The following is a 72,089-nucleotide window of genomic DNA, read 5'->3' as shown; positions in this document are numbered from 1 at the left end:
CTGACATAGTAGTTACAACATCCCCAGGACGTTGTGCGTTACCTGATGGCATATTTTCAACAAGCCCTACAACACCTACGATATTTACCGGCAATTCTTGACTAGCAACCGCAATCATAGTACCAACTACTGCGGCAGAACCACACATGTCATATCTCATTAAATGCATATTACTCGATGGCTTTAGAGATATGCCACCAGTATCAAAAATAACTCCTTTTCCGACTAGGGCAATATAAGGAGCATCTTTGCTTGCACCTTGATATTCCATTACCACTAGCTTTGATTCATTTTGTGAACCTTGACCAACTCCAAGAAGAGCTCCCATGCCAAGATTTTTCATTTCTGTTTCACCAAGAATAGAAACATCGACATTTAATTCTTCTAGTGTTTCTGCTATTCTTTCAGCGTATATTTGTGGAGTTTTAATATTTGATGGCTCGTTACTAATATCTCTTGTGAAAAAGACCCCTTCAGCAATTAATTTTTTAACTTCAAACAACTTTGCTGCTTCTACGTTATTATCTGTAGAGATTTCAAATGATTCTACAACAAACTTATCTGCTTCTTTTAAAGTAGTTCTATATTTATCGAATCTGTAGGAAGCAAGTAACGCACCACTAGCAATTAAAGATGCAACAAGCGATGATGCAAAGCTGCTTATTCTATTCTTAATTTTTAAGCCAATAGTAGCGATTTTAGCATTAGTAACATTTTGTAAGATTTTACCACCTAATTCCTCAATCTTAACCTCAGTTAGTTTTTCTTCACTTCCAAGCGCTGCTAATACTAAATATTTTACTTCCCCTGACTTAACAACAGAAGGAATAATTTTGATCTGCCCATATTCACCAGTAAATTGTAATTTATTGGCAATAGTCTTGGAGATCAAACCATGATGTTGTTGGTCAAGGTTTATTAGTTCACTATCAAGTTTTAATTTGTCATCAATAAACACTATTAATGCTTGAGTATTTAATGATTCTACCTCAGTAAAATTTACATGTAGCATATTTATTTTTCCTTATTAACATTTTCCTAGATAATTCTATTGATCTTATGAAACTTTGCAAGTATTAATTGCCTATAGAGAAACCAATTTAAAAACTAATTGACATAATTTAACGTTTTTTATATTTTTTGCCTCGTAATATTAAAAAATAAGTAATTTAATGCTGAGTCTAGAAGCTAAAACCTTTTTACACATTGAAAATAGATATAAAGAAATAAAAGAATTTCATAATGTTTATGATACACCTCATCCAACAAGATATAATATTCTTAAATACACATTAAAATTCATTTCTTTACCATTTATAATAGCTATTCAAGCTATAAAATTTGTTACATTAGGTACTGTTTCAATCACATATTTAAACATTGGTAATACACTCTTTTTAAAAAAATAAATAAAAGCATTGAAAAGAAAATTAAAAAATATTCATGTAAAGAAACTGATGACAATATCCCGAAAATTGTTGAATATGTATTAAAAAAATATGAAGAAAAGCCTGAATTAATAGAGCAGCCTATATTTTCATTGTTACAAAATTTTATAATAAAAGTTAAAAAATATGTACCATTCGCTTCAAAACTTATAAATTTTTGGGATAATGGGGGAGTAAAGCATTCTGAGGAAATGGCAGAGAAACAAGAATTAGTCGAAATCATTTATGTAGTTAAGTAGAATAGGGTTAACACCCTCGCCTTTAGGCGAACACTTTAGTATAATCTATCTAATAGGTTACTAGAGGAAGAGATGGAATATAGGAGAGGGTCTCATAGCCTGTATGATTTAAAGTATCATATAGTGTTTTGTACAAAGTACAGGTATAGAGTTTTAACTGGGCAAATAGCAAGTAGAGCAAGGGAAGTAATTCAGGAAATATGTGCAGCTAATTACATAGATATAATTAGTGGCAGCATAAGTCCTGATCATGTTCATATATTAGTATCAGTTCCACCGAGTATCTCAATATCTAAGGTGTTACAATATATTAAAGGAAAGAGTAGTCGTAAATTGCTACAGGAATTTGAACTACTTCGTAAGCGATATTGGGGTCAACATCTTTGGGCTAGAGGGTATTTTGTTGTTACAGTTGGTAATGTGAATTCAGAAGCAGTACAGAAGTATATAGAGCAACAATCAGAATATCATAAAAAAGATGATTTTAGAATATCAGAGTTTTAGCGTTTACGCTTTTAATCTGCTTTGCAAGCGTAAACCAAACTACCGGCTTTAGACGGTAGTAATTGATACAACTAATGCTGTGGAATCTGTCAATAGTCAGTTACGTAAGGTGACTAAAAATAAGAGAGTTTTCCCAAATGAAAATGCTGTTTTTAAAACCTTATATTTGGCAATTGAATATATGACTAGAAAAAGGTCTATGCCTGTCCCAAATTGGAACGCGGCTATGGCTCATTTTTTAATTAAATTTGAGGAAAGAATGTAGGGCTTTGAAAAAATTTACACAGTTAATTGGAAAGAAAGATAATTATATTTACTGATATAATCATTGATCCCCTCTTTAAGCTCTCCTATATTTTGATAATCATTAATAAATATACAATTATATTTCAGCGTCCTAAAGAAACGCTCAATAACAAAATTGTCAATACTTCTGCCTTTACCATTCATTGATATCTGAATATTATAATCTTTAAGAATCTGTATATGATCATTACTGGTATATTGACTACCTTGATCACTATTAAATATCTCTGGAGCTTGATACTTATTTAATGCTTCCTTCAATATATCAGTTACTAATGTCCGTCCATGCTATTTGACAGTTTATAGCTTAATATGGCTTTGCTATGCCAATCTATAATGGATGCTAGATACACAAAGCCTCCGTTAGTGCGAATATATGTAATATCTCCGCTCCAGACCTCATTAGCAGTAGGAACAACTACTTTCTTAGTTTTGTCAGTTGTTCTCCAGTATTTATCAAGTAGGTAGCTATATATTTTATGCACACTAGCTTTTATAGTAGTTGACTTCTTTTTAAGAGGGTATATCGCTTCAATACCAATGAATCTCATATATTTTAGCACTCGGTCTCGACCTATCTTAAAACCATCTTCTAATAATTGCTGATATATATATATATATAACGATAACCAAATTCTGGATTATCTGTATATATCTCATCTATTCTATTTAATATATCTAAATTATAGCTACTAAGTCCTTCTACTTTATAATATGTTGAAGAACGGTTAACCCCTAATAATTCACATCGTCTTGTCTTTGGTAACTGTTCTAGCTTGGATATGACAAGACTCTTTCTATTTGATAAATCCAAGCTTCTTAGCTCTCCCACAGCCCAATCTCTCTCAATTGTAGTTTTTCCGAAAACCTTTGCCAACGCATCATTTTGCTCCTTAAGTTCTTTAATTTGTTCTTGATATTCACTCACTACCTTAGCTGGTTCAAATGCTATTGCTGCATTTGATAAAATTGCTTCTTCCAATGTGATAAACTATTGCTACTCACCTCATATTTAGACGATAACTGTGATATTGTTACTTCTTCTTTTAATAATTCTAACACTATCTTTGTCTTCTCTTCAGCCCTGAAATTCCGTATCTGTTTCTTAGTCATTTTATCTCCTATAAGTTATTTCTTTATTCTAACTTATTACCAAGATAACCTAACTCTTTTTTTGTCCAATTTTTTCAGTCCATTATATATCACTAGATATTTATTTTAATTAATTATCTAGTGAATATTGCACATTATAACCTTGTTAGGTTACACCAAATTCTTTGGTCCCTGTTTCGAGCAATTTAGTGGTCCCTTTTACTTTAGCAATGACACTTGTTCCCGTGATTATTGTTTTTCTCCTCATTTCTTATATTAATTTTACACTTCTTTCAACCTTCACTGCGTAACATGAATTAATAAGCATACTGATGCACATGAATCAGACATGATTTCTAACATAAGACTCGAATAAGCTTTAGCTTGATATATGACTTCTAGTCGCTATAATCAAACTTTCATCTCTCAGATGAAAGTGGTTGATTTTGTATTAGACATATTTAATTCCCATATTAATATAAATATCAATAATAATTTAAAATTTTAGTATTTTAATTATTATTGATGGAAATTATACACAAAAAAAATTTTATGTCAAAAAATTTTCATTGAATTTATATAAGATAATATGTAGGGTATTTGTACCTTTAATATTTCAAGCTTTGGAAGTTGCAGTAAAATGATTTGAACGCATGAAGCAAATTATTGTAAGCGTCTTGTAAAGGCGGTCTAGTAAATATTGAGCAATACATATTATTCTATAGTGGCATAAGCAAAGGATAATATAGTATGAAGAATATCAAAATCCCCACTATTACAGAAGCACAAAAGAACCAAATCATTAGTGAATCATATCAAACAGGATGTATTATATCTCAACTTGCAAAATCTTATGGAATATCTGTTAAAACATTATACAGTTGGCGTAGTAGAAAGAAGAGTGACAAGATAAAAAAGGAAGTATCTAATAATTCAAATAATCAATTTGTTGAATTATCAGTACAGCACAATGAGCATATAATATTAAATAAAGCAGAATTAGTATTTAATAATTTTTCTTTGTTAGGTACTTGTAGGCAACATTAAAAGTACAAAACTGCTGGAGATAATCAAAATACTGGAGCTACAATGTTAAATTTGTCTTCAGAGAGTAGGATATATCTTTGCACTGGTTGTACGGATATGCGTAAGGGTATTAACGGTTTATCAATATTGGCACAATCGATATTATTAAATCAGTTTCATAAGAGTATTTTATTTGTTTTTAGGGGTAAACAAGCAGGCAAAATAAAAATATTATGGTGGGATGGTCAAGGTTTTTGTTTGTATTATAAATGTCTTGATAGTGGTAAGTTCACATGGCCTAAGGTTGATGAGAAGCAATCTATTAGCATTACCAAGGCACAATTATCAATGTTAATAGAAGGTATAGATTGGCGTAATCCAAGATGGTCTAATAGACCTGAATATGTTGGATAAATTCGCTTTAGTTTTATCAATGTAGTTTTAATTTCAAATATATACTTGATAATTTAGTCTATAAAGTTTTACTATAATAATTAGTCATTTGTGTACTGTTTTAGTAAGAAGTAGCTGGATTTGCTATTTATAAAAAATGGCTTCTGTAAAGTTAGTACTTGATTTGAGATATTGGAATATCATTTGTGATTAATAAAAATTTACTATCAGAAATAGAAGAGTTGCATCAAAGTGTTGCAACATTAAATCTTGATATAGAATCATTGATAATTAAAAATAAATTTCTTAATGCAGAAAATAGGTCATTAACTGAAGAAAATAATAGTTTAAAGGAACAACTGGCGTTATTAAAATCTAAACGATATGGTCAATAATCAGAAAAGTTAGAGCGACAAATACAGAATATTGAGCTAAGAATAGAGGAAAATGAGCTTATTTCATGTTTTAGAAGTAAGATCGATCATATTGCATCGAATCATGATCAAGTTACTTTAGATAATCATGGTAGTAACCAACAATCAAAACGTCAAAAGTTACCAGAGCATTTACCAAGAGAAGATATATTATTAGAAGTTGATGATCAATGTACTTCCTGTGGCGGAACAAAATTTCGTAAAATAAGTGATGATATTTCAGAAACATTAGAATATGTTCCGTCATCATTTAAGGTTATAAGGCATATAAGACCACGCTGTGTTTGTACTAATTGTGAACTAATAGTACAAGCTTATCGTCCATCAAAAACTATTGATAAAGGTAAGGCGGGTGCTGGATTACTAGCACATATATTAATTCAGAAATATTGCAATCATTTACCACTATATCGTCAGTCACAAATTTATCAAAGAGAAGGTATCGAGCTTTCTAGAACCACTATGGCAAGTTGGGCTGGTCAATGTGCTAAACTACTAGAGCCAATAGCAGTAGCAATTCAACAATTTATATTTTCTGGTTAGCAAATACATGGTGATGATACACCAGTAAAAGTATTAGCTCCTGGCATTGGCAAAACAAAAATTGGTAGAATATGGACCTATGTATTAGATGGTAGAGGTTATGGTAACGAAGCTCCTATTGCAGTGTGTTATTTTTATAGTCCTGATCGGAAAGGAGTAAGGTCCTTAGAGCATCTTAAGAATTTTACTGGCACTTTGCATGCTGATGCTTACTCTGGTTACAACCAATTATATATTAATGATGAGCAATCAAGCAATAAGATAGAAGAGGCAGCATGTTGGGCCCATTTGCGTCGTAAATTTTATGAAATAACAGTTGCAAATGATAAAGCAAATATAGCGATTGCCATATTGGAGCAGATTGGTGAAATTTATAAGATTGAAAATCGAATTAGAGGTCTAGATCCTGATGTAAGAGTTAAGAAGCGACAGAAAGAATCTAGGCCACTGATTGAGAAATTATTTATGTAGTTAAGTAGGATAGGGTTAACACCCTCGCCTTTAGGCGAACACTTTAGTATAATCTATCTAATAGGTTACTAGAGGAAGAGATGGAATATAGGAGAGGGTCTCATAGCCTGTATGATTTAAAGTATCATATAGTGTTTTGTACAAAGTACAGGTATAGAGTTTTAACTGGGCAAATAGCAAGTAGAGCAAGGGAAGTAATTCAGGAAATATGTGCAGCTAATTACATAGATATAATTAGTGGCAGCATAAGTCCTGATCATGTTCATATATTAGTATCAGTTCCACCGAGTATCTCAATATCTAAGGTGTTACAACATATTAAAGGAAAGAGTAGTCGTAAATTGCTACAGGAATTTGAACTACTTCGTAAGCGATATTGGGGTCAACATCTTTGGGCTAGAGGGTATTTTGTTGTTACAGTTGGTAATGTGAATTCAGAAGCAGTACAGAAGTATATAGAGCAACAATCAGAATATCATAAAAAAGATGATTTTAGAATATCATAGTTTTAGCGTTTACGCTTTTAATCTGCTTTGCAAGCGTAACCCAAACTAACGGCTTTAGACGGTAGTAATTGTAGTAATTGATACGCTTCAGGAAAGCATATGAGCAACTGCCAAACAAAAGCAGTACAGCAAAAGCTATTTTTTATGCTTTGAACAATCAGAAAGCTTTACTGAAATTTTTAGATAATGACCAGATTGAAATTGATAACAATGCTGCAGAACGTGCTATGCGTTCAATCGCGATAGGACGAAAAAACTGGTTGTTTGCTGGCTCAGATAATGGTGGACATACTGCCGTTATTATCTATTCGATTATTGAAACCGCTAAATTAAATAATATCAATCCTTGGAAATATTTACAAAAAGTACTTGAGATCATTCAGGATTATAATTCTAAGAAAATCGTAGATTTATTACCATGGAATCTTAAACTGGAATAGTCACATTTTGTCTAGACCGCCTTTACAAGACGCTTACAAATTATTCGTCGTCTCGTCTATTGTTATAGGTTCTATCCTCACGCCTGTCAACAAAATTTAACTAAGTTTACTATATAGCAAGAATCATTAAGGTACTGACAAAAAGAAAGTATCATGTTATACTAAGCAATTATTAATAAATATATAAAGAGATATGGCACGAGCATATGCAATAGAACTAAGACTAAGAGTTATAAAAGCTGTAGAAGCAGGGATACGAATAAGTAAGGTAAGTAAATTATTTAATGTAAGTCGTGATACTATATATCAATGGAAAAAATTAAAGGATAAGCAAGGTACTTTAGAGGCAGCGACTGGTTATCAGAGAGGTCATAGTCATAAGATCACAGATTCAGAATCTTTTAAAGAATTTTTCAAAGCTAATATGAATAAAACATCAAAGGATTTAGCAAAGCAATGGGGCAATATTTCATCTGTAACTATTTTAAGACAAATCAGAAAGCTTGGTTATAGCTATAAAAAAAACATATTATCATCCGAAAAGAGATATTGAATTAAGAAATGAATTTATTGCAAAGATAAAAACCATTACAAAAGATAAATTAGTATATCTTGATGAATCTGGAATAGAGGATAATGTTTGCAAAGAGTATGGATGGAGTATTATAGGACAAAGATGTTATGGAGCAAAGGTATATCAACATAAATTGAGAATAAGTATTATAGCTGAATCTTGTAATGGCAATCTTATTGCTCCTATGATATTTGAAGGTAATTGTAATACAGAGGTCTTTAAAACTTATATTAGGGATGTATTAATTACAGATTTACAACCTGGGCAAACCGTCATTATGGATAACATTAATTTTCATAAAAATTCTAAAGTTAAGGAATTAATCGAATCCGTTGGTTGTAGCATACTGTTTTTACCAACTTACTCGCCTGATTAGAATCCTATACAGCATTACTGGTTTAAGATAAAAAATGAAATTAGGAAAGTTGTAGGAGATTTTAAAACATTCTATGATGCTGTTTTTAATACTATTAAATTGTCAGTACCTTAATGATTCTTGCTATACATTTCGGGATTCGCCTGTGTTCAACTATTCTTGTACGCCTAGCTAGCATTGACCACGTGGGGCTTTGTTGCATGGATTACTTCCCCCTGTCACCCCGTGGCTTGTCCACGGGGTCCAGAAAACAACTTTTAATACTAGTAATTTTAGTATTTTAAGCTGAATCCCGCTACAAGTGAGCTAGATGACACAAGGGAAAAATCGATCCACGCGGGCAATGTATTTTCATAATGATGAAAAAATCAAACTATGCAACAACTGCCTCTATAGAATATTAACCATCCTCGCAATGTGGTGTTTCACCAAGTTTGTCTACCGCATCTATTTTATTTTCTACTGATGATGCTACATATGAACTTATAGTTGAACAAATTAAATCCACTGGAGTATAATCATCATTATTTTTTATACATATTTTTATTCCTGGACATTTTAGCAATATGTTTATTATATCTATATTTCTTTTTTCATAAGCATAATGTAGTGCTGTTTTACCATAGATGTCTTGTTCGTTTACGTCGCATTTTCTATGTAAATATATCCTTACATTTGAGATATTATCTTCCAAAACTGCTGTATGTAGTGGCGGTAATTGCTTAAATTGATCTATCTGAATTCTTGCTTTATTTTCAAAAAAGTCCCACATAATATGCTGCCGTAGGTTGTATGTGCGTCTTATAGCATATTATGTTTAGTAAAGCAACTACTAATTGAATAAATTTTTAGTTATTTCATACCAACAGTTTTCGGGGATATTTGATTTGTTACTAAAACCACATATAACTAAATGATCTTTAGCCCTAGTCATTGCAACGTAGAGCAGCCTTATATATTCTTGTAGATCTTTTAGCTTTTCTGCATCTTTCATTTTTTGTAGAAATTCAGGAGTGTCAGCAGCGTTAGCAGAAAAGAACATTCGACCACTTGTATAACTTGCTTCTAAAGGTAATTTATGCGTCCATCCGGTACTCGCATCCTCACGTACTAAAGTATATGCTGCGGTGCTGCGTTCCGTGTTTCCTATAAATTCCTCTTTATTAGCTGCGTTCTCCAAATGGTCTATTTCCCCATTATCATGCCAAATAAATTTACTACTGCTGATAGGTAGGGTGGTGGAGTCGCATAATATAACAATTGGTGCTTCCAAGCCTTTAGAACCGTGTACGGTCATCACTCTTATTTTATCGGAATGCTCCATATCACGCTTAATCCAAATATCGTTATTCTCAAACCAAGCTACAAAACCTTGCAGAGAATTATCCATATCATTTGCGTAATTACTGCTTAGTGTTAGCAGCTCATTTACCATATCATCGATATGTAAATTTAGAGTATTCGCGACTAAGATAAAGAAATTATCAAGAGTAGAATTTTGATAAAGTTCAATAAAAGAAGTAAGTTTATTATATATAGCTGGGAACTACCCGCTTTGCTGGGCAACATCCCCACTTGCACCCCTCCCTCCACATTTCCTTGCGTTGGATAACAGTTTTGTAATGTACACGTCATGCTCTTTTATTTGATACCCCACTTAGGTATATTTGTAAATATTCGATATTTCCTTCCCACTTTCTCGCTACACCTTTCTACCCTCCGAAGTTTAAAAAATTTCTAAATGTAATTTAAAACATTCTGACCAAGTTTTGAACTATTAAAAGCCATAATTGAAAAATATGAATTTTTTATTCATGAACACCCCCGCAACCCCCCTTGTGGGTGGAATTTCGTAAAATCCGTTCTTAGCGGACCTCTACTTGGCAAAAGGAATATTCCTGCCAAATTTCAAGTGTCTAGGTCTTATAGTTCCAGAGATATCGTGATGAGTGACTATCTATATCTATAGAAAGTCTCCTATATATTTATATATATCCGTATATGAGGACAGATTTTCCCACAAACTTTCATCATTTTTATTCATTAGAAGTTCGTATAATTGTTGCTCGCTAATACCGATAATCGGTGATTTAAGTAAGGCTGCAAGGTTTAAATCGTCGTAAGGTAAAAGTACGAATTTAGCTACCGAAATTAAATCCATCATCGATAAATGCTCTTTAAGGTTTACTTTATCGCTTGCCTTGACTTTAAGGTTAGCTTTGTTAAGCTCTTTTATAAGATTATTGCTAAATTCATCTCGCTTTCTTACCAAAATCATAAAATCTTTTTCGGATATAGGATTACCGGTTGCTGGTAGAATTTCTTTGCTGGCTATTTTTTCCTTTATGAAGCTAATAATTTTTTCTATAAGTAAATCAGCTGATGAAAGAGCATTGGCATAATCTTGTGGCAATGCCCAAAAAAGTTCCTCCTGCTTTTCGCTTGTTACCAAAGACCAAACTGTTACAGAACCGGTATGTGTACGAAATGCAGAAATTACCGGATTATCGGATAGGAAAAGAGTAGAGTAATGAGCTTTTATATATTTAAAAACCTGATGAGTAAATTGTAAAATTTCACCCCATGATCTATAAGAATATTCAAGTGTAATTTTCTTAAATTTTTTATTTGCTTTAGCGAGATTCGTTTCTAATTTCTCATTCACTAAATTAAAATTCGCAAGATCAGCACCTTGAAAACTATAAATAGATTGCTTATCATCACCAACTATAAAGATGCTACTATCAGGTCTATTAAACTCGGTTATTAGAGTGGTGATTATGTTCCACTGATTACGGCTCTTATCTTGTGCCTCGTCGACAAGTATGTGATTAATCTCACTTTCAAGCTTATGCGATAACCACTCATGTATAGCTTTATTCTCAAATAATTTTTCGGTATAATAAATTAAATCATCATAATCAAGCAAGTTATTTTCTTCTTTAAATTTCTCATATTTCTCTAGCAAAATATAAGCAAGTTTACAAAGTAAATTAGTATGATATTCTAGCTCTTCTATGCGATATTCTTCATCTAATTTATAAATCTGAGATGTTAGCTTCTCTAACTCTAACAGTAATTTAGGATATTTTTGGGTTAGCTCTTTCGATAAAAGGCTTTTACGTTTTTTTCCGTCTTTGGTAAAAAATAACTCTTTCGGCTCTATTTCTAAATCATAATCTGCAAATAAATTTTTTACCTTATCATAGATATTATTTAGCTCGGATAGTGCTAATCTCTTATTGTGTATTTCTGCCGGAATAGTTTTATAAGTGAATAATTTTTTGAATTTAATTTTTTGGTCAATAATCTCGCTGAAAATATCCTGCAAAGTTATTTCATGAAAACGATTTAGTAAAGTTTTAATTAAATCATTATGTTCATCGCTTAAATAAATCTTATTTCGTATTTTTAGAAAGATATCTTGTAATTGAGTCTCTTCAAGAATCTGAAACTCGGGTGTTATGCCGGCTTCTACGGGAAAAGTTTTAAGGATTTTTTGGCAAAAAGCATGGATCGTATAAATGTTTAAAGGTTCATTATTATCAAGCAATTTACTATATATTTTTTTTGCATTTTCAAGCTCTAAAGCAAGCGGCTTTTGACCACTCATTAAGAAAAGCTCTTGTTCTAGTTGTTTGGGATCACAAAGAGAGAAAGTTTTGAGCTTGTTACTAATTCTTAGCTGCATTTCTACGCTAGCTGCGTTGGTAAAAGTAAGGCATAATATATTTTGAAAATTTATTCCTTTGATTAATAGCCGTAAAAATCGATCAGTTAGGATTTTGGTTTTACCATTTCCGGCAGAAGCCGACACCCAAACGGAATAATCAGGATCAGAAGCTTGTTGTTGTAGATTGTTCATTTGTTTTTGCGTGTGAATGACAGAGAACGCCTATAAATCCTATAAATTACTAAACTAAAGATGCGGCGAGTCCAAACCAAGTAAAAGCGTATTCTAAATGATCGTTTCTAATAGCAGCGAGGTGATTTATTGAAAGTGGCAGCAAAATTTTTAGATTGCTAATATCTTTACTCTCTTCAATGAGATAAAAATTTTCAAGATTTAAGCCTAAAACTTTAGATGCCTCTTGTAAGTCTAAGGTCAACCATACATTATTTTTAATATCATTGGCAGGCAAGTAGCTACGAGTTTTTTCGGATGGCATAGTAACGCCGATAAGCTCATGGGGTTGGTCATTGGTTGCTTGCGTAATAATATTTTTATTGCGGTTACTAAACCAGCCTCGAGCTACTAAAATAACCTTATTATCATCAGTTTCAAATGGCGTTACTAAATAATAACCATCTTTCTCGCTCGACATTGATCTTCTGCCATACAAATATATATCTTTATTAGGTAAAAATGTCCGTGGATCTTGATTTTCTGATAAGGTAAGTTGTCATGAATTTCAGCTAAATCGATTGCAGGGGAGGTAAGATTTTCTTGCATCGATGATAAAAATAGCTTCTTTTCTTTTAAGCGATTAAGCTGCCAAAAACCTAGTGAGACAAGGATTATAAAGGTAAGGAATACAAGTAGATTTGTTAGAATAATTTTTGTAGTCATAATTTGTAACTCCGTGGCTTGTCCACGGAGTCCAGTTAAAAATAATAAAATTGTTAGGTTGTTTTTCTGGATCCCGTGGACAAGCCACGGGATGACACCGAAAGTACTATACAAGATTGCCACGTCGATGCTATGCATCTCCTCGCAATGACGCTTTACGAAGCAGGTTTTAAAATCTTGCTTAAGAATTCCTTATGTTTTTGTAATTCTTCTTTTGTTGGTTTAATAACGGGAATATTCCTATGTACCTGAGAATCCAAGCGATTATAGCTAAAATTATTTACCTTAGCAGCTTTATCAAGCATCTTAAAGGATGACTGCCTACCGCCGGTTAGTTCTACATATACTTCAGCAAGTAAAGCTGCATCTTTAAGAGCACCATGAAGTTGCCTGCCGGAATTATCCACCTTGAATCTTTTACATAAAGCATCAAGGCTATATTTTGATCCAGGAAACATACTTCTAGCCATCACTAAAGTATCAATAGCATGCTCAAGTTCTAAAAGTTTAATTTCAGCTCTTTTTAATAATGATAATTCATGATTTAAAAATTTAACATCGAAAGGTGCATTATGAATGACAAGCTTACTATCGACAATAAACTCTAAAAAATCATCTGCAATAGTATGAAATAGTGGTTTATCTTTTAGAAAATCGCCGGAAATGCCGTGAATTCTATAAGCCTCAAATGGCATGTCTCGTTCTGGATTAAGATAGAAATGAAAATGTCTGCCGGTTAGTACCTTATTTACCATTTCAATAGCACCGATCTCAACAATTCGGTGACCGCCTTTTGGATCAAGTCCCGTAGTTTCGGTATCTAAAATTATTTCTCTTAAACTTGACATTCCAAATCCTCTATTAACTTTGCTATCTGAGTTTCTAATGCTAACATATCAACGCCACTATTTATAGCAAAATCTGCTTTTGCTATTTTACTCTCCTGCGAAAGCTGAATTTCCTTTATCTTGTTATAGATTTCCATACCAAAAGAAGATCTGGTTGTTGCTCTTTGCATTCTTATTTCTTCAGAGCAATGCACAGTCACGACAAAATCAAAATATTTATCAAATTTAACTTCGTATAATAGCGGTATTTCGGCAAATCCGAATTTCGATTTTATGTTTTCCTGTTTAAATTGAATTAGCTTATCTATTAGGAGTGGATAAATAAAGTTTTGTAATTTCTCACGTGCGAGATCATTGTTATAAATTAAATTACTAATCTTTCCAATGTTAAAAGTTTCAAGCTCCGGCAATAATTTTAAAATACCGGTTTGGATCTTTGAATCTTGATATAATTCTTTTATACATCTATCGGCACAAAAAGTCTTATCCTTTTTCTGCTAAATAATCCAAAATAAAAGTTTTGCCCGATGCATAGCTACCGGTAATACCTATTGCTAACATTTTGTTATAAAAATTTTATGTTCATTAGCGAGTTTTATAGTTTTCTCTTCTTCAGCTATAATTACTTGGTTTTTTTGAATTGCAACGCCTTTGTAATTATATTTAGCAAGATTTTTTATAGTATTAACGCCTATAGTTGGTAAATTTAGCCTATTATCTTGTCCTATTTTTGAAAGTTTAATAAGCACTCCACCGCAAGAGTTTTTACGTAAGTCTGCACATCTAGCTATTAAATTATCCGTTCCCTCAGCCGCTTCTATGCCAAGCACATAACCATCTTCAACTATAACCGACTGACCAATATCAAATTTACTTAAATGATTTAGTAATTTTACTCCAAATTCAATATCTTTTTTATCAGAACTTGTAGGGCTAGTATCAGTTATAATATTAGAATCACATTGTTGATTTTGATATATCTCACTACTTGAAATTATCTTAAAGCCATAACTCTCAAAAAAACTAGCTACTATTCTTAATAAATTATTATCCCCACGAATTTTTTGGCTAATTATTTTAAGAAGTAATAAACCACCTATTTTATCCACTGCTAAATTTTTAAAATTTGGTCTATCGACTCCGCCTATAAAAATAATATTTTGGACGTTATATTGTGTAAAATACTTAATAGCTGCTCCAACCATACCGATTTTAAAAGGTTGATACTCAAAGTCCTTAATTAATTCTATATCAGCTTCGCCCTCTATCGCAGCTATATAACAATTACCACCTTGTTTTCTATAATTACCTGATATTAAAGATGGTAATGAACCTTTACCAGCAATAATTCCAAGATTTGGGAGCATAAAATAGTTTGTAATTTAAAATCTAATATTGATTATAAGTATACAAGTATACTATCATACAAGTATATAAATAATATTTATTATTGAGTATATTTAAAACATAAATCTAAAAACCTTTACAAATTAATCAAATTAAGCGATAATAGTAAGTGCTAATATAGCTATAGTAATAAACGTAATTTAGAATAGACGTTGCGGACTCGGGGGCAGTACCCGACGCCTCCACCAATACTCGATGTTATATTTGTCATACCGTGGCTTGACCACGGTATGACAATAAGGTATGGGGGCGAAATAGGATCGACGTGCCTAATAAAAAAATTGCTTTTACTCGGGATGATTCCGCCGCAGGCTTTTGCCTTACGGGTCAAAACAAAGAAACGCAAACGATAACTATCGTTCTGCAGGTACTCCAGCTTTAGCTGTAGCATAAACCTGCGCGGTTTGGGGGTTTACCGGGCAACAGAAAAACCCTCATGTATACTCGTTTTATTTGAAAAATTGGCGTCGTTGTTTTTTGCTTTTAATCCTCACGTATTAAGTATACGCTGCGGTTAAAAGCTTCAAAACGCTTTGCTCTTTTCCAAATAAAACTTCGTCTACTTACTTACTATTATTTAGTTCTTTTATATATGAATATCGAATATAAAAATTTTTTAAATGAATCTATGTTGGAATTTGTAAAAAAGGTTTTGGCAAGGATTCAGCATGAAAATTTATATTGGGACCAATTAATATATATATCATATAAGACCGACCGATATATATATCATATAAGACCGATCATCCAGCTGTCATTTTGCCTTTAAAAGTTAGACAAGCATACCCAAAAGAAATAACGATAGTACTTCAGAATCAATTTGAGAATATAGTAGTAAAAGATACTGGATTTTCTGTAATGTTAAGTTTTAGCGGCATTAAGGAAACAATTTATATACCATTTGATGCTCTTATTAGTTTTGTTGATTCAAGCAATAGTTATAGTTTTACTTTTAATCAGCAATTAAATATCCAAAATAATAATACAGCTGAAATATTGAAAATAGAAAAGCAAATTCTGGAAGAAGAAAATAATGATAAAATTGATGAAGCTTTGTTATCAAAAAATGTTATTATGCTAGATTAATTCCGCAATTCTTCTAAGTCTAAACCTATTAAACCTAGTTAAAATATTGAAAGAAGATATATCGAAAGTAGTTATATATACCGATGGTGCATGTTCTGGCAATCCAGGTCCAGGAGGGTGGGGAGCGTTACTTCAATTTAATGAGGTGAATAAGGAAATATTTGGACATGAGCTTGAGACTACTAATAACCGTATGGAAATTACAGCAGCTCTTGAAGCACTAAAAATTCTAAAAAAACCTTGTCATGTGGAAATTTATACTGATAGTAAATATTTACAACAAGGTATTACCGTTTGGATCCATAATTGGATAAAAAACAACTGGTGTAAAAGCAACAATGAACCTGTTAAAAATACTGATTTATGGCAAAATTTGTACGAAGAATTAAGCAAACATACTATCATTTGGAAATGGGTAAAAGGACATGCAAGTAATAGCGGTAATATTGCTGCTGATAAACTTGCAGTACAAGGAAGACAAACTGCTATAGAAATTTTAAAATGTCGTGGATAAATAAGTTTTTTATTACTTTTTTTCATAAAAAAGTAGGAGAAGATGAGTTACTAAACCAATATTACGAAAGTAAGAAGCTTGACTATTTAGGGCGTCCTAAAAGATTTGTTATTTATAAAAATGCTAATGAACCAACAAAAATTTCGTCAAGTTGGCATGCATGGCTGCATCATTTAGTAAATGAAGTGCCGAGAAATGTTAAGCTTTTTTCTTGGCAAGAAAGTAACAAAATAAGCCAAAAATCATCTAAATCGTCAAATGTTAGATATAGTAGATGGCAACCATAAATTAACTATTTGGTATAAAAAACAATGAAACAAAATATTATTGAAACAATTATTGGTTTTGCAGTATTAATTATTGCTTTCCTATGCCTAATTTTTGCTTATAAAACTGGCAGTTCTATGACTAATGCCAAAGGCTATCAGCTCACTACAAGCTTTCAAAGTGCGGAAGGGATATCAGTCGGAAGTGACGTGATGATTTCAGGTATAAAAATCGGTAATGTTAAAAAGATTTTCTTAGATCCAACCAGCTATTTTGCTACTGTATATTTAAATGTCAATGAGAATGTTAAAATACCTAAAGACTCAAAAGCTCAAGTAGTTACTAGTGGTTTACTCGGAGGTAAATATATTGCAATCGTACCAGGAAACGATAATGATGATTTAACACCTAATGAGGAAATAAAATATACTCAATCGGCAATTAATATCGAATCCTTAATTAACAAAATTGTTTCTTCATTCGGTAGTAAGTAAATCTCTCAATATTTGGGCTTTGCTTCCTCTTTTTGGAATTATAAATTTAGTTTTTTAAGAGAACTGATAATTGCTTCAGGATTTTGTATCGGCACGTTAATAATTATTTTTTTAGCTGGTTTTCTTGTTTGATAAAACTGTCCAATAAAAGACTCTAAAACTTTTAATTTAGTGCTTGTTCTGCTATAAATGGGGGAATAGTTTTGCTTCCCCCATTTCTGTCCTCCCCTGTAAAGTGTAATCTTAATACAAAATCTATCATTTTCTTCAGTAATAATAAGCACATCAGCATCTATTACCCTTTCATATTGTTTTCCGATGCGTAATTTAGATAATTTTATAAGATTACTTCTATCTCTAACCAAAGCTGCTTTTTCAAAATGAGAATCATCGCTTAGAGGTCTGCATTTTAAGAGCTAATTTTCCTAGTAATTTTTCTATATTGCTTGATAAAAAATCGTTAATCTGCTCTATCAATTCGGCATAATCTTCTTTAGAAATATTACCTGTGCAAGGAGCAAAGCATTTGCCAATTTCATATTCTAAACACGGACATTTTCTAAAGGCAAAATCGCTATCACTACAAGTTCGTAGCTTAAAGATTTTTTGTAACTCTGTAATGATCAAGTTGATTTGATGTCCAGAGGTGAAAGGTCCAAACAATTTATTTCCTGTTGAATTATCTACATAACATTTTACTAATGTAGGGAAGTCATGGTCTGATCGTAGCTTTATATAGCTAGCTGATTTATCTCGTCTAAGTAATATATTAAAACGTGGTTGATGTTGCCTAATTAATTGTGTTTCCAGCAAAAAAGCTTCGCTTTCTGAAGTAGTAACTTTATATTCAACTAAATAAACTTGATGCACCATTCTAGCTATTCTGCCACACAAATTATTTTTACTATAATAGTTTAAACGTTTTTTTTAAATTTTTAGCTTTACCTATATAAATAATTTCCTTATCAGAATTATACATTAAATATATTCCTGGTAGAGTAGGAACTAAAGGTAGTAACTTTTTTATTAGGTTTGCTAACATCTAACAAATTAATTAAAATAAATAATAAATATAAATATCATTTTTTATGCAGAAGCCAAGTTATTTAAATTTTGACAATAAAAATTATAGATGGAAAAACTATATTGATTATCGCAAGGAGCCTGAAAAATATAGAGTAGGGAAAGGTGAGCAAGGCGTGCTTATTTGTCAGCCTTATAAAAATGAAATATTACCTTTCTGGAAGTTTAAAACCCCTGAAATTGCTAAAGAAAGTAGTGAAAAAATATATGATATGTTTTTGGAGTATTTAAATGATGATGATTTTGTGGGGGCAGATATGGCTCGTAAATATTTACAAATGGGTTTTACCAGAAGCAGACGTTACACTAATTATAAGGGGGGTAAAAAATATGATGCTGAGCATGATTACGAGCAGTTAGAAAAAGGAACAGGTGATCCTGAAAAAGCTATAAGTGCTGAGATATTTTTTAAAAAATGGCAAGAAGCGGAAGAAAATGGGAAATATAAAGCTATGAAGAGACAATGGAAAAAGCAATTTCGTTAAATAAAAATAATGTAATTAAGCTATTGTAAAGAAGATTTTAGAGGTGTATCATCTAGCTATAAGCAAAATAATTTGCTTAATAAAACATAAATTAATAACGGAGTAAATTATGAAAGACTTAAAAGTTGGTTCTGCTAAAGAAGATATCGAAGGAATCAAAAAAGATATAGAGAGCTTAGTTTCAAGGTTACATAATTTAAAAGGTAAATCTGGTGATATCCTAGACGAGCAACTAGATAATTTATCATCTGTTATGGATCATTACAAACATAAAGGAATAGAAAAAGGTAAAGCTAATGTAGCTGATTTATGTGAGTCGACACGTGACCACCCTTTGCGGAATCTCGCCTACGCTTTTGGTGCAGGTGTGTTACCCGCTATTCTTATGAAATAGGTAGTTCAATGTTAAAATCTCTAATATTTGAGTTATTAAAAAGTAGCATGGAGCAGGAAAAAAAAATCTACGGTAAACCGTTTGTATATTTTTTCTATGTTCTAGGTTTAGCTTTAATAATTGCTGCTAATTATCTTTATGTTGCGAATGCGGTAAAATTTTGTTTTCTTATGAATATCGGTATAGCATCTATAGTAATTTCTATTATTATTGAAGCTGTCAGATGTTATCTAAAATACAAAAATAGATATTGTACAATAAATATGTTAAGGGATAAAAGTAGAAATCTAGTAGATGGTGTAAGTGATCAGTTTGCAGATTTAATTCCTAATAAAACCTTGATTTACCAACGATTATCCGCTATGTTCCAACCACCATGTTAACATTTTTAATAGGTGTTTACATAAAAAGAAAATGCGCTAAAAATATTACAAATCCGCTTTTAGGTAAATGGTAATAAAATAAGATAATAGTAACTTTTGAGCTACTATTATCTTATAAATAAAATTATGAGTATAATTCTACGTGATCAAATATAGATTCGCCTAAGCCTATAATATCATCATTTATGTTGGTTTCTAATATTGGGGCTTCAAGGTTATTTGAGATTAATTGCTCATGAAAATCTTTTACTGGCATATACTGAATAAACTCGCCTTTATGTAGTTAAGTGGGATAGGGTTAACACCCTCGCCTTTAGGCGAACACTTTAGTATAATCTATCTAATAGGTTACTAGAGGAAGAGATGGAATATAGGAGAGGGTCTCATAGCCTGTATGATTTAAAGTATCATATAGTGTTTTGTACAAAGTACAGGTATAGAGTTTTAACTGGGCAAATAGCAAGTAGAGCAAGAGAAGTAATTCAGGATATATGTGCAGCTAATTACATAGATATAATTAGTGGCAGCATAAGTCCTGATCATGTTCATATATTAGTATCAGTTCCACCGAGTATCTCAATATCTAAGGTGTTACAATATATTAAAGGAAAGAGTAGTCGTAAATTGCTACAGGAATTTGAACTACTTCGTAAGCGATATTGGGGTCAACATCTTTGGGCTAGAGGGTATTTTGTTGTTACAGTTGGTAATGTGAATTCAGAAGCAGTACAGAAGTATATAGAGCAACAAGAAGAATATCATAAAAAAGACGATTTTACAATATCAGAGTTTTAGCGTTTACGCTTTTAATCTGCTTTGCAAGCGTAAACCAAACTACCGGCTTTAGACGGTAGTAATTGATAATTTTCACTAATGTGAGGCGTAGAGCCATCATAATTAGAAAGAAATTCTACAAGTGCTTTAGTATCTACTTGTTGATAGTCCCTTTGGAGGTACAAACCTCCATCTTCCAGATGGAGAAGCCTTAGCTTGTCATGTGCACGATGATGCGTTATCATCATAAGCACTATGACACATTACAGCAGGAAATCACATACAGTTTACTATCATCGCTATCACATAGTGTGGATTACAAAGTATCGATATAAGGTATTAACTTACGATATAAAAAAGAGGGTTCAAGAAATTATTTCACAGGTAGCAACAGAATTAGGTATTAAAATAGAAAATGGAGTAGTATCAGGCGATCATATACACATTTTTGCTAATATTCCACCTCATATAAAAATCTGTGAATTTGTACAAAAAGCGAAAGTCAGATCTTCAAAGAAGATGCAAGAGGAATTTCCAATATTAAAACAAAAATACTTGGGTAGACATTTGTGGGCACGGGGTTACTTTAGTGCTACTAGTGGTAATGTGACTGATGATATAATTAATGAATATATTAATAAGCATACTGATGCACATGAATCAGACATGATTTCTAACATAAGACTCGAATAAGCTTTAGCTTGATATGCGACTTCTAGTCGCTATAATCAAACTTTTATCTCTCAGATGAAAGTGGTTGATTAATAAAGCTGGGGAATATATAACTGAACCTGAACAGATAAAACAAAATTTAAAATTATACGCTTTTGCAGAATTTGCCGATTTACAAAAAGATATTTTAGGCAAGTTTGATAAGGAGGGTAATTTAAAAATATCTAAAAATTTTGAAGCCGATGAAGAGATAGTATTACGAAAAATGGTAAGTTATTGTTTATTAAAACAGAGAAAGGCTTAGTAAATAGGCAAGGAGAATTGAAGAAAGTGAATAAAATTTTACAAAAAGATGGATTCTTTTCTGAAGATTCAGGTAGAGATGTAAAAGTTCCAAAAAGTGCAATAAGTCCTAATGGAAAGCCAAAAAAGTTGATTCTTAAGAGAAGTTAAAATAATATTTTATTCTTATCGTAAAAAAAAAATTAAAAATTATTTAAAATAATGTTTGACAACATTCGAAATTATGGATATAAAATCAATCACACAAAGTTTGAAACACAAAACTTTGTAGCTGTTTAAAAAGTTGATAAAGCTAAAAACTAAATACACCGCGATAATAAAAATTTATATCGTGAGTTAGATACTGAAGAAATTGTAAAATTAATTCTGTATGCATCGTGTAATCTCAAGTAATAAAGCGTAAGTAAATATAATAAGAGCATTTGGTGGATGCCTTGGCATTAGAAGGCGATGAAGGACGTAATACGCTGCGATAAACTTCGGGGAGCTGCGAATAAGCTTTGATCCGAAGATTTCCGAATGGGGAAACCCACCTAATTTATTAGGTATTGTATAGTGAATACATAGCTATATGAGGCAAACCCAGCGAACTGAAATATCTAAGTAGCTGGAGGAAAGGACATCAACCGAGACTCCGTTAGTAGTGACGAGCGAACGCGGACCAGGCCAGTGGCTTCAAAAAAATAACTAAAACAACATGGAAAGGTTGACCGTAGAGGGTAATAGTCCCGTATAGGTAAAAAGTTTGAATTCCTTGAGTAAGGCGGGACACGTGAAATCCTGTCTGAACATAGGGGGACCACCCTCTAAGCCTAAGTACTCTCTAGTGACCGATAGTGAACAAGTACCGTGAGGGAAAGGTGAAAAGTACCACGACAAAGGAAGTGAAATAGTATCTGAAACCAAATGCTTACAAGCAGTCGGAGCAAGCATTTATGTTTTGTGACGGCGTACCTTTAGTATGAGGGGTCAGCGACTTAGTTTATCTAGCAAGCTTAAGCCGTTAGGTATAGGCGTAGCGAAAGCGAGTCTGAATAGGGCAACTATAGTTAGATGAATTAGACCCGAAACCGAGTCATCTAGCCATGGTCAGGTTGAAAGCGGAGTAAAATCCGCTGAAGGACCGAACCCACTACTGTTGAAAAAGTAGGGGATGAGCTGTGGTTAGGGGTGAAAGGTCAATCAAACTCGGATATAGCTGGTTCTCCGCGAAATCTATTTAGGTAGAGCGTTATAGCGGTTACCATCAGAGGTAGAGCACTGAATGAGCTAGGGGGTCCAACAGACTTACCAAACTCAATCAAACTCCGAATGCCGATGAGTATAGCATAGCAGACAGACTATGGGTGCTAAGGTCCATAGTCGAGAGGGAAAAAGCCCAGACCGCCATCTAAGGTCCCTAAATCTTTTTAACATGACTAAGTGTTAAAGGATGTGAGAAGACCAAAACAACTAGGATGTTGGCTTAGAAGCAGCCATCATTTAAAGAAAGCGTAATAGCTCACTAGTCTAAATAAGTTTTCTTGCGCCAACAATGTAACGGGGCTCAAGTCATGTACCGAAGATGCGGATTCACACATTTGGTGTGAGTGGTAGCGGAGCGTTCCGTAAGCCTGTGAAGGTGAACCGTAAGGTTTGCTAGAGGTATCGGAAGTGAGAATGCTGACATAAGTAGCGATAAAGAATGCGAGAAACATTCTCGCCGAAAGTCCAAGGGTTCTTGCGTAAAGTTAATCTGCGCAAGGTTAGTCGGTCCCTAAGGTGAGGCTGAAAGGCGTAATCGATGGGAATCAGGTTAATATTCCTGAACCTGAAGGATGTGACGAAAGTAGTAAGTTGTATAGTCTTATTGGATTGATTGTGCAGCGAATATTTTCCAGGAAATAACACCTTCATTATAGACCGTACCCGAAACCGACACAGGTGGACAGGTAGAGTATACCAAGGCGCTTGAGAGAACGATGCTGAAGGAACTAGGCAAATTGCATCTGTAACTTCGGAAGAAAGATGACCTACATATGGGCAACCATTTGTGGGTGGCACAAGCTAGGGGGTAGCGACTGTTTATTAAAAACACAGGGCTCTGCAAAGTCAATAGACGAAGTATAGGGTCTGACGCCTGCCCAGTGCTGGAAGATTAAGAGGAGGGGTGCAAGTTCTGAATTGAAGTCCCAGTGAACGGCGGCCGTAACTATGACGGTCCTAAGGTAGCGAAATTCCTTGTCGGGTAAGTTCCGACCCGCACGAATGGCGTAACGATTTCCCCGCTGTCTCCAGTATCGACTCAGCGAAATTGAATTCTCCGTGAAGATGCGGAGTTCCCGCGGTCAGACGGAAAGACCCCGTGAACCTTTACTATAGCTTTGCACTGGTGTTAAGAATCAAATGTGCAGGATAGGTGGGAGACTATGAAGCAGAAGCGTCAGCCTTTGTGGAGTCATCCTTGAGATACCACCCTTTTGGTTCTTGACATCTAACCGAGACCCTTGAATCAGGGTCCGAGACAATGCATGGTGGGTAGTTTGACTGGGGCGGTCGCCTCCAAAAGAGTAACGGAGGCGTGCGATGGTTAGCTCAGGTTGGTCGGAAATCAACTTTTAGAGTGCAATGGCATTAGCTAGCCTGAGTGCGAGTCTGACAAGACGAGCAGAGACGAAAGTCGGTCATAGTGATCCGGTGGTCCCGAGTGGAAGGGTCATCGCTCAACGAATAAAAGGTACTCCGGGGATAACAGGCTGATGATTTCCAAGCGTCCATAGCGACGAAATCGTTTGGCACCTCGATGTCGGCTCATCACATCCTGGGGCTGGAGAAGATCCCAAGGGTTCGGCTGTTCGCCGATTAAAGTGGTACGTGAGCTGGGTTTAGAACGTCGTGAGACAGTTCGGTCCCTATCTGCCGTGGGTGTAGGAAGTTTGAGAGGATCTGCCTTTAGTACGAGAGGACCGAGGTGGGCGTACCCCTGGTGGACCAGTTGTCATGCCAACGGCACAGCTGGGTAGCTAAGTACGGAAGGGATAACCGCTGAATGCATCTAAGCAGGAAACCCACCTCAAAACTAGACTTCCCCATTAGAGCCGTGGAAGACCACCACGTTGATAGGTCAGGTGTGGAAGCACAGTAATGTGTGCAGCTAACTGATACTAATAGCTCGATTGATTTACTTTGCTGTGAGATTACACATGTATATAGTGTTTATTCTATAATATGTCGGTATCAACTCACAAAGTTATCAGGTTAAAATAGCTTTATCAATTAATAAAATTGTTGTTGCATGATTGTTATCCCGTGGCTTGACCACGAGATCCAGTAAAATATAATGTCATCTCGTGGCTTGTCCACGGGATCTCAGGATACAAATTGTAATACAAGATAATAAAGCCATGCAACAACACACTAACAGCAACCAATACAAATCTACTATTTAAAAAGTTTGTATTGCTAGCTTGGTGGTTATAGCATGAGTGAAACACACGATCCCATCCCGAACTCGAACGTGAAACCTCATAGTGCTAATGGTACTATGTCATAAGGCATGGGAGAGTAAGTCGCTGCCAAGCTTGCAATGCAAATTTTTTACTCTAATTCAATCCTAGTTTTTTCATTCTTAAAATTCTAACATGAACATTCACATTTCAACAATTTTCTATTATTAATTTATTATCAAGTTATTTTCTTTATGAGAGGATGGGATAATTTGTGTCATGGTTTTTATTACCCCTTTTTGTTCTTTTAAAAAATCTGTTATTATAGATTCGAGCATTTTTGTGTTTTTGCATCGTATTTTTAAAACATAAGAATATTCTCCGGTTGTATGATAACATTCTAAAATATTTTCATGAGTAAGTATTTTTTTAGAAAATTAATATTATTTTCTTTTCCTTCTACTAATACAAAAATCAAAGCTCCTAAATCCATATTCATAAATTTACTGTCGATAAGAGCTACTATTTTTCGTATAGTACCTTCACTTTTTAATTTACGGATTCTTTCGTTTGTAGCTGATGAAGAAAGACCTACTAATTCTCCTATTTGGCTACTTGTGAGGGTTGCATCATTCATAAGTAATTTAATAATCTTTAGATCAATTAAGCTTGATAGTCCCTTTGGAGGTACAAACCTCCATCTTCCAGATGGAGAAGCTTTAGCTTGCCATGTGCACGATGATGCGTTAGCATCATAAGCACTATGACACATTACAGCAGGAAATCACATACAGTTTACTATCATCGCTATCACATAGTGTGGATTACAAAGTATCGATATAAGGTATTAACTTACGATATAAAAAAGAGGGTTCGAGAAATTATTGCACAGGTAGCAACAGAATTAGGTATTAAAATAGAAAATGGAGTAGTATCAAGCGATCATATACACATTTTTGCTAATATTCCACCTCATATAAAAATCTGTGAATTTGTACAAAAAGCGAAAGTCAGATCTTCAAAGAAGATGCAAGAGGAATTTCCAATATTAAAACAAAAATACTTGGGTAGACATTTGTGGGCACGGGGTTACTTTAGTGCTACTAACCTGAATTCTGGATTACTCCAGGTTTAGAAGTAAGTATTTACAAGGGATAGAAGATACTCTATATAATTTTTAGCAAAAAAAAACAAGAGTATCCCCATGAAGAAAGATATTACTGCATTATTTTTTTTTGTCGATGATTTTTGTAAAATTAGCGAGCAATGGATTAATAAATCATTTTTACCATTAATTAATAAAAATCCTACAAGAAAGCCTGAAATAAGCTATTCTGAGCTGTTAACAATAGTGCTTTTATACTATCAACCACCTTGTAAAAACTTTAAATATTTTTATATGTCCTATCTACAATTATATAAATCAGACTTTGTAACTCTTCCATCATATACTCGTTTTATAGCTCTAAAACCAAGAGTTTTGAGTTATTTAGTTTTATGTAGTTAAGTGGGATAGGGTTAACACCCTCGCCTTTAGCGAACACTTTAGTATAATCTATCTAAAAGGTTACTGCAGGAAGAGATGGAATATAGGAGAGGGTCTCATAGCCTGTATGATTTAAAGTATCATATAGTGTTTTGTACAAAGTACAGGTATAGAGTTTTAACTGGGCAAATAGCAAGTAGAGCAAGGGAAGTAATTCAGGAAATATGTGCAGGTAATTACATAGATATAATTAGTGGCAGCATAAGTCCTGATCATGTTTATATATTAGTATCAGTTCCACCGAGTATGTCAATATCTAAGGAGTTACAATATATTAAAGGAAAGAGTAGTCGTAAATTGCTACAGTAATTTGAACTACTTCGTAAGCGATATTGGGGTCAACATCTTTGGGCTAGCGGGTATTTTGTTGTTACAGTTGGTAATGTGAATTCAGAAGCAGTACAGAAGTATATAGAGCAACAAGAAAAATATCATAAAAAAGATGATTTTAGAATATCAGAGTTTTAGCGTTTACGCTTTTAATCTGCTTTGCAAGCGTAAACCAAACTACCGGCTTTAGACGGTAGTAATTGATTACTTGAATGGTATACGCAGAAAGCTAAATCTACGGGAGTTTCTTATATTGAGTGCGCCAAGGGAAGTGCGTAAAAATCAGTCGGTGAGAATCCGATCTATGCAAAGTCTAACCAACAGCATAGAGGCAACTATTGCATTGCAGGAGGTGACAAATGTGATGAAGCCAATAGAAGCGACATATTAGGCTACAACGCAAGTGAAGGTGTTGAGCCCCGAAATATACAAGATCATAGAGGTCGATGTTCTCCATAGTGCCGAAGGCAGCATGAAGGGTGATGCAATGGTAAGTCACCACTCACTCTATCGGGGTCGAAGTCCGTGGCATGGTATGAGATGGAGTTTATGTAAACTTGGGAGATCTTCTGTGTTCTTGCAAGAGTATGTTGGAACAAGTCAAAACAGGCAAGAACTGACAAATGATACAGAAAAAGTCGGACTGACTGATAGTACTCGGAGCATAGGAAAGCTATGTACATGGGGAAGCGGTCAGCAATAGAACGTTTGGTTGAGTACCGTTCAAGATAACACGCTGAGGTTATAATAGTGCTGCAGGTTAAACCCAATCAAATAGCTAAAAGAGCAAAGATGTATTAATTCTAGTTTTGATAGTAAATGTTTTATTGAAGAGCCGTGTGCGGGAAAATCGCAAGCACGGTTCTGTGGGGGTTACCATAGCATTTTAAATATAGAGTAAGTGTTATGGTTTCTGCCCGACCGCCACATCTTTAGAAGTTTGTCATCCAAAAAGAATCTCTCGTAATAAAGTATTTGCTGGTATTGCTGCTTTGGGTAAAACAACAAAAAGTTGGTTTTTTGGTCTAAAATTACATTTGCTTATTAACGAAAAAGGTCAGATTCAAGGTCTAAAACTAACGCCTGGTAATGTAGATGATAGAGCACCGGTTTCGACAATCACCAAACATATCACGGGATTATTGTTTGGCGATAAGGGTTATATCAAACAAGAGCTTTTTGATGATCTATACAGTAAAGGGCTCAAGTTAGTAACTGGCATAAAGAAGAAAATGAAGAATAAACTTATGCCATTATTTGAAAAAATATTATTACGCAAACGCTCAATTATCGCAACAGTATTTAGTCTGCTGAAGGGTTCTTTCGAGATCGAACATACAAGACATAAATCAATTTGGAATGCCTTCGTACATATCTTATCCGCCCTAATTGCATACTGTATGAAACCTAATAAACCTGCTATATCTCAAAATTAGCTAATCCAGAATTCAGGTTACTAGTGGTAATGTGACTGATGATATAATTAATGAATATATTAATAAGCATTATGTTAGACATGATTTCTAACATAAGACTCGAATAAGCTTTAGCTTGATATGCGACTTCTAGTCGCTATAATCAAATTTTTATCTCTCAGATGAAAGTGGTTGATTTGAGGGTACAGTAATATTAGTTACTCACGATCGTGACTTTACAAGCCTAGCAACTAGAATTATCGCTCTTTCTCATAAAAGAAATATTATCGATTTTAAAGGTAAATATGAAGAATATGTTGAAAAATACGGCAATGATTATCTAAATATCTGATAATAAAAAATATATATTTAATTCATTAGCACATTCTTATATAGTCATAAGCCAGTATATAAATAATTTTACTTGGTATGAATTTTCAAGAGTTTAAGCATAAATATGGTTATGATGCTGCTACTAAAATGATGCAGCAATATTTAGATATTAAATTTGCTCACCTAGATTGCTTATTGCTTTTTAGAATGGGTGATTTTTATGAAATGTTTTATGAAGATGCCGTGCTTGCTAGCGGCGTACTCGGTATTGCTCTAACTAAGAGGGGTAAGAATGGTAATGAAGAAGTCCCGATGTGCGACGTACCTTACCATGCTCTTGAGAATTACCTAACTAAATCAATCGAAGAAAATTATAAGGTCGCTATTTGCGATCAACTCGAAACTCCAGAAGAAGCAAAGAATAGAGGCGGTTATAAGGCAGTAGTTAACAGAAATTTTACCCGTATTATAACACCTGGCACAGTGATTGAAGAAAATCTGATTACTACAGCTGAGCCGAATTATCTAGCAAGTCTTGTTGTGCCGAAAAACAAAGATACGTCAGCACTTTGTTATGCTGATCTTTCTACTTCCACGATTTTTGTGGTTAATGTTCCTGAGCTTGAAATTCTTAATGAACTTGCCCGCCTAAAACCTCGTGAAATTCTGCTTAGCGAGCATTTAAGGTCATCCGACCTTACAAGTAATATTTCCAAGCAACAAAATTTCCGCATCACTTACCAAGTCGATAGCTTTTTTGCCGCTAATAAGTGTGAAAAAATTATTCTAGATTTTTATAAAATGCGAGATATTAAAGGGGTAGGGGAAATATCTAGCAGTCAAATTTGTGCGATAGGTAGTATTTTGGAATATCTTACCCTAACGCAAAAAGAGAATATCCCCAATTTACCAAAGCCAAAGATTATCGATTTTCATAGCTACATGACAATTGATTTTTCAACAAGACGCAATCTTGAGATCGTCACAAATTCATGCGGAGGGAATAAAGGAAGCTTGCTTAGCACCCTTAACCACACTGTTACTAAACAAGGTGGGCGGTTGTTATATAACTTCCTATCAAGCCCGTTAACTGATACTCATAAAATAAATCAGCGTTTAAATATAACGGAGTTTTTCCATTCTAATCTAGATATAACCGCAAAAGTCTGTGAGCTACTAAAGAAAACTAGTTGAGCGAACTTAGAAGAGCGTTGTTTAACCCGTATTACTATGAATAGAGCTTCGGGGCGTGATTTGCTTAGTATTAAATATACGATAGAGACGGCTAACTCTATCAAAGAAATATTTTTTGATAATTATGGTTTTGAGCTACCAAGCTTTATTGAAAAAATTGTTAAGCCATTAATAAGAAATGATGAGCTATATAATTTAATAGAAGAAAGCATATGTGAAGATGCTCCGAATAATTTAAATGATGGGGGTGTTATAAAACACTCATACCATCCGAAAGTATTACAGTTGCATGATTTGATTAATAACGGCAAATTACATATTGAAAAACTAAAAGATCAGTATAAAAGAGAAACGGGAATAGATAGTTTAAAAATATCTCACAATAATGTGATAGGGCTGTTTATCGATATCACCGCTAAAAATGCTAATAAGATTAATGATCCTAAATTTATTCATCGTCAAACGACTGTTAACAGCGCGCGTTATAGTACGGCTGAGCTGCAAAAACTAGAAAGCGATCTAGTTAATGCTAAAACCTTAGTAGTAAGTCTAGAAAAAGAGTTATACGAAGATATATGCAAGCGGGTAACGAAGCAATCCGATTATTTACGGATTCTTGCCAGTTCTCTAAGTGATATTGATGTATTTTGTAACTTTGCTTATATTGCAAGTGAAAATGATTATATCAGACCTGAATTTACCGATGATTTAAGCTTTGACATCGTTAAAGGGCGTCATCCGGTAGTCGAAGAAGCTTTGAATAAAGAAAGAAAAAGCTTTGTGCATAATGATTGTCATTTATCGGAAGCGGAGCGTATTTGGCTAATTACCGGTCCTAATATGGCAGGTAAAAGTACTTTCCTGAGGCAAAATGCCATAATCGCCATCATTGCTCAAATAGGCTCATTTGTGCCTGCTAAAAGTGCTAGAATAGGGATGGTGGATAAGATATTTAGCAGAATCGGGGCAGCTGACGACCTGATTAAAGGACAATCGACTTTTATGGCAGAGATGCTAGAGACATCGGCGATCCTTGCACAATCTACCAAAAACTCCCTAATTATATTAGATGAAGTCGGCAGAGGTACTTCAGCTTATGATGGCATATCTATTGCTTGGTCGGTGCTGGAATATATCCATGATAAATTGAAATGTCGCTGTTTGTTTGCAACTCATTATCATGAGCTAACTATTATGGATAATTTTCTGCCAGCTATGCAAAATTACACTATTGCTATTGAGGAATCAGGCAAAGATATTTTATTTTTACATAATATTATAGCAGGTGCAGCTGATAGATCGTATGGCATCCCTGTTGCAGCCTTAGCAGGGCTTCCTGCAAGCGTTATTAATAGAGCCGAGCAGATTCTGCTCAAATTTGAAAAAAATGCAGCAGGTAAAGGAAAGAATATTTTATCGACAGAGTCAAATAATTTAAGTTTATTTGCTCTTGAGCCTCCTAAACAGATGCAGAATTCTAAACTTGAAGAAAAATTTAAAACCATAGATCCTGATAAACTCTCGCCTAAAGAAGCTTTAGAGCTATTATATCAATTAAAAAGCAATTTTATTAAATAATAACAATTATTAACTGCTAAAAATAGTTAATAAATATTTATATTATATAGCAAGAATCATTAAGGTACTGACAATTTAATAGTATTAAAAACAGCATCATAGAATGTTTTAAAATCTCCTACAACTTTCCTAATTTCATTTTTTATCTTAAACCAGTAATGCTCTATAGGATTCAAATCAGGCGAGTAAGTTGGTAAAAACAGTATGCTACAACCAACGGATTCGATTAACTCCTTAACTTTAGAATTTTTATGAAAATTAATGTTATCCATAATGACGGTTTGCCCAGGTTGTAATTCTGTAATTAATACATCCCTAATATAAGTTTTAAAGACCTCTGTATTACAATTACCTTCAAATATAATAGGAGCAATAAGATTGCCATTACAAAGACCAGCTATCATACTTATTCTCAATTTATGTTGATATACCTTTGCTCCATAACATCTTTGTCCTATAATACTCCATCCATACTCTTTGCAAACATTATCCTCTATTCCAGATTCATCAAGATATACTAATTTATCTTTTGTAATGGTTTTTATCTTTGCAATAAATTCATTTCTTAATTCAATATCTCTTTTCGGATGATAATATGTTTTTTTTATAGCTATAACCAAGCTTTCTGATATGTCTTAAAATAGTTACAGATGAAATATTGCCCCATTGCTTTGCTATATCCTTTGATGTTTTATTCATATTAGCTTTGAAAAATTCTTTAAAAGATTCTGAATCTTTGATCTTATGACTATGACCTCTCTGATAACCAGTAGCTGCCTCTAAAGTACCTTGCTTATCCTTTAATTTTTTCCATTTATATATAGTATCACGACTTACATTAAATAATTTTCTTACCTTACTTATTCGTATCCCTGCTTCTACAGCTTTTATAACTCTTAGTCTTAGTTCTATTGCATATGCTCGTGCCATATCTCTTTATATATTTATTAATAATTGCTTAGTATGACATGATACTTTCATTTTGTCAGTACCTTAATGATTATTGCTATATATTAAGAACTATGCAAAGACGTGTTAGTAAGTGGAAAGCACTACATGGTCCGGAGAAAGAAATTGTTTTACGTCAGTTACATGAACCGGGACATCAATGTTTATCAGATTTCACTGTCTTAAAAGGTATTAATATTACAATTAAAGGTCAGGTATTTCAGCATATTTTATATCACTTTCGCTTAGCTTATAGCAATTGGTCTTTTATGAAAATTATTCAAGGTGGAGAGAGCTTTACTGCTTTATCTCAATCACTACAGGATGCTTTATGGAAGTTAGGTGGCTGCCCACGTGAGCATAGAACAGATAGTTTATCAGCAGCTTTTAAAAATCTCTATTCAAATAGTGCAGAAGATATAACTAAAAGTTATGAAGCAATATGTATCCATTATGGTATGATTGCTACCAGAAATAATCGAGGTAAAGGACATGAAAATGGCAGTGTTGAAGCAGCACATGGGCATCTAAAAAGAAGGTTAGCACAAGCTCTTTTACTCCGTGGTTCATATGATTTTAAATCAGTTGAAGAATATCAAGATATTATAGATGTGATAGTTCAAAAACACAATAACCGTCATGAAGCACAACTTAATATTGAGCGACCTTATTTACAATTACTACGTCAAAAAAGAACGATTGATTTTACTGAGATCACTGCAAGGGTAACAACGTCTAGTACTATATGGGACTGTTGCGAGATGAAAAATTTTTGATAAAATTATAAAATATATACCCCGAAACCCTGATACTTTCGTCCTAAAATTTGAAAATTTTAAACAAAAATTCATCTCACAACAGTCCCTATATCGGTACAAAAAGTTATGTATACTGTACCATCACGTTTGGTTGGTCATCAACTGAAGATTCATATTTATGATAGTTATCTTGCATGTTATTTAGGTGCTGATCATGTTTTAAATCTAGCGAAAGTAAGAGTTGATAAAAAAAAAAAATGGCAAAGATCTAGATGTATTAATTACCGCCATTTAGTAAATTCTTTGATAAAGAAGTCTGTAGCATTTCGTGGTTCTATTCTACGGGATGATATTTTACCAAATGAGACATATAAAAACATTTGGAACCTGAATTCTGGATTAGCTAATTTTGAGATATAGCAGGTTTATTAGGTTTCATACAGTATGCAATTAGGGCGGATAAGATATGTACGAAGGCATTCCAAATTGATCTATGTCTTGTATGTTCGATCTCGAAAGAACCCTTCAGCAGACTAGATACTGTTTCGATAATTGAGCGTTTGCGTAATAATATTTTTTCAAATAATGGTATAAGTTTATTCTTCATTTTCTTCTTTATGCCAGTTACTAACTTGAGTCCTTTACTGTATAGATCATCAAAAAGCTCTTGTTTGATATAACCCTTATCGCCAAACAATAATCCTGTGATATGTTTGTTGATTGTCTAAACCGGTGCTCTATCATCTACATTACCAGGGGTTAGTTTTAGACCTTGAATCTGGCCTTTTTCGTTAATAAGCAAATGTAATTTTAGACCAAAAAACCAACTTTTTGTTGTTTTACCCAAAGCAGCAATACCAGCAAATACTTTATTACGAGAAATTCTTTTTGGATGACAAACTTCTAAAGATGTGGCGTCAATATAAGAAACTCCTGTAGATTTAGCTTTCTGCGTATACCATTCAAGTAATAAAACTAAATAACTCAAAACTATTGGTTTTAGAGCTACAAAACGAGTATATACTTCTTTTACATGAAGAGTTGGTAAAGTGATTAGGACCAATGGTTTGAAAATTGTCATTTACCAATGAAGAAATTCTACTTCTATATTTTTCAATATTTTCAAAAAATGCTCTTATAGATTCAGTAAATGCATCAAAATTTTAATAAAATTTATTGTTACTGACAACAGAATACAATTAAAATATAATTTCCACAGTCGTTCAATTGGATTAAGATTAGGACTATATGGTGGCAAAAATAATAGTTCTATTTTACTGTTTTGTAGATATTCTTTTACCTTTTTTGACCTATGATATCCTGCATTATCACATATCAAGTAAATTTTGCTTTTCTCTTGGTTATTTTCTTCCAATTTCTTTAAAAATTCAATGATGTAATCACCATTAACTTTAGGATTATCAGTTGTTACTAAATTTAGATTTTTTATATCAATTGCACCCATAATATGCTTACGTTTCCATCCACTAAAGCTTGGTAACGTTTTAACTGTATTCTTCCTAATCCAACCAAATCTAGCTCTAGTCTGATATTGAGGATGAACACTATCCATAAAGTAAATAGACTCATCCTTAGCTAAATTATTCTTTAATAAACTATATTGCAGCTTAAATTCCTCCTGCTTGGCTAAATCTATTTTCCCAGGAATTAACTTAGGTTTTTTATAACTAAAACCTAATCTGTGTAACAGCTTGATTACCCCAGCTAATGTGTAGATTACTCCATATTGACGTTCTATGTACAAACCTATATCTCTAGCATAAACATAATTATTATCTTCAAAATGAACTATTAACTCTGCTTCCTGAACTACAGTAAGCTTGCTGTAACTACCACCATTTTCAGGCTTAAGCTTCTTATCTTTATGATAATCTATTAAATGTTTTCTTATCCCCTCATCACTCAGTAATAACACTGTTGATATCTCAGCAATACTATATCCATTATCATACATAAGAACAGCTTTGATCCGGTCTCTAATCCTACTATCTCTCTCCTGCTTATGATGGGCTTTTAATTCTTGTCTTTCTATTACTGCTAGTTTTTTATATTCCATAGTTACTTGATTAGCATATTATCTTACTCTAAGCAATTATTCATTTACTAGAGGTATATGATGGAAGAGTTACAAAGTCTGATTTATATAATTGTAGATAGGACATATAAAAATATTTAAAGTTTTTACAAGGTGATTGATAGTATAAAAGCACTATTGTTAACAGCTCAGAATAGCTTATTTTAGGCTTTCTTGTACGATTTTTATTAATTAATGGTAAAAATGATTTATTAATCCATTGCTCGCTAATTTTACAAAAATCATCGACAAAACAAAATAATGCAGTAATATCTTTCTTCATGGGGATACTCTTGTTTTTTTTTTGCTAAAAATTATATAGAGTATCTCTATCCCTTGTAAATACTTACTTCCAAACCTGGAGTAATCCAGAATTCAGGTTTGGAATTTGATTAATCAGCATTGTAAGCAAAAGCATGCGAATAAATTAATGGTAGGTATTTTAAAGTTAGCTGCTGATTATGATTGTGAACTGGCACTGGGCGAATTTGTGCTGTCATCTTTTGCTAAAGGTCAGATACCTTCTTTGAGTTTATTGCAAATACGGTTTCAATCTTGTAGTAATAATTTATTATTACCATCTATAGGAGTAACACAACATTCGCTACAAACATATGATCATCTTTTATCTGTGTTTGCTGTAGGAGGTTGTTATGCATGATTCTGCAACTTTACCAATTCTTCTAAAAGAATTAGGATTATTGACTATACTTGAGACATGGGAAAAATTTTTAGAGAAGGCAAAAATTGAAGGATGGAGTTATAATAAACTGATTTCTATTCTTTTAAAACAGGAGGTAGAGACACGTCATAGGAAAAAAGTACAAGCTTATCTTAGGAAAGCACATTTACCACCTGGTAAATCTTTAACCACTTTTGATTTTAGCCAAGTACAGCCACTTAATAAAGCTAAGGTAGAGGAATTAGCTTTTAATACTGCCTGGATAAAGAGATCAGAAAATCTTTTAATCTTCGGTCCGTCTGGAGTAGGCAAAAGTCACTTAGCGGCTGCAATAGGATATGCTTTAGTGGAGCACCATGTTAAGGTATTATTTATATCTACTATTAAATTAGTACAGCTTTTACAAGCTGCACGTAAAAAGTATAGATTACCAAATGAACTGACCAAATTAGATAAGTATGATGTTATTATCCTTGATGATATTGGTTATGTACGTAAAGATGAAGGAGAAACACATGTATTGCTTGAGTTGATTTCTCAACGATATGAATCTGGTAACCTGAATTCTGGATTACTCCAGGTTTGGAAGTAAGTATTTACAAGGGATAGAAGATACTCTATATAATTTTTAGCAAAAAAAAACAAGAGTATCCCCATGAAGAAAGATATTACTGCATTATTTTGTTTTGTCGATGATTTTTGTAAAATTAGCGAGCAATGGATTAATAAATCATTTTTACCATTAATTAATAAAAATCCTACAAGAAAGCCTAAAATAAGCTATTCTGAGCTGTTAACAATAGTGCTTTTATACTATCAATCACCTTGTAAAAACTTTAAATATTTTTATATGTCCTATCTACAATTATATAAATCAGACTTTGTAACTCTATTGACGCCACATCTTTAGAAGTTTGTCATCCAAAAAGAATCTCTCATAATAAAGTATTTGCTGGTATTGCTGCTTTGGGTAAAACAACAAAAAGTTGGTTTTTTGGTCTAAAATTACATTTGCTTATTAACGAAAAAGGTTAGATTCAAGGTCTAAAACTAACGCCTGGTAATGTAGATGATAGAGCACCGGTTTCGACAATCACCAAACATATCACGGGATTATTGTTTGGCGATAAGGGTTATATCAAACAAGAGCTTTTTGATGATCTATACAGTAAAGGACTCAAGTTAGTAACTGGCATAAAGAAGAAAATGAAGAATAAACTTATGCCATTATTTGAAAAAATATTATTACGCATACGCTCAATTATCGAAACAGTATTTAGTCTGCTGAAGGGTTCTTTCGAGATCGAACATACAAGACATAGATCAATTTGGAATGCCTTCGTACATATCTTATCCGCCCTAATTGCATACTGTATGAAACCTAATAAACCTGCTATATATCAAAATTAGCTAATCCAGAATTCAGGTTGGTAGTATGATTGTAACTGCTAACCAACTTTTTAGTGAATGGGACAGTATTTTACTACTAATTCTATGACTGTAGCAGCGATTGATAGGCTCATCCATCATGCTACGATTTTAGAAATTCAATCAGATAGTTATAGAAGAAAAAGTGCATTACTAAAACAGGTGGAGGAGAATAAATAGTATGATAACTAATGGTGTTAATGATAATAATTATACAGTAATCCATACCACTACCAATGAGCCAATGATTTATAAGGTTCACAATGAAGATTTGCTAGTCAGAGCTTTAAAAAAACTAAAATGTATAGGATTTGAGAATAAAAGGAATTTTGTATTATTATATTATAAAGAAGCCAAAAATTTGGATTTAGAGGTATAGTATCAAGATGTACCAGAAGAGTTTTATCCTGTAATCTTAGCAACTGGATGTATTAAGCAAGGCTCTATATTACACTCAGACTTAAAATCGTTACAGAGAGCAGTATGTATAATCAATTTTTTAGGAAAGCACATACCCCAAACCATTATGGAAATAACTAGTTTTGCTCATTCTAATAAATTCACTGTAATCCAGAATAGACAAGAGATACAAGCACTATTAGATCAGAATTTTGATCACATTTTTCTTGATAGTAAAATCCATAATGTTAATCATGTGATAAATCTCAACGATGAAGTAGGAACAAAAAGATTATCAAGCTCTTCAGATCAAGCAATGGTAAATGAATCATTAGAAATGTTCATGCCATATGTTGAAGAAGATATAGCTAATTATCCTGAATTTGAAAGGATATCAATACATTATAATAGGCAAAAACATGACAATTTAATTGTATGGTTATCAATAAGAGCAGTGATAAAGGAATTAGTTGCTACAGCACATTACGAAGGCAATAATAATTATTCTGCTAAAGATGCTCTAAATGAGTTATTTATAATGCTTAATTATGATTTAAATCCTAATAAGAATTAGGGATGACAACATTCAAACAATTTAAAACTGAAGTAATACAATAGATAACAAGGTGATTGAGATGAGCAATGCACTACCACCATAACCGGCAAAGAAAACTGTCAACCCTAGGCAAAGAAAACTGTCGTTGCATAGTGGTTCCTTTTTGACGTAATTTACTGGGCCCTTTCTAATTGACAATGACACTATAGGAGCATTTTTCCAAAGACTGAGCATCAATTATGTATTGTACATCAAATCAGAAATAGTTTAAGATATGTATCTTATTAGGACCGTAAAGAACTTGCAGGTGATTTAAAACCTATTTATACTGCTAGTACTGAAGAAGAAGCACATTGCTTTGGAAAGTTTTGAAGCAAAATGGAATAAACAACATCCTCAAATTGCTAAGTCCTGGTATGCCAATTGGGATAATTTAATAATTTTCTAAGGCTATCCTGAAGAAATAAGGAAAATAATTTATACAACTAATGCTGTGGAATCTGTCAATAGTCAGTTACGTAAGGTGACTAAAAATAAGAGAGTTTTCCCAAATGATAATGCTGTTTTTAAAAGCTTATATTTGGCAATTGATTATATGACTAGAAAATGGTCTATGCCTGTCCCAAATTGGAACGCGGCTATGGCTCATTTTTTAATTAAATTTGAAGGGAGAATCTAGGGCTTTGAAAAAATTTACACAGTTAATTGGAAAGACTCCTTATTTATCAAAACTACAGTGGTTTATACAAACAAAATGACTACAAAAATCCTTTTTCAACAGTTCGCTGATATTAGTACACATAACACTTTCAGGAGTTTTGCATTTAGCAAAATTGCGAATCAGATAAAAGCCATCCGATGGATAGTCCACTTTTCGCTTTTCGCATGTTCTGTTACGGCAATCCAAATGATGACAAAGATTCTCAAGTATCTGCTCATATGCAAGGAGTTGTGACATAGTCCAATTAAATCGACTCAAAATATTATATGCATTATTGATGTTAATATTAATATAAGCTGTATTAAACCTATCATTAGAGAGTAGCTTTCTTAATCTTGTTTCCTGTGTCTTTTTATATTCATCGTGGTTTGCTGTACCAAATTCTGCTGTATTATGCATCTCTCTGCTACGTATTTGTATTTCTATATTACGTTTATAGATATTAATTATGACATGTAAGGAACGGTAGCCATTATCCTTAGGATTAGTAATATAGTCTTTAAACTTCTTTACATCAACAGAATAAATATTGTAAATAATATCTAATACTTTATAACAGTCTTCTTTTTTATTAACTATAATAGTAGAAGAGTCACAGCGGTCCTGGCGCAGTTTGACCTCAAGTAACCCCGTTTTGATGGTACACTTTTCAAAAAAGGGCAAACCTAGGTGAATGTTGGAAACCTCGGAAGTTGGATGACGTCATTGACCAATAGTAAATCAAGATGGCGTTGGGAGGTGTGGTGGGGGCGTGGCTGACAGAGCGTTAGTGTGTTTCTTGGCGGAAGTGGAGCTTAAAGTGGTGGGCGTGGTTTTGGAAGTGGGGGTTAAAGGGGGTTAAAGGGGGGGCGGGAATTGGACGTTAGATGAGATAATCGAGCCCACTTTCAACCCCAAAGTATGGTACACTTTTCCAAAAAGGGCAAACCTCGGTTGAATGCGAAGTTGGAGGGGGGGACGTCATTGGCTTTGACCAATAGTAGCGCTGTAAAAATCAAGATGGCGTCGGGAGGTGTGGTGGGGGAAGGAATGGCTGCCTAAGCATTGATGACGTCATTGGCTTTGACCAATAGTGGCGGAGAGTGAACGGGGGGCGGGACGTTGACATTAGTCAACAATTTTAAAGAATATGTTAATTTGACCTTGAAAAATATTGTAATTTGACACTTTAAATATACATGATAAAATTCAAGACACGTGACCGGATGTTAATTTTTTTTTTTTATTGAATTAGCAATGTAATATGACACTTGAAATTTACATAATAAAAATACATGTTCAAACTTGTTTGAATGGACTTTGATCTTAAAATAATTTTACACGTGTCAGCTATTCTCAAGAATATGTTAATTTGACCTTGAAAAATATGATATCATCATCTTATAACAAGTTCAAACTTGTTTGAAATAATTTTACATGTGTCAAAACACGTGACCGGATGTTAATTTTTTTTTTTATTGAATTAGCAATGTAATATGACACTTGAAATTTACATAATAAAAATACATGTTCAAACTTGTTTGAATGGACTTTGATCTTAAAATAATTTTACACGTGTCAGCAATTTTCAAGAATATGTTAATTTGACCTTGAAAAATATGATATCATCATCTTGTTACAAGTTCAAACTTGTTTGAAATAATTTTACATGTGTCAAAACACGTGACCGGATGTTAATATTTTTTTTTTATGATTAAGCAATGTAATATGACACTTGAAATTTACATAATAAAAATACATGTTCAAACTTGTTTGAATGGACTTTGATCTTAAAATAATTTTACACGTGTCAGCTATTCTCAAGAATATGTTAATTTGACCTTGAAAAATATGATATCATCATCCTGCTACAAGTTCAAACTTGTTTGAACATGTTCAAACTTGTTTGAACATGTTTAAACTTGTCTGAATTCCAAGAAAAAATAATTAGTTTGAATTACGATTATAAAAATATCAAATTACAACTTTTTTAGTGGTGGGGATAATGCTATAAAAAGTGATGTACGTAGCTGTTGAAGTATCTCTTTTGAAATTCACCTTTGCTTCAGTTAGTTTTTTCCGCATATATTTTTTACGTTATTTTTATTATTATTATTATTATTATTATTATTATTATTTTTTGTTTTTTTTTTTTGTTTTGGTATATTTATTATTCTAAACTTAGTCTATATATTTTATACAAAAAACAAATATTACTCAGTTGTAAGTTAACTTTAGTGTTGAACGTTCGGTAACGTATATTTTGCTTAGTATTTGAAAATATAACGGTAAGTGTAAAATTTTTTAAATATTATTGTGAAACTAAAATATAATTTTTTGAAAGATGGACACCTACGAACAAAATGTTATGCAGACGATAAACGTGGTACCTCAAGGTGGTAGCACTGATATGATGAAGAAAGTGGAGAGAGCGTTGAGGCTCATCAAGACGGTGGAGGAAGCTGAGCGATGGATGATACTTAATAAGCAGAACATCCGCTTATTCAAAAAGATGTTGATGTTAAAGAAAGAAAATCCTCTGCGTCTTGAAGCTAATATTGGACTTTGTAAATCATACCAGCGGCAACTTCACCGACTGCGATTAGATTTAGTTAAGCAAGGTGGTGGTGTCACCAAAAAACAAAATCGACATCTAATCTGGGAGACAATTGAAACCCACCACCAGGGCAGGGTGAAGACTGGTATGATTACCAATTTGGATTATAAAGATCCAAATATATTTTTCAACCGGGCATTTCCAATGTTTAGAAGACACGTTCGGCGTGAGCTAGTGAATCATCCCCTCAAGGTAAGTAAAATTTAAGATTTATAATTTAAATAGTCTAATGAGATTTTATTTCAGGTGTATATTATGTTCACGGGCAATTTCATTAAGCCCAGCACCAAAGAGGAGGATTTGAAAACTTTTATAACGTCGGCTAAGGAAATGTATCTGACAACGGACATGCAGGAGTGGTACATTGATCATGTCAAAAACTATTTGTTGAAAAAATTGGAAGAATTCCAGGAACGCGATAGCGGTTGGGCTCTTGACATGATCATAAATATTCGAGTCCACATGAATAAGTACTCTCCGATCACAGCTGGAACATTTTGCGAACTACCATCTGCAATTAAATGTAGAAAAGCTGTGATTAATGTCCAGAATAAAGACCAACATTGCTTTTTATGGTCGATAATGTCAGCACTTTACCCGGTTGAAAAGGATCCTCAACGTTTAACTAAGTACCCGCACTATAAATATCATTTAAAATATGATGGATTAAAGTTTCCCATGTCTCTGGATCAAATTAATAAATTTGAAAAGATGAACCCGCAGCTATCGATTAACGTGTACGGCTACAAAGTTACGTTTCTACGTGATTTAGAAATTTTCCCTGTACGCGTTAGTTCGAACACTGCGGGGAAGAAAATTCATCTATTGGCTGTGGAGAATGGGAACAGTCACCACTTTTGCTGGATAAAAAATTTAGCAAAGTTGGCTCGATCGGGTGTAACAAAATTCGAGCATAAAATATTTTTATGTGATCGATGTCTCAACTATTTTGCTACAGAAGGCAAACTCCAACAGCATTCAGTAAATTGTGGTGAGCAAGAAGCAGTGCGGGTACGAATGCCTGAAACTGATGACGAGCGGTTCGTTGAGTTCAAAGATTTCAACAGCAAGGAACGTGTTGAGTATATGGTGTACGCTGACTTTGAGGCACTATTGGTACCACAACATCATGAAGACATGGAAATGGATCATGGGTCTTATACAAAAAATATTCAAAAACATGTACCCTACAGTGTAGGTTACTATGTTCATTGTACCCATGATCCCAACCAATCGTTTTATAAGGCATACCGTGGTGCTGATTGTGTCAAGTGGTTTGTTCATGAACTGGAACAAGTAGCGTACTCATTAGAGCAAAAAATAAAACACGTTAAACCAATGTATCCGCTCACCGTCGAACAAGAACTGGATTTTATGTCAGCAGAGAAGTGTCACATTTGTGATAAAGATTTCGTATCCAATTCCATACGTGTTCGCGACCATTCACATCGCACAGGTAATGTAATTTATTTATTATTTTTTAATTTCATCTAATTTTATATTAATCTATTTTAGGTATCTACCGTGGAGCAGCACACCAATTTTGTAATCTGAATTATCAAGATTCAAGGGTGATACCTGTTGTGATGCACAACTTAAGTGGATACGATTCGCATTTTATTATTGAAGCTCTGCTGACGGAAATCGACGGTCAAGTTGATGTGTTGCCCATCAACAAAGAAAAGTACATCAGTTTCACAAAGCACGTCTCGGACATTCAATTAAGATTCATTGATTCCTTCCGATTTCTCGCAGACAAGTTGGAAAATCTGGCCTCATATTTAGATAATGATAAAAAATCCATTTTACATAAAGAGGTAAATGATAAAAAATAATTAATTTTTAATACAGGGTTGTAATTTGTTTTTTAATTTTTTATAGGTCAGTAATGATGAACAATTTCAATTGCTAACGAGAAAAGGTGTATTTCCATATGAATACATGAGTAGCTGGGGACGTCTCCAAGAGACAAAATTACCACCAAAGGAGGCGTTCTACAGTGTGTTAACAGATGAACACATAACGGATGAGGATTATAACCATGCGATACAGGTATGGAACACATTCAATTTACATACACTAGGTGATTATTCAGACCTGTATATGAAAACTGATGTGTTACTACTTGCGGATATTTTTGAAAATTTCCGTAACACTTGTATTCATAGCTATAGTCTCGATCCTAGTCACTATTACACACTTCCTGGCTATACGTGGAGCGCCATGTTGAAATACACCAATATCAAATTGGAATTGTTCACGGATATTGATGACTTGTTGTTTATCGAGAAAGGAATCAGAGGCGGTGTAAGTCAATGTTCTAATCGCTATGCTAAGGCAAACAATAAGTACATGGAAGAGGGGTATGATAAAACTCAAGAAGATGTCTACCTTATGTATTATGATGTGGTGAACCTATATGGTGCAGCAATGTGTGGATACCTACCAACAGGAAATTTTAAGTGGGTCGACACACCAAACATCGAGGATGTTGCAGATGATTCACCAGTCGGGTACATTTTAGAAGTAGACCTTGAAATACCCCAACATCTACATGATAACTTTAGCGATTTACCGCCATGTCCGGAGACAACGAAACCACCTGGATCAAAACAAAAATATCTTCTGTCAACCCTTTACAATAAGACCAACTATGTCGTGCACTACAGGAATTTAAAACTGTATACACAACTCGGTGTTAAGGTAACAAAATACCACCGTGTGTTACAATTCGATCAATCTGCATGGTTGAAACCATATATTGATTTCAATACCGAGATGCGCAAGAACGCCTCAAATGAGTTTGAAAAAGCATTATTCAAACTCATGATTAATGCCATCTTCGGTAAAACCATGGAGAATGTGAGGAAACATCGGGTTGTGTACATACGAAAAAATTGGGATGGAAAACATGGTGTGAAGAAATTAATTGCCAATCCCAATTTTCACAGTGTGATGGTGCTCGACAATGACGTCAGTATTGTTGAAATGAAAAAATCACAGATACGTTTCAACAAACCCATCTACATAGGCTTCACAATTTTAGACATATCGAAAACGTTTGTGTATGACTTCCACTACAACTACATGTACCAACGGTACAACCCCACAAATGTCAGGTTATTATACACAGACACCGATAGTCTAATTTATAGCGTGAGAAATACTGACGTCTATGAGGTCATGAAACAGGATATTAATCGTTTTGATACGGCTGACTATGCACCCGACAACGTCTATGGTATACCACTACGTAATAAGAAAGTCAAGGGTTTAATGTCCGATGAAAATAATGGTGATGTTATGCTAGAATTTGTCGGATTACGTAGCAAAATGTATGCTATTCGGGTGCAAAATAAAAAAGAGACTAAACGATCCAAGGGTCTCAAGAAGTCAGCTATCCGAAAACTTACTTTTGAGGACTATAAGCGGTGTTTGCTTGAGAACCGTAACTTTTACCGTGTTCAGCAAAGCATCCAATCCAAGCGACACCGCTTACATACCATCAAACAGCAGAAAGTGGGCTTATCACCATTTGACCAAAAACGACACATTACTCACAATTCATGTGAAACAAAACCATGGGGCCACTATAGCATTATTTGTTGAGTGTAAGTATTTTATATTTTATGTTTTTAATATTTAGCTAATTTTTGCTGTTGTTTCAGAAATGTGCCCTGCTGTTGTTGTTGTGATGATCCTCAAAGTGGTTCGGTATTGTGATAGGTGTACAAACAATTGATAGAGTAGTGCGCATGAACAATTGATAGAGTAGTGGTGGGGGTGTCAAAAAACTGATAGTTAGGTTGAATTATTATAGAAAACAATTTAGTGTTAGTTTAAACATACAAAATGCAAGACTTTGGTAATCATAATAGTGATAACAACTGTATTGTTAATATGATTAAAGATAATTGTAGTTTAAGTACTTTAAACAATGTGTTAACAAAGTATTTTAAAACATTAGTTAATATGGCAATTAAATGTGGTCGACCGGAAACTTTAAACTACCTTATTGATAAGGTAGAACAAATGGACTTAGAAGTGAAATTTTCCCCATCGTCAGACGATGAAGACAAACAAATTTGGAACTGGATTTTAAAAAATATCCACTCTGGACAAAAAGATGGAATTGTAGGACTATCCATTTTTGAACAATCTTACTACAGTGTATTTACATCAGACGAGTTATCCGACTATGTTCAAGTGAAAGAAATAATTGAAAATTATCTTATGAAGAAAGATAATGATGATGATGATGATGATGATGATGATGACAATGGACACTTTTCAGAATAATAATTATAATGTATTTTCGATAATTTATAAATATATATTTTTAAAATATTATTATAATACAACTCTGTTTTTATATGTTATAGATAAAATTTTACAATAAAAATAATATTTTTACAATGTGATATGTTTTATTTTTTTTTTATAAATCACAAGTATGTGCACAAAAACGGTCCACTATAACAAATTTTTTATTGTTACAAGTATGTTCATAAAACGTTCCACTATAAAAGGAGACTTTTTTTATCAATATATGAATCGTGTAAAGAGTCGAACCCTAACCACCGGACTTTAACTTTGGATCCATGTTTAGCTAAGACCTTTTCCACTAAATAAATGTTTGGATCGTGAACTTTTTGTAATTCTTCGGCATAGAAACCACCCTTTATATCTTCGTTGTTGTAGTCCTTCAGTAAATATGTTCTTGGGTTTGTAAGTTTCACCTCGCGAATGGTGAATATTTCTGGTGTCCATGATGGATGAAAACCACGAGCAAACGTCGTTCTAAATTTACTTATCCTTACATGATCGCCAACTGTAAATTTTTGTTTTGGACCCACCATCTTAATATGATTGTATGAATCTTTTAAAATCCGTTTTTCGTTTCGTGTATTGACTTGTGATGGCTTCATCCTGATTGTCCGATGGTATGAATTATTGTACTGTTTAATCAATTCCGGTAATACTTTTATCCATTTATAATTACCATACAAACTGAAATGTTTGTACATCATCGATTTCAGTGTGCGTATAAATCTTTCCACAATACACGCCTTTTTAGTTGAATATACAGAATAATGGTTTATGTTGTACTCTTTCATCAATCTCTTAAATTTTTCATTATAAAATTCCGTACCATTATCAGTTTGAAGGTTTTTCGGTGTACGATCTTTTATAATCTGTTCCATGGCATTAGTGACATCCACCGCACTCTTGGACTTTAGTGGCATAGCCCAGCTATATTTGGAGAAGCAATCGATGACCACCAAAATATATTTAAAGTTGGTATTTTGTCTTGCATACGGGATCATTTCTACCAAATCAGCTTGAAATAAATCATTGAGTCCCTTAATGATTACACGCCTTCTTGGATAATTACGTCGAGCTGGTTTATGTAGCTCATTCACAACAATTCGTTTTTTATCCATCTATTAATTTATATTTTATACCAATGTCAACATATAGTAACATGGAATCGGAGTTTGTATTCATGAAACTTTTAGGAATACCAAACGTTAAATAATCGTTTGATTTTAATGTATTAAGTTTATTTTTATCTATAATACTATCGTTTTTGAAGACCTCACAGTATGTTGGTTTAATATCTAAATGATGTATCATCACAGAGATTGGGAATCTAAATACATAAACTCTTGTATTATTTTCCAATATATACCATGCAAAATCAGCAGTTGGATCTGAATAAAATTTTGTTGGTTGTGTATTACGTATTGATATTCGAAAATAACCATTTAATTTTTTCAGACTCTCGTTAAATATTTCAGTAGTGTTATTGATTTTATCACTAACATGATTGATAAGGGTGTATAAATCCACAGCATCAGTTGAAAATTCTGGACTTGCTACATTACTTATTTTTTTATTTTTTGCGTCAAAGTATGATTCTTCATCATCTAATGACAAACACTGCCCAAGACTTTCCAAGTTCACAACATCTTGCTTATTTATAGGTTTCCCAACATTCACAATTCGTCTTTGTTTTGCATCGAAGCAATTATTTCCGCCATTACATCGAAGTATTGATTCATTATGTGATGTATATGAATCTTGATAATTTTTGAAGAGAGGACTTCCAAATTTATCTATACCATTCATAATGAGTTCTCAATAGGTTATGATGTAATTTAAATAATTACATATAATAAATATAAAATCTAAACAGGTCTAATAAGAAACAGCTCGGTTTAATACTGGTCTGTATCTAAACAGGTCTCTTTCTAAACAGGTCTGTATCTAAACAGGTCTGTTTCTAAACAGGTCTGTTTCTAAACAGGTCTGTATCTAAACAGGTCTCTTTCTAAACAGGTCTGTATCTAAACAGGTCTCTTTCTAAACAGGTCTGTTTCTAAACAGGTCTGTTTCTAAACAGGTCTGTATCTAAACAGGTCTGTATCTAAACAGGTCTCTTTCTAAACAGGTCTGTATCTAAACAGGTCTCTTTCTAAACAGGTCTGTATCTAAACAGGTCTGTTTCTAAACAGGTCTGTTTCTAAACAGGTCTCTTTCTAAACAGGTCTCTTTCTAAACAGGTCTCTTTCTAAACAGGTCTGTTTCTAAACAGGTCTGTATCTAAACAGGTCTCTTTCTAAACAGGTCTCTTTCTAAACAGGTCTGTTTCTAAACAGGTCTCTTTCTAAACAGGTCTGTATCTAAACAGGTCTCTTTCTAAACAGGTCTCTTTCTAAACAGGTCTGTATCTAAACAGGTCTCTTTCTAAACAGGTCTCTTTCTAAACAGGTCTGTTTCTAAACAGGTCTGTTTCTAAACAGGTCTGTATCTAAACAGGTCTCTTTCTAAACAGGTCTGTATCTAAACAGATCTGTATCTAAACAGGTCTGTATGTAAACAGGTCTGTTTAATACTGGCCTGTACCTGTTTAATACTGGTTTTAACCTGTTTAATACTGGTCTGTATCTGTTTAATACAGGTTTTGACCTGTTTAATACTGGTCTGTTTAGAAACCGGTATGGTTTTCAGTATATTATATTTTCTTCCCTTAACTCTTGTATCAAACTATTGATTTCATTTTGATGGCTGAAATTTCCCGCGTCACGTGATGCGCATAACAGCCGTAATCTGTCACAAAGTTCATCGATTGTATTCCAGTACACATAGTCTATGGGATTATTAGTTACTCGTGATAATGTTAGACCGCTACCAGAAGCAGGAGCCGATGGGTATAGATGTTTCTTAATGATATTTTTATACTTAAAACTTTTAGTTCCTTGAATTTGACCCTGAGAGTCATAATTCCGTCTATTAGCGTTTGTTGATGTTACAATTTCCAAATAGTTACGCATGTCTTGCTCTGAATAATTTTTTGGTATCTGTTTTACTAAAAGCTCATATAAACCTGATGTTCCGTCATACCATTTTTCGTTGACTTGTATATTGTTATGCTTAATGTAAACAACTGAATTACCTACATATAATCTATCAGCAGCATTATCATAACGTAATCCGTAAATATTATCGATAAGCTTATCATCTTTATTCGATAATATAAAATAAATGTATTTACCAGCCACATCTCCATAAGTCTTTGTAAAATGTTGAAGTGCATGATGATTATTCTCTTGTGATTTTATAACCTCCCTAAATACAACATCAGGAGTGTGTAATACCTCATCCTCATAGGTGTCTGATAGATTTTGTTTTGTGACTACTGGAGTATCTTCAAATAATTTTCGAGCCTTCATTGGCGTATAATTTAATAGTTCATCTTTATTGTCTTCTAAGGTATCATCTTCTATCTTGCGTTTTATATTAATTCGAGTAAAATCGTTTTCGTTCTCTTGTTTTTCTACTAGCTGATTCAGCGGATCAGTGATGGGCTTAAATGTTTTTTCTAATGAAATGGTCGCTCTTTGTTCATCAGCTTTGAGTGCGTTATACTTTTTCTGTATAATATCGCTCAACTTAGCTAGCTGTTTCGTTGTCTGAAGCATGTTATCACATGAAAGCTCACAAGTTAAATGACCTATACAGTTGATAAACAGCGCTTAATAACCTAACAAGTATCATCAATCAACCTATATAATATGCTCTTTATAAGGAATAATAAATCAACTTGTACTACAGATAAGATAAAAAAAAATTTTATTTAAAAAAAATTACAATTTTAGATTAAAACAAAATACAAAATATTATTTTATTTTTTAATATTATTTATTGTTAAAACTTTTTTAATCATTAACACTAATTTATCAACAACAAGCACCTCCGTATAAAGATCTATTAAAAAAATAATGTAATAAATACATAATAATATTTGTGGTACAATGTTTATGTTGATAGATGCATAGAGCTTTTGATACACTGTCATTCCTATGAAGTGGTTTTCCACCATCCAAATTTTCAATGTGGACTGCCCTTGTTGAATTTCGAATTAATTTTTTAATCCAAATTTTCTTTTCTTCACCTTTGCAGTATATTACATTATGATTAGCAATATGTGTTAAAATGGTTGATAACTCGCAATAATCGGTGGCTCCTTGATTCCAGTATAAGCCATGGTAATTATTTGAGAGCCAAATTGTTTGTTTCTTATCTGAATCACTTAATGTGTTAAATGGAAATGGTGGTTTGAATACATAATGTCCAAAATGGTTCCCATTTGTATCCACAAAACTAAGTTCTTTAACGATGAATTCATTGTTTACTTTGAAACCCTGTACGTCCACTATGTACGCCATTTTAAACCACTCTATTCACAATATTCGTGAGTGGATTGTATTTAAATAATCGATCATGGAACACTATACAATACGCACGCGTTTTAGCTGGGAAATTAACACTAGCTTCAAACTCAACGCGCAAGTCGACTGTTGTAGATTTAAGTGACTCTGGATGCTTAGAACAGTCAATGACAAATAGAGGTGATTTATTTATAAACGTTTCTTTATCTAGCAATGGTTCTGTTATAGAGCGTCTATAGTACGATTTTTGAAAATTACAATACATTTCATACAGTAACGCTGTTTGATTATTTGTATAATTTAGATTCAAATTCACATATGGGTAGGCTTCACCATTTAAATAGACTTTCAAATTTGTTATGTTACAATGGTCAAACTGACTGGAATCTTTTAAAATGTTGCGGTCACGATTTGTTTGGAAACAGATAACAGCGTAGTTAGGACATTCTACACTAGTTTTAACACTCCACACATGTCTATCAGTTAATGGTAGTTCTGGTATAAGTAGACATTCCATTGATCGAAACCATAACCTCAAATCATCATTTTGATTGACTAAGTTGTATAATTTGACTCGCATTTTATCAGACACTTTAACGTATGGAACACACCATTCTAATTTGTTGATTTTAATTTTAGGTTTGCTTGTTGCGGCAGTTGAGGTAAAACAATTAATATCATCATTTGCACGAACAATAACGATTTCTTGTTTCATGTTTACGAGAATTTTAGGATAATCTTCAAAAAAACCCATATACATTTTCAATGGAATACGAACATTGAAGTAACCAGCAGCATTCTTTTTAAAATTTTCACCAAAGCCAGCATTCTCTAAAGCTTTACTTTGATTTTGATTTAGGGATAGATAGTTTTTTATAGTGCTAACGATGCCTACATTGTTAATCACATCAATTACCTTACCACCAATTTCATAACGAATTTCATGAAACATAAATGATATAGCATTCGATATGAAGCTGGCTGTATTTGTATCATCATCATCAGTCACTTGATCTTCGATATTTAAAACACTTTCACTTGGTAATGTGTACAAGTCTTGTGATTGAATGCAAATTCTACTCTCATCGCTTGATTCAAATTTCGATGAATTATAAGCTTGGTGGTTGTGATACTCTAGTCCTGTAATAACATTATCGTACTCAGGTACATTGGTCACTTCTAGTATTTCTGCCATTCTTCTTCTTCTTCTTAATACAATTGAATTTTATTCGTATAACTGATTTCTTTATTTTAAACCAGCAACTAAATTTTACCCAACAATTGGCCGTTTTAGTTTTAAGCCAATTGATTGAAGAAATTTTCTATTTTCGTATGATAACTGTTTGTGATTTTTTATTCTATTGTTGCTCGATTGAGGTTGTTTTATCAGACGGTTTGTAGAAACACTGCCTCCGGCATAACGTGTAGGATGATTAAATACAAAACCCATTATATCTTTTTCAAGTGTAATCCAATTGTAATGTTTTCACCTCGAAAGTTAACTAATTTACCAGTTTGGTCCACTAACATGAGCGTAATGTTGCTTATAGTTCGACAGTTGATTGGTAAATAAATAACATTCATAGGATGTATCACAATTTTATAACCTGGTGGTAGATTTGGTGAAAAATGAAACAATGTGTGACTGATTTCATTGTTATGATACGATCCATTTGTAATATTACATTGAACATAAATTGTTTCTACAGGTAAAATATTAACTGTATTGTCACTTTCATGCCTTTTATTTGCATCTAGTTTTCGTTTATTAAATCCCAACATGCGACAAACAGAATCTGATGGTTCACAGTTTATTATCACAGTACACTTTATTTCACATTTTAATGTATTTGTATTAGCATTTATTTGTAGTGTCACCTCATCACCTACAGCTTCTTTTAAATAACGTTCAATATCTTCAACTTCATAAGATCCTGGTGGTATTTCTATGACTTTATCATCGTAATAAAACATGTTATTGTAGCTGTGTATATTAGGTATGGAATTGTACCCTTGTAAATCTACTAGACCCATTTCATAATTTTCATTTTTATCTAATTCAATTGGTGGAGAATAGTCTGTTGTTAAAAAGAGCTATTCCCTGTAAATGTAAGCATGTATGACATCTTGATTTTGAATGAAGTAAATACAAGACTTGCTGGTTTATTTATTTAATAAAAATTGTATACATAGATGTCCACAAATCGGAGTATTAAACTGTTGTTGCCTATCAAAATTATATTGAATGTCACATCCGTTAAAATATTTAATGATTTCCACTGGCGGTCTCAAATTTCCAAAACTATCATAATAGATGACACTTCGATTGTACTTTTTATATGCCGTCCAGTGTGTGCCACTATTTTTGGATACATCATGGTTGATAATTCCTGTTTCATATTTATATGGTCTTTTGGGTAGGGTGTCACGCATAAAAACACCACGAAAATACGGAATTTTAAATTGTTTAGCATACACACGTAGCTCCGTATCGTAAAGCGCTCTACGTGGTAGCGTTTCAATTAGTTTTTTGCTAAATATAATCCCATGCCTTTGTTGTATGGTCTTAAATACAAGCCTTTACCCATTGCTATAGCTTCCATTGTTTTGTTGTGTCTTTGACTCTCATTAAGTTGATCACGAGCACTTTTATAATTTGTAACGGCTTTAGCAATACCCGACGCTCCACCAGCCAAAGCACCTAAAGCAGAGAGTCCTGCGAATATTGGAATTAATGGAAGTATACCACCAGACTTTGGAACTGGTATTACACGTGTGGGTGCTTTAATACGTTGACCTCGCACGGCTGCTTTTGCTATTTTTACTGCTGCTTTTAAGTCCGTTGGTTGTGATTTTTTCAATGCATTTCGTGCCTTTCGCACTGATGCTGTAAAGTTTATAGTTTTCTTTGTCTTTTTCATCTTTTTCTTTTTTAATCCCATACCAAGTGAAGTTTTTGCCTTCATGGCGCCTGTAACGAATAAAGCGGATGCTTTTTCACCAATTGTTGAATCAGATGCTTTGGCACGTTTCCAAGCGGCTTCAGCTAATTGTTTATCTGCTAGATGACGCTCCTTTAAGTCTTTACTTTTTGAATATGCTATATCATGTACCATACAAGCCTGATCCAATGCGTTTTTTGGTTTATCACCACGCGGTAATCGTTCAGCCAGCTTAGTTCCAGGTCCACAATATTGATAAGTTGGTATGTGTAACTCAAACGGTAATTTATTTATAAGTGTGTTAACAATACCTCTTCCTTTGTGTTGTTGCTTCTGATGTGACATACTACTAAATGATTTAAACAATTAAGTTCACATATATTTAAATGTTTATAAAATGGGTTGTATTGAAATTTTAGTCTTAGTTACATTAAAAATGCGTTTTCATAAACAACAACCCGCTCTGAGTGTTGAAAATTTAATACCAGAAAATACAGACACACAAACATATCATGGTCCTCTATTTTCAGATTCACTACGAACAATAATATGTGGCCCTAGTGGTTGTGGTAAAACCAATGTTATGTTGAATTTAATTTATGATGAAAACGGTTTACGCTTTGAAAACATTTATGTGTACAGTAAATCTCTTTACCAACCGAAATATCAATTACTAGAAGAGACTTTAAAATTAGTGGAAGGGGTTGGATATTTTCCATTTAGTGATACTAGTGAAATTCTTAGTCCGAATGAAGCTCGAGAAAAAAGTCTTTTCATTTTTGATGATGTGAGCTGTCATTCACAACAGAGAATTAGAGAATACTTTAGTATGGGCCGTCATCGAAAAATTGATTGTTTCTATCTATGTCAGAGCTACGCACGTGTTCCAAAGCATAACATAAGGGACAATGTTAATTGCTTGGTGTTATTCAAAACGGACGAAATGAATCTAAAACACATATTCTACGATCATGTTGGCTCTGATATGAATTTTCAAAAATTTCATGATTTATGTCGACATTGTTGGAGTTCACCAAATGGATTTGTTGTAATAATGAAAAATTTCTCTATGAATGCAGGTCGTTATAGGAATGGATTTGATGAATTTATTGAACTGTAGTGTCACCAATACTTTGTGTGTTTTTTCAGATTCATAATAATAATTTTTTTCTGTAAATTTTTTTTTAAATGTAAATTTTAATCATTAATAAATAAAAAAAAAAAAAAAAAAAAAAAAATATTTATAAGATTTTTATTAAATAAAACCTTTATTCTAATCTCATAACACGTGTAAAATTATTTTAAGATCTAATGCGATTCAAACAAGTTTAAACATGTTCAAACAAGTTTGAACATGTATTTTTATTCAAACAAGTTTGAACTTGTAACAGGATGATGATATCATATTTTTCAAGGTCAAATCTATTTCAATATATTCTTGAGAATAGCTGACACGTGTAAAATTATTTTAAGATCAAAGTCCATTCAAACAAGTTTGAACATGTATTTTTATTATGTAAATTTCAAGTGTCATATTACATTGCTTAATCATAAAAAAAAATATTAACATCCGGTCACGTGTTTTGACACATGTAAAATTATTTCAAACAAGTTTGAACTTGTAACAAGATGATGATATCATATTTTTCAAGGTCAAATTAACATATTCTTGAAAATTGCTGACACGTGTAAAATTATTTTAAGATCAAAGTCCATTCAAACAAGTTTGAACATGTATTTTTATTATGTAAATTTCAAGTGTCATATTACATTGCTAATTCAATAAAAAAAAATATTAACATCCGGTCACGTGTTTTGACACATGTAAAATTATTTCAAACAAGTTTGAACTTGTTATAAGATGATGATATCATATTTTTCAAGGTCAAATTAACATATTCTTGAGAATAGCTGACACGTGTAAAATTATTTTAAGATCAAAGTCCATTCAAACAAGTTTGAACATGTATTTTTATTATGTAAATTTCAAGTGTCATATTACATTGCTAATTCAATAAAAAAAAAATATTAACATCCGGTCACGTGTCTTGAATTTTATCATGTATATTTAAAGTGTCAAATTACAATATTTTTCAAGGTCAAATTAACATATTCTTTAAAATTGTTGACTAATGTCAACGTCCCGCCCCCCGTTCACTCTCCGCCACTATTGGTCAAAGCCAATGACGTCATCAATGCTTAGGCAGCCATTCCTTCCCCCACCACACCTCCCGACGCCATCTTGATTTTTACAGCGCTACTATTGGTCAAAGCCAATGACGTCCCCCCCTCCAACTTCGCATTCAACCGAGGTTTGCCCTTTTTGGGAAAGTGTACCATACTTTGGGGTTGAAAGTGGGCTCGATTATCTCATCTAACGTCCAATTCCCCCCCCCCCCCCCCTTTAACCCCCTTTAACCCCCACTTCCAAAACCACGCCCACCACTTTAAGCTCCACTTCCGCCAAGAAACACACTAACGCTCTGTCAGCCACGCCCCACCACACCTCCCAACGCCATCTTGATTTACTATTGGTCAATGACGTCATCCAACTTCCGAGGTTTCCAACATTCACCTAGGTTTGCCCTTTTTTGAAAAGTGTACCATCAAAACGGGGTTACTTGAGGTCAAACTGCGCCAGGACCGCTGTGACTCTTCTACTTATAATCCTAAAAGCAATTGGGTCCTTCAATTCTTTCACAGTGGTAGCTTTTTTTAATATCTTCTTTAAAACAGAACAAAGAGATTTTAATCTGTAATGTATTTCAGCAGCTATATTAGCTTTATATAGTTTAGTGCTAATAGCAGCTATGATATTATGTAAATCATTAGTATTTATACCTTGCATAATTAACATTTATAATAAATTATAACGTTTGTTATCAATTACTAGCGTCTAAAGCCGGTAGTTTGGTTTACGCTTGCAAAGCAGATTAAAAGCGTAAACGCTAAAACTCTGATATTCTAAAATCATCTTTTTTATGAAATTCTTTTTGTTGCTCTATATACTTCTGTACTGCTTCTGAATTCACATTACCAACTGTAACAACAAAATACCCTCTAGCCCAAAGATGTTGACCCCAATATCGCTTACGAAGTAGTTCAAATTCCTGTAGCAATTTACGACTACTCTTTCCTTTAATATATTGTAACACCTTAGATATTGAGATACTCGGTGGAACTGATACTAATATATGAACATGATCAGGACTTATGCTGCCACTAATTATATCTATGTAATTAGCTGCACATATTTCCTGAATTACTTCCCTTGCTCTACTTGCTATTTGCCCAGTTAAAACTCTATACCTGTACTTTGTACAAAACACTATATGATACTTTAAATCATACAGGCTATGAGACCCTCTCCTATATTCCATCTCTTCCTCTAGTTACCTATTAGATAGATTATACTAAAGTGTTCGCCTAAAGGCGAGGGTGTTAACCCTATCCCACTTAACTACATAAAAATATATTAATTATTTTCCTCTTCCTGCTGTTTATACCATAGTTCTGCATAATAGCCTTTTTGTTTCAGTAAGGTTTTATGGTTGCCACGCTTGACTATATAGCCATTATCTAACACAATAATCTCGTCTGCATCAATTATTGTTGATAAACGATGAGCAATAATTAAGGTAGTATAATGCTCTGATATTTCTTTAAGACTTGCCTGAATCAGCTTCTCAGTTTTAGTATCAAGTGAGCTTGTCGCTCCATCAAATACATATATTGATGGGTTTTTGAGTAACGTCCTTGCTATAGCGATGCGTTGCTTCTCACCGCCTGAAAGCTTTAAACCTCGCTCACCTACTTGAGTACTATACCCTTCCGGCAAACTAGTAATAAACTCATTAATATGGGCGTTCTTTGAAGCAGCTATAACCTCATCATAGCTAACAAGACAGTATCTTGCGGCACGATTCCAATAGATTTGCGAAGCGAGCTTTGTGTAACCCCTCTTATATCCTGCCCGTCTATAGTAATACTGCCGCTATTGATCTGAAAAGCAAACGTGAGATGGTTGACTTACCAGCCCCGCTACTCCCGACTATCGCAAGCGTCTTACCACTATCTATAGCAAAGCTGATATTATGTAAAATTGGACGTTCTTGATTATAAGCAAAATTCACCTCTTTAAAAGCGACTTCGCCTTTTAATATAGTAAGCTCTTTAGCGTCTTTAGCATCCTCTACTTCTTCTGGTATGTCTAAAAGATTAAACATATCTTCCATACCAACTAGGGCATTCTTAATCTCTCTATAAGCAAAACCAAGTATTGAAAGTGGGATTGATAGGTGGAAAAGATAAGTATTAACCATGATTAAATCGCCAACAGTCATTTTACCTTGATTTATTTTAATCGCCGATAGTATCATAAGAGCGACAAGCCCAAGGGATATTATAACATTCTGCCCTATATTTAAAATGGATAGGCTATTAGTTGTCTTCGTTGCTGATTTTTCATAAATTTGTAGTGCCTCATTAAGTTTAGAGGCTTCATATTCCTCATTACTAAAATATTTAACGGTCTCAAAATTCAGCAGGCTATCGATTGCCCTATTATTTGCGATATTGTCGTTTTGATTCATCTCTCGTGCAAACGAAATCCGCCAAGTACTAATTAGGAAAGTGTAAAGAACGTAAATTGAGATGGTTACTAAAATAGTGAAAGAAAACCAAATGCCATATACATACCATAATATCCCGCTTACAAGGATGATTTCCACACTTGTTGGAAGAATATTAAATAATGAATAACGCAGCACCGCTTCTATGCCTTTAGTGCCACGCTCTATTGACCTACTTAAGCCGCCGGTTTTTCGTGTAATATGAAAACGCATGCTTAAATTATGCATATGCTTAAAGACATTAAGAGCAATAAGCCTAGTCGCTTGATGCCCTACTTTTGAGAAAATAATATTGCGTAACTCGCTAAATATCTGAACAAATATTTTAGTCCCACCATATACCATAATCATGCCGATAATAACCGAAAGGGCTAGATTTTTATTTAAGCCGTCTATTACATATTTATAAACTATTGGTATGAAAATATTTATTACTTTAGCAAGCAACAAACAAATAAGCGAAGTAACAATCCGCAAACGTATGTTAAATTCTTTCGACCATAAATAAGGCAGAAGTGAATAGAATGAATTTTTATGTTGATTTTGATTAGGCATTGTTTGATGTATTGTTACGTGGATTAGTTTTGTTCTTGTCATCTCGCGAGCTTATCCAGCAGTGTTTCATGACTTTTATGTCATTCCCGCGTAGGCGGGAATCCAGAAATACATTCGCCTAAATCGTTCCATTTAGGATTAATACTTTCTATCAATTTTATTTTCCAACTACGATTCCATTTTTGAAAGCTTTTTCTCTAGCAAGAGCTTCTTTGATTTCAACAAATTCTTCTGTATAAACAAGTTTTATAATATGATATTTTGATGTAAATCCTTTAATCACTTTTTGCTTATTGATCTGTCAACACTTTTCCGGACAGTTGTTTAAGCACATTTGTGTCTTTCTTCGTATTTTACTGGTGATAAATAATCATGAGCAGAATGCATTCTTATACGGTTGTAAAACACCTCTATATATTCAAATATGGTATGTTTGACCTCCTCCATTGTTTTAAATTTATGTTGATACATTAATTCTGTTTTTATAGTATGAAAGAAACTCTCAGCAACAGCATTATCCCAACAATTTCCTTTACGACTCATACTCTGTTTGATACCATGTTGTTTTAAATTTTTAAATGACTATCAGAACAATATTGGCTTCCTCTATCAGTATGACAAATAAGACCTTTTGCTGGTTTACGCTGCCATATTGCCATTAATAAAGCATTATTAACCAAATCAGCCTTCATATTATTACTCATAGACCATCCTATAATTTTTCTAGAAAATAGATCAATAACCGTTGCTAAATATAACCACCCTTCACTAGTTGGAATATAAGTTATATCTCCAACCCAATAACAATTAGCCTCAGGAACTGTAAAATTTCTCTCTAATAAACTCGGAGCAATTTGCTTGTTATGATGAGCGTCAGTAGTTGCTTTGAATTTACGCTTAGTTTTACATATTAGACTCGCTTTTTTCATTAGTTTTGCAATGCGCCTCCTACTAACAATGATACTTTGTCTAGATAGCTCCTTTTTAATAGATCTAGTGCCGTACTTACTTCTACCTTCTTTAAAGATAATTTCAATTTTGTTTGTTAATTCATGATCTTCTCGATCCCTATTACATCCAGAATTATTTAACCATTCATAATAACCACTACGTGATACTTTCATCAATTTACACATAGTAGAAATAGAAAAATTACCTGCATTTTCCTTAATCCACGCGTACCTTATCGGGATTCTTTTGCAAAGTACGCGGCAGCCTTTTTTAATAAATCACGTTCCTGAGTGACTTTATATAATTCTTTTTTTAATTTCTTTAATTTATCATACAGATGTTCATCATCTCTCATTACTTCCTTGGATTTCGAATATTTATTAATCCAATTATATAAACTAGATTTTGTAATACCTAATTCTCTATCTGTTTGGGCAAAAGGTTGCTTTGTCTCAATTGCTAATTTAATAGCTGATTCTTTAAATTCAGCTGGGTATATCTTTGGCTTTTTATCTTTCATGTTTATCCTTCTTGTTAATATTGTCTATTATTAACTGTCCGGAAAACTATAGCCACATCACTTTTAGCTTCAGAAACTTGCTGCTTTTATGTTTATTTTTCTGGATTCCCGCCTACGCGGGAATGACATAAATGATCGGTGCAGTAGAGTCGACGCTACGCCTCTACTCGCAATGACGATAGGTTTTAAGCACCGACAGCAGCTGAATCTTTCTTCGGCTGTCCTTTTAGCAACTTATCTAATCTTTTCTCTTTGTCAAGATCGTATAAATCATCACAGCCGCCAATATGCATACCATCTATAAATATCTGCGGGAATGTTAGTCTATCAGGATTATTTAACTTCTTTCTTAATACTGCTACGTTTGGATCTTGAGAGTTTTGAACTTCGATTTCTTCATAAGCAAGGGTGTAAATAATAATAGCGTGTAATATAGCTTTATTCATAATGTTGTACTCTTTTATTTAATTTTAATATATTATCTTAAACTATAATTATTAAAGCAAGAAAAAAGCGATGAGTAACTTTTTTATTATATCAGATTATAAACCAGCGGGTGATCAGCCAAAAGCAATTGATGAAATTATCAAAGGCTTAAACAATAAAAAACGTTCTCAGATGCTGCTTGGTATTACAGGCTCAGATAAAACCTTTACTATGGCAAATATCATAGAAAGAACCAACCGACCGACGCTTATTATGGCACATAATAAAACACTAGCTGCACAAATTTATTCCGAAATGAAATCGATTTTTCCCAAAAATGCAGTTGAATATTTTGTCTCATATTATGATTATTACCAACCAGAAGCTTATATCCCGAAAACCGATGTTTTTATAGAAAAAGACTCCTCAATTAACGAGCAGATTGACTTAATGAGGCACTCAGCTACAAGATCGTTATAAGAGCGACGTGATGTTATAGTTGTGTCCTCTGTTTCTTGCATTTAAGGTCTTGGTTCGCCGGATTTATACTATCAAATGACAGTCAATTTAGAGCCTGGTAAAAGCTACCCTCGTGATAAGCTACTTAATGATTTAGTGAATTTACAATATGAGCGTATGATATTGGTTTTGAACGTGGTTGCTTTCGGGTTAAGGGGGATAATGTTGATGTTTTTCCATCACACTATAGCGATAAGGCTTGGCGTTTGTCATTTTTCGGTAACGAACTTGAGTATATTCACGAATTCGATCCGCTAACCGGTGAAAAGCTTGCTAAACTTGATAAAGCTATAATATATGGTAATTCTCATTTCGTAATGCCAAAAGAAACAGTAAATAAAGCAATATCGGAAATTGAAGAGGAATTGCAAAAACGTATTGCATTCTTAAAATCGCAAGACAAATTACTGGAAACACAAAGGATCAATCAACGCACTCAATACGATCTTGAAATGCTAACCGAAACAGGCAGCTGTAAAGGTGTAGAAAATTACTCCCGCTTTTTCACAGGTCGTAAAGCTGGAGAGCCACCACCCACTTTATTTGAATATCTCCCAAAAGATGCTTTATTATTTGTTGATGAAAGCCACGTATCCGTACCGCAAATTAGAGCTATGTATAACAGTGATAGAGCAAGGAAAGAAGTGCTGGTAGAGCATGGATTTCGTCTACCGTCAGCTCTTGATAACAGACCGCTAAAATTTGAAGAATGGGATAATTTTAGACCACAAACTGTTTTCGTATCAGCAACGCCATCAATTTTTGAACTAAATGAAACCGGCGGCGAAGTTGTAGAGCTAATAATTAGACCTACGGGGCCGCTTGATCCAGAATGTATTATTAAGCCTGCTACTAATCAGGTTGAGGATTTAGTAGGCGAAATCCAAAGCACGATTGCCAAAGGTTTCCGTGTGTTAGTTACAACTCTTACCAAAAAAATGGCAGAAGATTTAACTAATTATTTGCAGGAACTTAGATATAAAACCTCTTATTTGCATTCTAACGTTCATACATTAGAGCGTATCGAAATATTAAGGGATTTAAGGCAAGGAATAATCGATATTCTAGTCGGAATTAACTTGCTGCGTGAGGGTTTAGACATTCCCGAATGCGGTTTAGTTGCCATACTTGATGCTGATAAAGAAGGGTTTTTGCGTTCGGAAGTATCGCTGATACAAACGATCGGTAGAGCTGCAAGAAATAGCGAGGGAAGAGTTATTCTCTATGCCGATAAAATGACTAAGTCTATCGACAAAGCTATTAGCGAAACGATGCGTAGACGGACGATTCAGCAAGAACATAACGAAAAATACGGCATAATTCCAAAAACCATCAACCGCACTATTCATGTTTTAGCAGAGCTTGAGCAAGTAGATAGTAAGCTTGATAAAAAACAAACGCATAATTTATTTGAAAATCCAGCTAAGCTAAAAGCTCATATTGATAAACTAACAAAAGAAAAGCTTAAAGCTGCAAGCAACCTTGAATTTGAACAAGCAGCAAAGCTTCGTGATCAACTAAAAACTTTAGAAAAGGCAGCATTAGAATTGAGCTAAATTTTACGATAAGTAAACCTCTTTATCTAATGTCCCTTTGCTATTATCGACAAGCATAGTAATTGTTGCATCACCTGTTATATTAATGGTAGTGCGTAACATATCAAGAATTCTATCTATTCCGGTAATAATTGCTATACCCTCAATCGGTAATTGTACTGATGAAAGTACCATAAGCAGCATGATTAACGAAGCTCCTGGAATACCAGCACCGCCAATTGAGCCAAGGGTTGAGGTTAAGATAATCACTAAATAATCATGCGGAGCAAGCGTTACGCCCATCATTTGAGCAAAAAAGATAGTAGTAAGCGATAAATTTATAGCAAACCCATCCATATTAATGGAAGCACCTATCGGCAATACAAACGAGGTACTAGACTCTGAAATCCCAAGTTTCTCACGACAAACTTGCATAGTAGTTGAAAGAGTTGCTTTGCTACTTGAGGTAGAAAAAGCAAGTATCTGATACTCAAAGCTTTTCTTATAAAAAGGTATAGGGGATACACGACAAAATATATATATATAAGCAAACCGAATACTAGATATTGGAATGTCATCGCCACAACAACCGCTATAACAAGCTTTGAAAGGCTTATCATTACTTCTATACCTTGCGTGCCTATAATCCAAGTTGTTAAAGCAAAATCACCATAAGGTGATAATTGAATAACAAATGATATCATTTTTAGTACTAATTTCGACATTAAATGTACTAAATCAGTAATAGGTTCAGCTGTTGCTTTCATTTTATTTAAGGTAATCCCAACAAAGACGGCTAAAAATACTACTTGCAAGACATCACCATTTGCAAAAGCACCGACAGCATTATCAGGTACTATATTTACAAAGAAATCTATTATATTAAGGGATGTTCTCTAAACCTTGCCAGAGCCAGAAGGACAAAAATCTATATGCATGCCTACGCCAGGTTTCAATATTGCAGCAACAGCAAGACCAAAAACCGTAGCAAAAAAAGTAGTTCCTAAAAAGGCTACTACCGCTTTCATGCCTACCCTGCCAAGTGCAGAAGTATCATTCATACTAGTAATGCCTGAAACCAAGCTAAAGAAAATTAGTGGTGTAATGATCATATGTCACCGACTGGCTTAATATAATCAACATATTGCGGTAGGTAAATACCGAATATAATACCGAAGATTAGACCTAAGGTAACTTTTTGCCATAATTTCATTTTTTACTCCACGTATACTTACTTTATTTTTCGATTTAAATTATTCAATCGTAGGTTTACTTAATATTTTGATTAATCCATTCTAAGTATTTTTGAAGACCGCAGTCAATATTTATTTTTATTATTTGTGGTAATTCATAATTATGAACTTCAAGGATTTTATTTTCAATCTTTTTATAATTGGAAGATTTTGCTTTAATTATAATTCTATTTACTTTTTCAAAGTTTACTTTTCTTTCCCATTTAAAGTAACTTTTCACATCATCAATTTGTATGCAAGCAGCAAGATCTAGCTCTAATAATAGATAGGCTATTTTTTCAGCAATTTGTAAATCATTAGTTGTGGTCAAAACTAAGCAAAACTCTTGCACGCTTAGACCTCAACAAAGCAATTAGGTGTTTCGAATAGTTTTATATTAGTAACAAAGAATTTTTGACTTTCAAAAAGCTTAGGGAAAATCTCATTTTTAAATGCAGAGCAATATTTTCTGCCGTCGGATTATTCTTTAAATAATATACTTTCTGACCTGTGTGACTTTCTATTTTCTGTCCGATTTCTTTATCATCCTGATGCAAGATTAGGCTATGGTCAAAATTTTCATCAACCCAGCCTTTAGCTAAATCTTTAATCAAGCCAAAATCCACTACCATACCAAGTTCATCAGTATTTTTTGCTGCTATAGTTATTTCGAGAACATAACGATGACCGTGCAGATATTGACATTTATTTTTATGACCGATAATTCTATGCCCTGCATCGAACTCAATACGACGAGTACATTATATCATTATTTATCATTATTATCTTATTACAAATTTAAGAATAGTTTCTCTGGATTTTCAATCAGCTCTTTAATTTTCACTAAGAATGAAACAGCTTCCTTTCCATCAATTATGCGGTGATCGTATGATAGAGCTATATACATCATCGGACGTATTTCAATTTTACCATCTATAGCCACTACTCTTTCCTCAGTTTTATGTAGTACTAAAATACCAGATTGAGGCGGATTAATAATAGGAGTAGATAAAAGCGAACCATATACACCACCGTTAGAAATGGAGAATGTACCGCCTGATAAATCAGCCATAGAAAGCTTACCATCTCTTGCTTTTTTAGCAAGCCCCCCTATCGTCTTTTCAATATCGGCAAATCCCATTTTATCTGCATCTCTAACCACCGGTACAACAAGACCTTGCTCAGTTCCAACAGCTACACCTATATCGTAATAATTTTTATATACTAAATCATCACCATCTATCTCAGCATTTACTGACGGAATAAGCTTTAACGCTTCGATAGTTGCTCTAACAAAGAATGACATAAAGCCAAGCTTTACGCCGTGCTTTTTCTCAAACTCATCTTTATACTTACCACGCAGTGCTATCACTTTTGACATATCAATTTCATTAAAGGTAGTCAAAATAGCAGCTGTATTTTGCGAGTCTTTTAAACGCTGTGCAATGGTATTACGCAAACGTGACATACGCACACGCTCTACTCTTTCTTCACTAGTTTTAGCTGAAGAAGTGGTAGGAGTAGTGGCAGGAATAGGAGCGTTCATAGTCTCTAAAACATCGCCTTTGGTAATTCTACCATCTTTGCCTGTTCCTTTTATATTATTTGGATCAAGCTTATTTTCAGCAACTAATTTCTGCACAGATGGAGCAAGGGTATTATTAGCAACTGCTGGCTTTTCTGGTACTTTTTCTGGAACAGGCTGGGAAGCTGTTTGAGGTTTTGCTGCTTCGTTACTATTTGTTGCTACAGCTTCCCCCTCATTTATATCGCCTATTTCTTCACCAACTGCAACATTTGCTCCGTCAGCTTTTGTTATTTTTCCTATAGTACCATTACATGGAGAATTAACTTCTAATGTTACTTTCTCAGTTTCAATTTCTAATAATAATTCATCGGTTTTAACAGCATCGCCCTCTTTCTTATACCATTTGGCAATAGTAGCTTCTGTTACCGATTCACCGTGAGACGCCACTATAATTTTAACACCCATATTTGTTTCCTTATTTTTATCCTAAATTATTATATAGTTTATGACTTTGGTACGTGGCTTCAATGTCGTCATTGCGAGTGACTGCAAGGAACGTGGCAATCTCAGGACTTTTTTACTAGATTGCTTCGTCAATTACTTCGTAATTTCCTCGCAATGACGGTAAAACTGATACACACTGGTATCGCCACGGAATGACACCAAATTTCAAAGCTATCTCTTAATTTAACACTTTTTTTAGTATTTCTTCTTGTTGCTTATTATGTGCTTGTAATGAGCCAACTGCTGGAGAGGCTGATTCTTCTCTACCTATATGTTTGAATTCATTATTAATTCCTGCTTCTTTTCAAGCATTATTTAGGTGAGAGGTTATATATCTCCAAGCTCCCATATTCATTGGCTCTTCCTGACACCAAATAAATTCACTTGCTTTATTATATTTTTTTAACAGCTCTACTACAATATTTTTTTTAAACGGGTATAATTGTTCAAGCCTAATAATTGCTATATTACTATTACTGCCACGCATTTCGAATAAATCATAATATACCTTACCACTGCATAAAATTACTTTAGTAACATTGCTTGCTTCCAGTTTATTTACTTCATCTAAAACAGGCGAAAAAGTAGTATTATTATCTAATGCATCAAGTTTAGAAACCACCTTCTTATGACGCAACAAGGACTTCGGCGACATCACGATCAATGGTTTTCTAACATTATCAATTATTTGACGACGAAGCAGATGGAAAATTGAAGCAGGAGTAGTAGGATATGTAATATACATATTATCCTCTGCTGCTAGCTGCAAGAATCTTTCAAGCCTTGCTGAACTATGTTCCGGTCTTTGACCCTCAAAGCCATGCGGTAGTAAAACTACTAGCCCACTCATGCGAAGCCATTTTGTTTCACTGCTTGAAATGAACTGATCGAAAATAATCTGAGCTCCGTTAGCAAAATCACCAAATTGAGCTTCCCATAAAACTAGATTTTTGGGGTTTGCGAGCGAATAACCATACTCAAAACCAAGCACAGCATATTCAGATAAATTACTATCTGCTACTTCATATGTTGCTTGCTCTTTGGACAAATTATTTAGAGGTATATAAGTAGTATCATCAACTTGACTGTGTAACACCGAATGACGATGCGAGAAAGTACCACGTCCTGAATCTTGTCCTGTTAATCTTATATTAGTACCGGATGTAAGCAGGCTTGCAAAAGCCAACTGCTCAGCTGTTGCCCAGTCAATAGGCTGATCTGCTGTGAAAGCAGCTTTTCGAGCATCAAATAATTTAACCAATTTTGGATTAACGGCAAAATTTTTCGGCATTTCGCATAGCTTAGTCCCTAGATTTTGCAAAGTCTTTTTATCTACCCCAGTTACTGCCGCTTGTGTACGAGTGCGGGTAATACCTTGCCATAAGCCACCTAAAAAATGAGCTTCTTGCTTATAATTCTTAGTCTGCTCATATTCCTTATCTAACTTTGCTTTAAACTGTTCTTGTAATTTAGCAAAATAATTATTATCGATTACACCACCTTTCACTAGCTCATTTGCATAAATATTTCCAGGCGTTAGCTTACTCTTGATGATGTTATACATTTTACCTTGTGTATACATCGGCTCATCACCCTCATTATGCCCATATTTTCGGTAGCAAATGATTTCCACAATAACATCTTTATCAAATTTTTGCCTATATTCCACCGCAATATTTGTGGCTTTCAATACTGCTTCTATATCATCACCATTAACATGCAAAATCGGTGCTGCTATTATTTTTGCAAATTCTGTAGAATATCTGCTGGCTCTGGTATCTGCTGCATTCGCTGTAAAACCTAGTTGGTTGTTAATTACGAAATGTAGCACTCCGCCAATATTATAAGCAGCTAGTGGTGACATAGATAAACTTTCTGCCACAACTCCTTGACCACAAAAAGCAGCATTACCATGGACTAAAATAGCTTTAACTTTACTGCGTTTAGTGTCTTTAAGTATGTCCTGCTGTGCTCTTACTTTACCTGCAACTATCGGGTTTACTGCTTCTAAATGTGATGGGTTATCAGCAAGCGATAAATGTATTTTCTTATTATCTATACTTCTATCAGATGAATAGCCTAAATGGTATTTTACATCACCTGAAACATTTAAATCATCAGGAAAAACGCTTCCGCTTATAAAGCCTGCAATAACGGCTCTGTAAGGTTTACCGACTACTTTAGTTAGCGTGTTTAATCTTCCACGATGAGCCATCCCTATGACGATCTCTTCCACACCTTGATGCAAAGATAAATCAATAGCCTTATTCATAGCAACTATGGAAGCATCGCCGCCCTCTACTGAAAAACGCTTAGCCCCTGGGAATTTTATATGTAGATATTGCTCAAATCCTTCTACTTCTAATAAGTCATTTAGGATATTTTTCTTTTCTTCAGAGGAAAATGAAATGACACCTGATTCTAATTTAGAATATAACCAATTTTGTTCTTCCGCATTTTCTACCTGCTCAAATTCAACTCCAATAGAACCTGCATAAGTTTTATCAAGAAAATTAACCAACTCACCTAAGCTATACGTTTTTTCTAAAAATTTATGTTCTATTACTTTACTAAGCTGATCGTTTGTAAAACCAAAATTCTCTATATTAAGTTTTAAATCCTCTTTAGTTTTAGTAACTTCAAGCCCTAGAGGGTCTAGCTTTGCAAGATAATAGGCATATTTACGATAATTTTTTATCATCGCACCGACATTAAAATTATTTGGGATGGATGTAGGATTTTCTGAAGTTTAGGACTCTTCTGCGGCAACGGCTTTTAAAATTATTTTAGCAGTACTTTTATTAAGAAGCTGATTACTATCCTTAACTGAGCTAAAAAACTCTTGCCAAGTTTGATCAACTGAAGCAGGATTTTCTAAATATTGTTTATATAATTCTTCAATAAAAACAGCGTTTCCACCGAATAAAAAACCTGTCTTTTTTAAATTTTTTTCCATATTATTTTTATGATAATTTAATTTTTTAACGTCATTGCGAGGAGATGTTCTATGTCATTTCCACATAGGCATCGTTGCGTGAATACTAAGTCGTCATTGCGAGCAAATGAAATGAGCGTAGCAATCCAGAAAAAATAATAAAAAATGCTATAAGTTAGCATTTTTTTTACTAAATTGCTTCGTCAATTACCTCGTAATTTCCTCGCAATGACGGAAAAACTAATCCACGCAACAATACCGCCACGGCATGACACCTCATTTATTACAAATACTTCTCTTCCAAGTACTTAATAAACACTTCAGGATTTATATTCTCCTCACCGCTAGCACTTTTTAGCAAATCAGGCAAATTTTTTAGTGAACCGAAATTTCTGAAATTTTTATTCAAATAATTATTTAAGTTACTAAAGTCACCTTTTAAAATATCATCTTTTACGTTTTTGTTTATCTCTTTTACTTTCTTCATTACCATTGATGCAATAATTGCCCCGTTTGTGTAAGCTGGAAAGTAACCGAACCATCCGCTAGACCAATGAATATCTTGCAAACATCCTTCACTAAAACTTCTAGGTTTTATTCCTAAATATTCCTGCATCTTACTATCCCAAAAATTTGGCAATTCATCAAGATTTAATTCACCGCTAATAAGCAATTCTTCTATTTCAAAACGCAATATTACATGCATTGGGTAAGTTACCTCATCAGCGTTAACTCTGATAAAATCGGGCTCAACTTTCGTAATTGCCCTATATAAATTATCTGCCGAATATTCTTCCGACTTAACGTTAAATTCATCACGAAGTAATTTTGCTAAAAACTCCGTAAACTCTCTTGACCTACCTACTTGCATCTCCATAAATAAAGACTGACTTTCGTGAAAAGCCATGCCTTTAGCACGTCCGACCGGCTGCCCCTTGTACATTTCTGGTAAGTTCTGCTCATAAAAAGCATGTCCAGTTTCGTGAATAATCCCCATTAAGCCGCTTATGAAATTATCTTTATCATATCTGGTAGTTAAGCGTATATCATTTGGTGTTCCACCGCAAAAAGGATGAGTAGATTCATCAAGCCGCCCTCTGCTCCCATCAAACTGCATAATTTCCATTATACGCTTGCCGATATTTTTTTGTATTTCAGGGCTTAATTCAGTACTTTTTACCAGTTCTTTTTGACTTTTCTGCTTTTCTAAAACCTTACCAATAAGCTCAGAAAGATTTTCTTTAACATATGAAAAAACTTTTTTAATCTCGCTGCTTGTTCTACTTGGATCATACATATCAATTAATGCATCGTAAGGACTGCAATTAAATACACCTGCACGTACTTTAGCAACTTCTCTTGTATAATCTAAAACTTTCTGCAAATGAGGCTTAAATAAATTATAATCATTATTCTTTCTTGCTTTTCGCCAAACAAGTTCAGATTTAGTAGTTGCAGCTACTAATCTCTTTTGTAGCTCCTCATCGATACAATTTGTATCTAATATCTTCCGCTCAATTTCTCTTATATTAGCATTCTGCCATTCATCAAGATTTTTTGCCTCTTCCTTTGCTCTGCTAACCAACTCTTTAAGTAACGGAGATTTAACCAGAGAATGAACTAGCAAAGTTAAAGATACCATCTCGTTTGTCCTACTTTCCCCCGATCCAATAGGCATATTTACCGCTATATCCCAATATAATATGCTTAAGATATTTTCAAAATTTGAGATGGTTGAAAGTTCATTTTCTAGTTTTTTGTAATTGTTCATATATTCCTTGTTTTTTGTCATTGCGAGCGAATGAAATGAGCACGGCAATCTCATGAAGCAATAAAAAAATTCCTGAGATTGCTTCGTCAAATTACTTTGTAATTCTCCTCGCAATGACGTTTGTCACGAACGCAGAAGTTCCTTAGCCGCCTTTAAGCTTGCCTCAGTAATTGTTTTGCCTGAAATCATGCGGGCAAGTTCTTGCTGTCTTTCGCCTAAATTTAAAGCTTTTACTGTTACCTTTGTTTCTTTTTCTAATTGCATTTTCTCAATTTTTATATGCAAATCTGCTTTTCCCGCTACTTGAGGCTGGTGCGTTATAACTATCACTTGCGTAGCTGAGCTAAGCTTTTTGAGCCTTTCACCAACTTTATCTGCAACCTCACCGCCAATTCCCACATCTATTTCATCGAATATAATAGCAGGTTTAACTATTTTATTAAATAAGGAAGTTTTTAAAGCAAGCATAAATCTTGATAATTCACCGCCCGAAGCGATTTTATTAATTGCCTCTGGAGACATCCCCGGGTTGGTGGAAGCTTTAAAAACTATATCATCTATGCCATATGCTGCCGCTTCTTTTCTTTCTGCTATATTAACACGAAAAGTAGCTTTTTCCATTTTTAATTGCTTTAATTCATAGTGCAGCACCTCTTCTAAACGCTTTGCTGCCGCAAGACGTTTGCCCGATAAATCCTTACCAAGCTTATAATATTCTGTATTTAATTTTGCTTCTTGCACTTGCAATTCTGCTTGATTTGCTATTTTCCCTTTCAAGCTATTTAGCTGATTTAAAGATTCCTCTAAAAATGTCTTGAGTGCGGCAGCAGAAACATTATATTTCCGACTAATTGCTTTTATTGCAAATAATCTTTCTTCTATTTCTTCAAGGTTATAATCTAACTTGTTAAAATTTTCTAGAAGATTCGATAAATTTTGTCTTGCCTCTTCTAAATTATTATAAGCTTCTTCGAGATTTGTAGAAATATTTACGAATTCTTCATTTTGGCTTTGCTTTGCTAATAGCTTTTCCGCTTTACTAATTGAGTTATTTACTTCAGGATTATTAACTTGCTCAAGAATATCTTTGATTAGCTGCAAATCCCTATCTTTATTTTGCAAATCTTTTCGTATATTTGTTAGCTGCTCTTCTTCACCTATTTGAACATTAAGCTTAGTCTGCTCTTCGGTTACGAAGTTTAAATAATCAATTTCTTGTTCTATAGAATTTTGTTTAAGTGCTATTTCGGCTATTTCATTACGGATATTCTGCCAGGCTTGATAACACTTGACAAGCTGCATACGAAGTTCTAAAAGATCTCCAAAATTATCTAAAATATCACGCTGCGTATTGATTTCTAAAAGGGAAATATTATTGTTTTGTCCGTGAAGTTCAAATAAATAAGTAGCTAATTGTTGCATAATAGCTTTATTAACTACTTGATTATTGATAAAGAAATATTTGCGTCCCTCTGCTTTTTGGACGCATTTTATAAACAGTGATTCTTCTAATTCAATGAAATTTTGAGTTAGGAAATTTTTTATTTCATCATTTAATGAAAAGACTATATTAACGGCTGCATAATCTTTTCTATGCTTTATTATACCGGCACTTGAAGTTTTATAGCCTAAGCAAAATAAAATAGCATCAAGTAAAATAGACTTACCG

General features: G+C 33.6%; 9 protein-coding genes and 1 pseudogene across 9 annotated transcripts in view; 3 read left to right on the top strand and 7 right to left on the bottom strand.

Moving 5' to 3' along the window:
* The window catches only part of LOC123295761 (probable cytosol aminopeptidase), a 1,092-nt gene extending 80 nt beyond the window's left edge, over positions 1 to 1,012 (bottom strand). The window contains exon 1 of the mRNA XM_044877210.1: positions 1 to 1,012. This exon is cut by the window's left edge and continues 80 nt beyond it. Within this exon, the coding sequence (XP_044733145.1) occupies positions 1 to 1,012 (1,012 nt within the window).
* Positions 1,013 to 8,752: 7,740 nt separating this feature from the next.
* LOC123295751 (ATP-dependent helicase/nuclease subunit A-like) lies at positions 8,753 to 12,217 on the bottom strand. The gene is made up of 4 exons (XM_044877199.1): positions 12,148 to 12,217; positions 10,378 to 11,532; positions 9,220 to 9,819; positions 8,753 to 8,859 (listed from the first exon to the last, which is right to left on the bottom strand). The coding sequence occupies exons 1-4, from the start codon at positions 12,215 to 12,217 to the stop codon at positions 8,753 to 8,755; spliced, it is 1,932 nt and encodes a 643-aa protein (XP_044733134.1).
* An 860-nt stretch (positions 12,218 to 13,077) lies between these two features.
* On the bottom strand, positions 13,078 to 13,770 carry LOC123295744 (DNA polymerase III subunit epsilon). Its single transcript, XM_044877191.1, has one exon. The coding sequence runs from the start codon at positions 13,768 to 13,770 to the stop codon at positions 13,078 to 13,080; it is 693 nt and encodes a 230-aa protein (XP_044733126.1).
* An 11,307-nt stretch (positions 13,771 to 25,077) lies between these two features.
* LOC123291175 lies at positions 25,078 to 25,192 on the top strand (annotated as a pseudogene).
* A 16,171-nt stretch (positions 25,193 to 41,363) lies between these two features.
* LOC123295734 lies at positions 41,364 to 43,190 on the top strand. Its single transcript, XM_044877179.1, has 4 exons — positions 41,364 to 41,828; positions 41,883 to 42,425; positions 42,519 to 43,097; positions 43,152 to 43,190. The coding sequence occupies exons 1-4, from the start codon at positions 41,364 to 41,366 to the stop codon at positions 43,188 to 43,190; spliced, it is 1,626 nt and encodes a 541-aa protein (XP_044733114.1).
* A 7,179-nt stretch (positions 43,191 to 50,369) lies between these two features.
* Positions 50,370 to 51,566, bottom strand: LOC123295727. The gene has a single exon (XM_044877166.1). The coding sequence runs from the start codon at positions 51,564 to 51,566 to the stop codon at positions 50,370 to 50,372; it is 1,197 nt and encodes a 398-aa protein (XP_044733101.1).
* Positions 51,567 to 59,065: 7,499 nt separating this feature from the next.
* On the bottom strand, positions 59,066 to 59,635 carry LOC123295709 (insertion element IS600 uncharacterized 31 kDa protein-like). The gene has a single exon (XM_044877141.1). The coding sequence runs from the start codon at positions 59,633 to 59,635 to the stop codon at positions 59,066 to 59,068; it is 570 nt and encodes a 189-aa protein (XP_044733076.1).
* A 1,597-nt stretch (positions 59,636 to 61,232) lies between these two features.
* On the top strand, positions 61,233 to 62,471 carry LOC123295700 (uvrABC system protein B). Its single transcript, XM_044877129.1, has one exon. It carries the CDS (start codon positions 61,233 to 61,235, stop codon positions 62,469 to 62,471), a length of 1,239 nt encoding a protein of 412 aa, XP_044733064.1.
* A 3-nt stretch (positions 62,472 to 62,474) lies between these two features.
* On the bottom strand, positions 62,475 to 63,663 carry LOC123295691 (proton/glutamate-aspartate symporter-like). Its single transcript, XM_044877117.1, has 3 exons — positions 63,612 to 63,663; positions 63,082 to 63,306; positions 62,475 to 62,821 (listed from the first exon to the last, which is right to left on the bottom strand). Exons 1-3 carry the CDS (start codon positions 63,661 to 63,663, stop codon positions 62,475 to 62,477), a joined length of 624 nt encoding a protein of 207 aa, XP_044733052.1.
* Positions 63,664 to 64,472: 809 nt separating this feature from the next.
* On the bottom strand, positions 64,473 to 65,675 carry LOC123295680 (dihydrolipoyllysine-residue succinyltransferase component of 2-oxoglutarate dehydrogenase complex). The gene has a single exon (XM_044877105.1). It carries the CDS (start codon positions 65,673 to 65,675, stop codon positions 64,473 to 64,475), a length of 1,203 nt encoding a protein of 400 aa, XP_044733040.1.
* Between the last annotated feature and the right edge of the window lie 6,414 nt (positions 65,676 to 72,089).

Source organism: Chrysoperla carnea, chromosome 1, assembly GCF_905475395.1.
Source record: "Chrysoperla carnea chromosome 1, inChrCarn1.1, whole genome shotgun sequence".
In the NCBI taxonomy this organism is placed as follows: domain Eukaryota; kingdom Metazoa; phylum Arthropoda; class Insecta; order Neuroptera; family Chrysopidae; genus Chrysoperla; species Chrysoperla carnea.
Note: the sequence above shows the minus strand (reverse complement) of the source record. Positions and strands in the feature narration are given on the sequence as shown.

Excerpts from the sequence above, each read along its gene's own strand:
- LOC123295691 (XM_044877117.1), bottom strand. The coding sequence starts at position 63,663 with ATGAAATTATGGCAAAAAGTTACCTTAGGTCTAATCTTCGGTATTATA. Across the intron at positions 63,307-63,611 it reads AATCTTCGGTATTATATTCG|TACCTGATAATGCTGTCGGT; the intron begins GTATTTACCTAC and ends TTGTAAATATAG. Across the intron at positions 62,822-63,081 it reads TTGGATTATAGGCACGCAAG|GTGCTTCCATTAATATGGAT; the intron begins GTATAGAAGTAA and ends TATTGCCGATAG.
- LOC123295751 (XM_044877199.1), bottom strand. The coding sequence starts at position 12,217 with ATGAACAATCTACAACAACAAGCTTCTGATCCTGATTATTCCGTTTGG. Across the intron at positions 11,533-12,147 it reads GTCGGCTTCTGCCGGAAATG|ATTATGATTTAGAAATAGAG; the intron begins GTAAAACCAAAA and ends ATTTATTTGCAG. Across the intron at positions 8,860-9,219 it reads ATCAAATATCCCCGAAAACT|TGGATTTAATTTGTTCAACT; the intron begins GTTGGTATGAAA and ends ATTATACTCCAG.
- LOC123295727 (XM_044877166.1), bottom strand. The coding sequence starts at position 51,566 with ATGGCAGAAATACTAGAAGTGACCAATGTACCTGAGTACGATAATGTT.
- LOC123295734 (XM_044877179.1), top strand. The coding sequence starts at position 41,364 with ATGGACACCTACGAACAAAATGTTATGCAGACGATAAACGTGGTACCT. Across the intron at positions 41,829-41,882 it reads TAGTGAATCATCCCCTCAAG|GTGTATATTATGTTCACGGG; the intron begins GTAAGTAAAATT and ends ATTTTATTTCAG. Across the intron at positions 43,098-43,151 it reads ATTCACATCGCACAGGTAAT|GTATCTACCGTGGAGCAGCA; the intron begins GTAATTTATTTA and ends AATCTATTTTAG.
- LOC123295744 (XM_044877191.1), bottom strand. The coding sequence starts at position 13,770 with ATGTCAAGTTTAAGAGAAATAATTTTAGATACCGAAACTACGGGACTT.
- LOC123295700 (XM_044877129.1), top strand. The coding sequence starts at position 61,233 with ATGCCAAAAGAAACAGTAAATAAAGCAATATCGGAAATTGAAGAGGAA.
- LOC123295680 (XM_044877105.1), bottom strand. The coding sequence starts at position 65,675 with ATGGGTGTTAAAATTATAGTGGCGTCTCACGGTGAATCGGTAACAGAA.
- LOC123295709 (XM_044877141.1), bottom strand. The coding sequence starts at position 59,635 with ATGTGTAAATTGATGAAAGTATCACGTAGTGGTTATTATGAATGGTTA.